At 36.5% G+C, this 72089-nt stretch overlaps 1 protein-coding gene and 1 pseudogene across 1 annotated transcript; one reads left to right on the plus strand and one right to left on the minus strand.

Annotated features, from left to right (window-relative positions):
• Positions 1 to 3338: 3338 nt before the first annotated feature.
• Positions 3339 to 19527, plus strand: LOC101971887 (C-type lectin domain family 4 member A-like). Its single transcript, XM_078015876.1, has 6 exons — positions 3339 to 3420; positions 6020 to 6136; positions 9448 to 9558; positions 12740 to 12891; positions 18144 to 18259; positions 19389 to 19527. Exons 1-6 carry the CDS (start codon positions 3339 to 3341, stop codon positions 19525 to 19527), a joined length of 717 nt encoding a protein of 238 aa, XP_077872002.1.
• Positions 19528 to 63497: 43970 nt separating this feature from the next.
• Positions 63498 to 64495, minus strand: LOC101971295 (rab5 GDP/GTP exchange factor pseudogene; annotated as a pseudogene).
• Positions 64496 to 72089: the final 7594 nt, after the last annotated feature.

A 72089-nucleotide genomic window follows, 5' to 3' on the forward strand; every position in this document is an offset into this window, starting at 1 on the left:
GGGTGGAGTGTCTTTTTCTGCCCTTTCACAGGTTTATCCAGGTGACATGCATTGGTCAAAAGATCAGAGTGAATATAATATGCACTTGATCCAAATTGAGGATGCTACTGCACAGTTCAGCTTACAAGGAGCCACTCAATGATTGTGGATACTTTCTCAAACTTCTTATACCCTGGTACTGTGCTGTGGGACAACATATGTGTACATCCTCCTCACCATGCCTCCCACCTGGGTTCCAGAATGAGAAAAAATTCAGAAAGGATTCAAGTCAAGTTATAGTCAACTTTAAGTAGATGTTTAAGTTTACATTTTCTGTGTGTGGAAAATAAATGTTGTAAAGCTTTGGGGTTTTTTTTGGACACAATGTAATCTATTTGCAATGTGAGTTATTCTAGGGAGAGAGACATAACTTTAGAAAGCTATTATGTTCAAGGAACATGGATTAGAAAGCCTCTTGAATCAGTTATTATTATTAGGAGGAGGGTGTGTATATGCACAACTATCTAAATTTTTTATTTTGTTTAGTTCCAAAATTAATTGCAGAGAACATAAGATTCCTTTGTATATTTTAGCACCCTTTCCCTATTAATTATCTGGCCTAAATTAAGCACTATATGGGTCAGGGCAAAATAGATGTTTGCTGTAGGATGAGGTGAGCAGGTGGGATAAATGTAGCACAGGGTCTTAGGCTCAAGCAAGGAAAGGTGACAATGAAGGGGTTTGTCTTGACAGTGGTATTGGAGCCAATGAAAAGTGAAGAAAACCTCATCATGGTGGTGAAGTGTCTTCTGGTGTGTATACTCAGAGCCTGAGCATGGTGAGGAGGCTGTCCAAAAAGTGGCAGTGGCCCAGAGCAGAGTAGCAGAGGACAGGAGAATTAAGGAGGTGTCCCATAGGGGAAGGCTGGTGTGAGAAGAGGCCATCTATTTGGTGGTGTGGTGAGATATGGGGAATGTAACTTAAGCAGGATTGGGAAGTCATCCATGCATGAAGTCAGTTTTTGTGAGAAGTCAGAGCTCCCTTTTGGGTGAGGAATGAGTCCTTATAGAGGGGCTGCCTGGCATGGAATCTCAGCATCTGGGAGCGGTGAGTAGACATCCCTCAACAGTGTTATTTCCAATGTTGGTAGGGATTCAGTGACTAAGTGGGGTGAGGAGGGCATCCTTGGACAGGGAAACCTGTGTGGGTTTCAGAGAACAATGAGGATAAAGGGGATATCTCTGTGTAGAGTCCATTGTTGAAACTCACCACGTAAGCAAGGGACAGAAGGAATTCTTGCTGGCAGTGGAGGACCTGGCATGGGATGTCAAAGCCCAAGCAGGATGAGGAAAATGTCTGTGCAGAAGATAGACATGGTGTGGGTTTCAGAGACTGAGTGGATAAGGAAGCTCTCCACATGATGGCATAGACCCAAAGGGGAGTCTGGTCCTTATATGGTAAGAACTTCTATCAGTGGGAGTAGCCTTGTGTGGTCTGTTAGAACTCAGGGAGACCATGTGGTGGTAAGATATATGCTTTAAGAATCTGATCTGTGTCACCCTTAAAGAAAAGTAGAACAGTAATATAGCATGACCCTGAAACACCCCTTTCTATTTCCAAGAAACCACTCAAATTAAGGGAACAGTATGAATGTTTCTCGACTGAAATATTCAGGTAAATACTATCTTGTAGGACACTGACTTTTTTTTTCATGTATGTTGTAAATTTGAGGGTGGCTTAGCACGAGGTGTCAGAACCTCAGCAAAGTGAGGAGAATGTCTGTTAGATGAGGTGTGGTTGGCTGGCCATTGTGGGAACACTCAATTACAGTGAGGAGGGCTATTGTGCAGGGGACAGTGGTTTGCCTAGGGAGTAAAGGATATATCATGGAGAAAAGAATGTCTAGGGAAAGATGGTACAAAAGATGAGAGATTGGTAACATCCAGAGTAAAATTGAATAAGTTAAAAATAAGTGAATAAGTTAAAGATAATCAACACAAATTTCTTTCTGTCACTGATGTGATAGAAGGGTGACAGAAAGAAATGTGAAAATTGAGAAAATGAAAATGAAATCTGAGCCATTGGATTAGAATTAGAAGTATTACTGTGAATTTAAGGTTTTCAGTATATGTTGATACAAAAATAAATGTAAGGGTAGGGGACATAGCTCAATTGGTAGAGTGCTTACTTTGCATGTACAGGGCCCTGGGTTCAATCCCCAAAACCACACACACACACAAACACACACACACACACACACAAACAAACACACAAATGTAGAAATGGAATGGAAACAAATATAGAGATGAGAAAGAAGGAGAGATGTGGAGGGAGGGAGACAGATATAATAGAAAAAAGAGTTAGGGGTTATTACAAGAAGAGGAACCATTTTGGGAGATATGAGAGTAAAGAACCTGGGCATGAATTGAAAGTAACCCTCTGGACTGGTCCTACATGAAAGATTTAGTTTTTGGACTGCTTACATCTTATCCTTTGGACAAAAAAATTCAGATTTTGCACTCAAGTTCATTCTCTTCTATGTGTGATTTCATTCAATTTTCCTAACTGTTAAGTATAATCATATGTACCTTCCAGAGCTACTTGTTAAGGTGATGTGGGGAGTAAAGGTAGAGATAAGTATGAAATGAAAGATGGCCTTCTCTTTTATTATGGCTTTCAGGAGTTCTCAAGGTAACCAGTAGCAAAATGAATAGAGATTCATGATGGAACTGATTATGAACAGCAGGGGAATGCAGAGATCACAGAGGAGCACCTTCCAAAGAAATGAAATTTAAACTTTTGCTTCCCCACCATGCTATAGGAAGGTGGCTCTGAACATGGGAAGGCTGTATTCAGGAGATTTATGTCAATGATAACCTTAGAATGTAGTACAAAAGAGCTGCCTTATCAGTCAAAGATGATGATATGAACGCAATGTGAACAAGTGTTGCTCAGGTGGTTGGCTAATAAGAGGTTACACTTGCACATAGAAGCTCACAAATTTCAGTTTTGCTGTTGAATTTATAGAATGAAGTTCTCAGAAAAGATTTCTTTAATTGCCTGGTTCCTCTTTTCCTTTCCTTCCTATTTCTTTTGAGTTACCACTTTTGTTATATTTTTTAGCTACATTTACTATGACAGCTGAAATTCTCATCTGGTTGTCACGAAGATTGGGCCTCTGTGGCCAGTGGTTTCACATGTTTTCAATCTTAGGGATGTGTGCATATTTATTACTTCTGCTTTCATCTAGTTAAGTGGTAGAACAATTTACTCTCAGGCTGGATTCTCATTTGTAATATGTTTTAAGAAAAATATTGCATGGGATTTCTCAAAAAAAAAGCAGAAGGCTTCTTCTCAAGATGGCTTTGGGAACAAATTATGCTGAAGTGAATTTCAAAAATGAATTGAAATCCTCAGGCACCCACTCAAATTCTCCTGCAGGTAAAAATCATTTTCCAGTGGTCAAGTTAATTATGAGGTGAAAGATGAAGAGACAGTTAATAAGCAGGGCAGAGGTAATGTTAGGTGCTGTTATATCTGAGTGATCATGTCTGGGACACCCAGGAATCTCTGAGGATTGTGCTGCCTGTAGATAGGAATTAAGGTGTTGTAAAGTTGCAATTGGGAAAGAAAACATCCATAATACTTTCTTTAATATTATCATTTACAGAAAATCAGATGTCGAATTCTATTGTATATCCTTTCAGGTATGAATATATAAAAATGTGTGTACATATATTTCCAGAACTGAAAGAATATAATACTGAATCTTTCCTCCTCATCGTTAACAATATACATAATTTTTTTTGAGAAAAAGAAAAAAAGTTTATTGCTTTGCTAGCAAATGAGTAACACAGGGGATTCCTGTTCCAGAGGCCATATAATAAGAATTGTTATGCATTCTGCTGTCATATATAAATAAAAATAAATAAATGAATAAATTAAGACAATATACATAATTTAAGGAAAGTGTTTCTCCTATTTAGTGCTTTTATCTGAATGAAATGTGCCCTCACTGACCCCCTCATCTTTGGTGGTGACCAATTTTAGGTTTTATGTATCCTAAGCCACAGCTTGAAGGTATGCCCCCTGTCCAGAAAATGTTTTTTAACCACGAAATAGTGACTAAAGAGGCTGACTTTATCTTAAAAATGTGAAACTTGGTTAGAAAGATTTATCTTGTATAGTTTACTTATAAATGGATGCAATCTGAAATATTACCTAATAAGTAATAAGCAACCATACTAAAAATATTAATAAACAAATTATGGTGAAAAAATGTTCATGATACAGTATAAAAGTAAATAATGAATCAGAAATCAGCAAATATTTATGTCAATGAAATGGAAACATGCACATATATGTTGTAAAAACTTCAAAAATTGCTGAAGAGACATGAGCCAAAAGTTAACAATTCTTATTCTCAATGATAGAAATTTTTGTTTTGGGGTATTTTATAATGTTATTGTAATAAACATTTATTTTTTAAATTTACATTTTCATGTTATTTCAAAAATTCACTGTATTAGTGATTGTGGTTTATAGAAGAAAATTTAAAGTAATAAGAGGAGAAAGTTTCCTTTTTTTTTCACTGTGACCAAAATACCTGATAAGAACAACTTACAGAAGAAAGCTTTATTTGGGATCAACATTTCAGAGGTCAGTCTTTGGTGAGTCAGTTCCATCACTCTGGCTCTGAGGTGAGGCAGAACATCATGGTGGAAGGGCATGGCAGAGTAGAGCTGTTCAGCTGATGGCAGCCAGAGGATCATGGAAGTTTCCACTGAGATTTCAAAGGAAGACTTGAGTGTTCAGACAAAGAGAAGCTGTGTTGGAATCCCTTCAGGATTCCCTTGAGAGGGCACACATGAAGCTGTGAAGGGGAAGCTGAAGCTGGAATGGAGATCTCAGGGATTAAGACATGCAGGTAATGTGGAATGTCTGCTGAGGAAAGCTGTTGGCTGTAGAGGGAGTCAGCTTAAGAAAGCGACCTCTTGAATTACAATCAGCAAGGACATTTAGGTGGTGCTGCAGAAGCCCTTTGAAGATTACATCGCACCACAATATTCCCCAGATGCTGAGCATGGAGTTACAGAAACTAATATCTGCCTGACTGAATTTCACTTGTTTTGGTTCCATCCCTTCCTCTATATCCTTATTCCTCCTTTTTGGAATGGGAACATTTACTTTATGTCATTGTATATTGGAAGTATATAACTTTTGATGTTTACAGAGGCTCACAGCACAGAGTTTGTCTTGAGTCACAGAGGAGACTTTGGATGTGGTCTGGAACTTTGAAAACTATGGGGACTCTTGGAGATGGACTAAATGTATTTTTCATATTTTTTTTTTGTGAGATGGATGTGACGTTTTGAGGGCCAGGAGTAAAATGTTATGGCTTGATTATGAGATGTGCTCTAAAAAGTTTATGTGGCAATTCATGAATGTTAAGAGATCAAACAGTTATGAGACCAATAACCTAGCTGGTGGATTAATGTATTTGATGGATTAATAATTAGAATGGATTGCTGGTTGGTAATCAGGTAGGGTGTGGCTGAAGAAATTTGGTCACAGGGGCATGCCTTTTGATTATATACTTTTTTCAATATTTTTATGGATGAATTATAATTCTACACAATAGTGGGATTCACTGTTACATGTTCATACATGTACATGATGTAACAATATAATTTGATAAACATCATTCCTCAAGGGATTATATTTTTTCCCTGGTTCCTTGGTTGTTCTTTCTGCTTCCTGGCTATCTTGAGCTGAACAGCATTCCTCCACTACACTCTTCTTCCATGATGTTCTGCCTCACTTCAGGCCCAGAGTAATGGAGAAGACGGACCATGGACTGACACTTCTGAAACCACAAACCCAAAATAAAATTTTTCTACTCTAAGTTGTTCTTGTAAGATATTTTAATCACAGTGACAAAAACCAACTCACATAGAGGAGGAACTAGAAATAAGGATAGAACTTATTACTGATGAGGACATAATTTATTACTGATGAATTAATTTGATTTATCCTTCAGATCTCAGGGAAAACACCATTCCTCACCAGAGTAATTTTGGTTTTTCCAAGCTTCTTCTTGCCTTGTTGCTGATACTTTTCCTGCTGAAGGAAATCTTATTGTCTGTCTCTTTTATCAGTAAGTATGCCAACTGGGTCAGTTAACAATGCCTGCCTTTCATGAATAGAAGCTATTCATTAGAAATTGACATTTCACAATGATCCAGACTTTTGAAAAATAAATTTTTAGGGGGTTGGGTGGGTGGATAGAGTTCCTGAGCATTCATTGGGAATTTTGCTTTTGCTAAAACAATGGGATTTATCTTCATTTAGAGAATTTGAAAAGTAGATATATGTGTATGTGTTGGTTTACAGAATGAAATCTATGAGTCATCAATTCTATATTAGATTCTTTGTATGGACACATCTATAATTCCTTACTTGTATTTATAAAGCTAGCCTTATTTGACTTCACAGACATTTATATTTTGGGATGAGCAGGTAAACATGCAGAAGATGTCAAAAAATGTTCTAGGAAGAGTTCTCCAGTGAATTTCCTTCTAATAATTTCTGTCTTGGACAATGGTGTGATAACTCAGGAAGAGTCAATTTAACAAATACGTAGATTTATGCATATCTTGTATTTCAGAGTTTATCAAGTTTTCAAAAGTCATAAATATCAGCATGTATTAAGATACATGTTTCATTCATTAATTTGGTAATTTGATAAATAACAAAAGCCATACATATTGTTTGCTAGGTGCCTTGTTAGAGAATCCAGAAATAGCCACAGCCACTGGTGTCAAGACATTAATAGAATAGTCAAAATAACCAGTGCTTACAACAGTAGATGGGAAGTGTTGTTCAGGTAAGAAGTAAGCACAGGAGGCTGAGATAGGTTTGCTGAAGGAGGAGACACCTATGACTGTGTATATCAAAAATAACAGACACATTATAGTATCAAAGATTTGGGGGAAATATAAACATGGCATATAGTAGTATGTGAAAAACTATGAAATGAAGTTGGTTGTGGCAGATGTAAGCAGAACTCAGATCATGAAGAATGTCATTACCATTATAAAAAATTTTGATATTTTATAAAATATCCTTTGCTCCTTAATTAAGAAGTCTGAAACAGTGGATTGAAACAGCTATTTATTTAGCTCATGCATTTGTGGCTTGGCAATTTAGACTGGTCTTATTGGGAGTTTCCATTGGTCCTGACTGAACTCTGTCATGCATATGCTGTTAGGAACCAATCACAGGCAACTTGGCTTTTGAGGAAGAGCGTGTAAGCTGGAATGAAAGGGGCAATAAACACATTTCCTCATGACTCATCAGGATAGCCTGGGTTTGTTCACATGGCCACTGGCAGATTTCCAAAAAAGAGGGAAAAAGAAAACCAAGCACAATGAAGTTTCAATTTTGATTTAGCATGGTTACTTTTGCATATTCTTTTGGCCAAATGGAATTTTAAAGTCAGCTTATTTTCTAGTGGTGAAGAAACAGACCCCACTTGTTGATTGTAGAACATGAAAAGTCACATTGGAAAGGCGTGTGAGTATAGGGCGGGTGGAATATTGAGGCCCATCTTGCAGTGAGTCAGTCCTGGCCAGCCATTGCGGAATTCTGGGGAAGGAATTGACATAGTCAAATTTAACTTATGGGGATATGCTTTTACTGAGGTGTGAAAATGGATTTATGAGGACAAGAGTGAAAGTAAGGAGAGGTGTTATTTCCTGGAAAATGGATAGAAGTAGACACATTGTGTTAAGTGAGATAAACCAGAATCAGAAAGTCACTGGTTGTATGTCTTTTTTCATATATGATGATTTGGGAGCAAAAAGAGAAAAAGGGGTGAGTTCTCATGAAAATTGAGGGAAGAGTAGTAGAGGAAGGGGACAGGGTGAGGGAAAAGAGGAGAGAAATTGGAAGTACTAGGAATGAAATTGACCAAATAATATTATGAGCACATATGATTATGTAACAGTGCATCCTATTATTATGTATAATTATAATGCACCAAACAGATGCTAATTCATAATCCCATTTGAAATATTGAGAGCATCATTTAAGGATAGTGCTGCTAGTGAAGAAAGAGAAGAAAGGTAGCTTTGAATGGTAGAGAAGATATAATCAAGGAGGCGAAGGCTTGATGATATTGAGGATTAAAGGACCCAGAGAAGTTAAGTGTAAGTATATATTCTGATCTTGTAACCTCAGCAGTGAAGAAGTTATTAAAAGAGGTAGGCAATATAGGATGCATAGCAGGTTTTTCTGGAAAGATGATTATTTACATTTTGGGAAAAATGTGTCAAACCACAAATGTACATGTCCAGTGGCAGGCATATTTGCTTGGATTTTAGAAAAGAGGTCTGGAGTTTTGGAAGTCATTCACATAATGACAGCAAGTCCCAGCAAGGGAATATATGCTATCAATCCAGAAGAGGACATTAAGCAAGGAGTAGGGATTAGGATGGAACTCTTGGAAATGCTACATTTTTTTAAAAAGTTGAATGGAGGAAGAGAGCTGATGGAAGAGGATAAGAAGCGGCAGCAAGAAAGCGGAGGTGGGAACAGATAGAGCACTGCACCAAGAGCTACAGAGGAAAACCCAGGGTGAATGATGCAAGAAGGTCATTAGAAGACGACTAATAAGTGGTCCTAGAAAATTACTGATGATCCATTTCAAGGATTGTTTTAATAAATTGATGAAAGCCAAAGCCAGAATGAAGTGGGTCAAGGAACAAATAGGAGGTTAGAGGGAAAGAGGAAATTTAATATCTTACAGTAATTTCTCCCAGGGTCTTGCATCTGCTAGGCAAGTGCTGTACTACTGAGATACCACTGTAACTCAGAAAATTCAATTTCTAGGGGGAGGTGTGAATTAGTTCTCAAATGGGAGAGACCTGGTGCACTGAGGAGTTAGAATCAGTTTTTATGAAGAGAGTTAAAAGACAAAAGAGATGTAGAACACTTTTCTCTTGATCAGTCTTGGGGTTTTTGAAAAACATTTTTTTCTGTTCTTTAAGATAAGCCAGAGTTGCTTAAAATTAGCAAATTCTTCCTTCCCCCAAAGTCCCAGGTGGTGTACTTCCTTAAATAACTTCCACTTCCTTCCTACAATAGTTAGCCTTTGTTGGCATCTTAGGTTAAGTATTGAAGAACACTGTGGACAAGATCATTTAAGTCCCATTATGATGGCACTGTCATGTCCTCTTTCAACTCTTCACCTTTTAGCTCTTCCTGAGAGATACCTAATCATTTAAAAGTAGTAGGATCATGATTTCATTGACTGTGGAGTCATGGGGAAAGTTTGCCTGTCAGACTCTGTCCTATCATGTAATGAGACATTTGTGGATTTTGTTTCAGTGTAGAATGCAAGAAAGCAATATATAGAGCAGTAACCTAATGCTCCTTGAAATGACTGATTTTTATTCTATTTTACAGCTTTCTTTCAAAAAAATTCTCAGCTGCTCAAAGAAAAAAACTATGAAAATTCTACCAAAGAAATGATTCATACAAATTTGGAGTGTGTAAAAATCAATTCAACCATGAAAGGTAAAACTTAATGTGCATAGAATTCAATTACTATAGTAGGTAATGATCCCAAATCAGAATTTGTGATTACCAGGGAGATCACAATAAGAAGTGGAATCTCATGATCATTCTAAGCTACAAGTGTATTATATAATTCATAGGGTCTAAAATTCTTGTTTGTGAATTCAAAGTTGTTCGTGTGAAGCTTAATTGTGAAACAGGATATGTTGCTGTTGCATTTATTCAGCCTGTGTTTTTTTTTTCAGAAATTTCTGTGCACTGCAGCTTCTTTTCTCACATGTCAGTTAAAAAAATTGATGTCAGTAATGATTATAGCTATATTATTGTGAGATTGAATTATTTATATTAATATATGATATTTAAAGATCATATTTCCATTTACAAAAACATAAGCATATTGAAAGATTCAGTTTTAATTCCATCCTGCACACAGTGACCACTGTGTAATTAAAAGTATTGGCTACAAATAATGAATCAATATTAACATATTATCACTAATAAAATTTACAATATTTTTGGTACTAGGAATTAAACACAGGGTTTCACACATGCTAGACAAGTCTACCACTGAGCCACCTTCCTAACCCACAGTTCTTGTTTTTTTTTTCCTAAGTTTTCAACTATTGTTCTTTTTGTGTACTAAAGTCCCATGCAGTCTGTGAAATTACATTTAATTGTTATGTCTCTTATTTGCTGTGATAGTTTTTCAGACCTTCCGGGTTTTTGATGACACTGACAATTTTGGGGAATACTGTTCTATATATTGTAGGCTGTCTCTCTATTAAAAGTTGAAGTTTTCTAATGGTTAGATTGGGATTATTTGTTTTTTGGGGAGGAAGGTCATAGATGTAAAATGCTATTTTCATCACATTATTTCAAGAGTATATATTATCAAAATAATTTTTAATAATTGATGCTGAACTTAAAGCTACTTTTCCCTCTTCCATTTCCACACTGTACTGTTTGTAAAGAAGTTACTATGCCTAGCTCACACTTTAAGATTGAGGAGTTATTCTTGTCCATTAGGATGGAGTACTTAGGGTTGTCTGGAGGAACAGATGCAATATGAATATGACAATTTAGTTTAAGGTTTTGGCTTTTGCAATTATGGAGGCTTGAAATGTTTAAAATTTGATCTGGGTAAACAGTAGGGTGGAGACTCAGGAGAAGTAGCAGTTTGAGAACAATGACAATCTGCAGCAGAACCAGGAAGAGCAAATGTTGCATATGAAGTCTAAAGGCAAATTTGCTGGAGAATTCTCTCTTGCCTGTGGGGGGCATTCTTTTGTTCCATTAAGATCTTCAACTGATGGGATGAGATCTACTCACATTTGGAAGGCAAACTTCTTTACTAAAATTTCACAAATTAAAATGTAATTCTCATTCAAAAATATCCTTGAAGCAATACCCAGAATGCTTGATAAAACTAGTATATAAAATTAGCCATCAAGAAGTATCTATATAATTTATTTGGAATTATTATGCATTTGAGGTTTGTCTTTTCTATTTCATTTATTAATTTACTCTATCTTTTACATCTGCATGTACTAATGTCTACTTACTTTATATTTCAGATTATAATCCAATGCCACTTCATTTATCTTGTTATTCTGACTTTGACTTCTGGGTGGTCTTTCTGTTGGCTCTTGTGGCCTTTGTCATTTGCCATCAATGTGTTTTTTGTTTGTTTTTGTCTTTTACTTTCTGTAACTACAAAATGCTCTAGACTCATGTTGTCTGTTTTTTGTCCCTATCTAGAACTAACCATTCCTATGAGGAGCCCTGACTCTTTTTATTGAAGAATAATATCCTAGAAATTTTGATATGTTGTATTTTTATTTTCATTCATTCAATGTATTTTTTAAAGTTATCTTTGACACATCTTTAACTCATGGGTTATTTATATGTATTATTTAGTTTCAAGTGTTTGGAGATTTTCTGTTTTCTTTCTTTCATTGATTTCTAGATTGCTCTCATTGTTGTTGAATGACACTATATGATTTTAATGATTTTAAATTTCTTGAAGTATCTTCTGTATCTCAGTATGTGGTCTATCTTGTCATAGGCTCCATGGGCACTTGTAAAGATTGGGTAGTCTGTTGGTGAGTAGACTCTTCTAAGAATGTTGATTGGATTCTGTAGGTTGATAAAGTTTTTTGTTCTTCCATGGTTTTCTAATTTTCTTCCTGGATTTTGTTTAATTTTATTAATCTATTTTCATCTTTTCTTTCCACTTGTGTGATTTTTTACTTCATATATTTTGCAAACCTGTTGTTTGGTATATTTACATTTAAAATCATGATAAATGAAGTTCTGTTTATTTTTTTTTTTTATTATGTTTCTAGTGTTTGGTTGGAAAATTCTGTTTATTTTGTCCCTCCCAATTCACTGATTTCTCTGTTACCTCCATTCTGATCTTAAGTCCTACACTGACATTTTAAAATGTGATTATGTTTTTCAATGATAAAATTTCTGTAGTTTTTTTTATATCTCTGTTTCTTTGTTGGGTCTGCTGTTTTTAAAAAAACTTTGCTTGAAGAATGTTTGCTCCTTCTTATTAGAGGATCTTTACAATGGCTGCTTTAAAAATCTTTGTTACATAATTGTAACATTTTTGTTTTCATGATTTTTTTACATCAGTCGATTATCAGTTGAGAACTTCCTGGTTTTTGGTGTAAAGAGCTATCTTTTGCTGAACCTTGGACATTTTTGGATTGAGTTTTCAGAGGTGGGGTCTTATTTAATTATTATGTTTTTGTGGCTTTTCCTGATACCACTTCAGCAGGAGAAATGGGCCCTGACACATTAATACCTGATGAAGGCAGACTTGGCTTTTTGTTACATCTGGATGAAGATAGAATAACGGTGCTCATGTGGTCTCTTTTGGTCCTTAATTTTAATAATAAACACACTTTTTTTTTAGAGAGAGTGAAAGAGTTGAGAGAGAGAGAGAGAGAGAGAGAGAGAGAGAGAGAGAGAGAGAGATTTTTTTAATATTTATTTTTTAGTTCTCAGCGGACACAACATCTTTGTTGGTATGTGGTGCTGAGGATCGAACCTGGGCCGCATGCATGCCAGGCGAGCGCGCTACCGCTTGAGCCACATCCCCAGCCCAATAATAAACACACTTTAAAGATAGATTTTCTTATGTTGCACTTATATTTCCTTCTTCCCAATAAAGGAAAAGCCTGGAGCTGTTGCCCAAAGAATTGGAAGTCATTTAGTTTCAGTTGCTACTTTATTTCTTCTAAACAAAGATCTTGGAAGGAGAGTCAGGAGAACTGCTCTACAATGGAGGCTCATCTGGTGGTGATCAGCAGCAAGGAAGAGCAGGTACTTTCTGAGAGACAATGGAGTCATGAGCCTGTCTGACTTTTGTACATATCCTTCCTAAGAAGGAATACTGGGGCTGTGACAGATGATTTTCCATAAGACAGATAGGAGAGGCTTCCTCAGCCTTCACATTCCACACCTTGTACCTTCTTCAATGTAACTAAGCTAACTTGAGAGAAATTGTGGAATTAAAAATAATAGCTGGGGCTTTAGTGAAAGGATGAAAATAGCAGCTTGTTCTTTCAATATGTATACGTTTTATAAATTATTAACTGTTTAACAGAGAGGGGTATTAAGTTGAATAGAGAAATAAAGTGAAATCAAGAGTCACAGCAATCAGGAATGAAATTTAAGAATCTGTGAAAAATAACTAAATTTGTAAGAATTTAATTTTGCACAAATTTGAAGAATGCTTCCTTAGTAAAAAAAAGTGGGGAAATGAGTCTGAGTTAGGAATTCATTACGATTATGGATAGGAACTGCTTCTATAGTTAATGAAAATATGATACTTCCCTGCTTAGCTGAGAAAACCTGCACTTCTTGGAACCCCATCTGGCTATTCCTTCTTTTTCCCATCATTTCTTTATAAAGATCTCTGTGGAAACATCACACTATAACCTTTAATATGTATAATAGTTATGTGTTAATCAAAATATTTTTGCTACATTTTAAAAAATTGGTCCATTACATTTGTACACATTGATGGGATTTTTTACTAAATTATTTATTTATTCTAATTAGTTATACATAATGACAGAATGCGATTCATTTTATATTACACATGTAGAACACAAATTTTCAAGTCACTGGTTGTACACAAAGTATTTCTACACCATTTGTGTCTTCATATATGTACTTAGGGTAATAATGTCTAACTAATTACACCATCATTTCTACCCCCTTTCATGGTCCCATTCCCTACTTCCCTTTTCCCTATCTAAAGTTACTCCATTCCTCCCCCCCCACCATTGCCCTTATAAGTCAGCATTCTCATATTAAAGAAAACTCTCGGCCTTTGTTTTTTAGGGATTGGTTTATTCACTGAGCATGATATTCTCAAACTCCATCCATTTATCTGCAAATGCCATGATTTTATTTTCTTTAATGCTGAGTAATGTTCCATTGTGTATGTATATACATTATCTACTGAAGGACATCTGGGTTGGTTTCACAATTCAGCTTTTGTGAATTGTGCTGCTATAAACATTGATGTGGCTGTGTCCCTGTAGTATAGTGTTTTTAAGTCCTTTGGGTATAAACCAAGAAGTGAGATAGCTGGGTTAAATGGTGGTTCCATTATCAATTTCTCAAGGACTCTCCATACTGCTTTACAGATTGACTGCACCAATTTGCAGTCCCACCAGTAATGTATAAGTCTGACTTTTCCCCTCACCAACACTTGTTGTTGTTTTTATTCTTGATAGCTGCCATTATGACTGGAGTGAGATGAAATCTTAGAGTAGTTTTGATTTGCATTTCTCTAATTGCTGGAGATGTTGAGCATTTTTTCTTATGTTTGTTGATTGATTATGTATCCTCTTTTGAGAAGTGACTGTTCATTTCCTTGGTCCCTTTATTGATTGGGTTATTTGGGTTTTTTTGGTGTTTAGCTTTTTGAGTTCTTTATGTACCTAGATATTTGTGCTGTATCTGAAGTGCTTATAGTAAAAATTTGTTCCCATTCTGTTCACCTCACTGAATGTTTCTTTTGCTAAGAAGACGCTGTCTAGTTTGAATCCAACCTATTTATTGATTCTTGGTTTTAATTATTGTGCTATAGAAGTCTTATTAAGGAAATTGGGGCCTAATCTGCCATTATGGAGCTTTGGGCCTACTTTTTTTTTCATGTACAAAGTCTCTGGTTTAATTCCTAGGTCTTTGATCTATTTTGAGTTGAGGTTTGTGTGTGGTGAGAGAAAGGAGAACTAACACCAATACTTCTCAATCTATTTTATGAAATAGAAAAAGAAGAAACACTTCCAAACACATCTTATGAGGACAATATCACCCTGATTCCAAAAGCAGCCAAAGACATATCAAAGAAAGAATACTTCAGACCAATATCTCTAATGAGTATATATGTAAAAATCCTCAAGAAAATTCTGGAAAATCGAATACAAAAACATATCAAAAAATTAGTGCACCATGATCAAGTAGGGGTCATCCCAGGGATGTAAGGTTGGTTCAACATTTCAAAATCAATAAATGTAATTCATCACATCAATAGACTCAAAGACAAAAATCATATGATCTTCTCAATAGATGCAGAGAAAGAATTTGATAAAATAAAGCATCCTTTCATGTTAAAAAAATTGGAAAAACTAGGGCTAAGAGGATCATTTCTCAACATTGCAAAGGCTATCTATGTTAAGCCACGGGACAACATCATTCTGAATGAAAAAAAAATTGAAAGCATTCCCTCTAAAATCTGGAACAAGGCAGGAATGACCTCTTTTACCACTTCTATTTAATATAGTTCTTGAAACTCTAGCCAAAGCAATCAGATAGATGAAAGAAACTAAAGGGATACAGATAGAAAAAGAACTCAGATTATCACTATTTGCAGACAATATAATTCTATACCTAGAAGACCCAAAACATTCCACCAGAAATCTTCTAGAACTAATAAATGAATTCAGAAAAGTAGCTGGATATAAAAGCAACACCCATAAATCAAAGGTATTTCTGTGTATCAGTGAAAAATTCTCAGAAAGAGAAACTAGGAAAACCACCCCATTTACAATAGCCTCAAAAAAATACTTGGGAATAAACTTAAAGAAAGTGTTCAAAGACTTCTACAATAAAAACTACAACATGCTAAATAAAGAAATTAAAGAAGACCTTAGAAGATGGAAAGCTCCACCTTGCTCTTGGATTGGCAGGATTAATATTGTCAAATGACCATACTACCAAAAGTACTATATAGACTCAATGCAATCCCAATACAAATCCCAATGACATTCCTCATAGAAATAGAAAAAGCAATCATGAAATTCATATAGAAATGTAAGAGACCTAGAATAGCCAAAGCAATCCTTAGCAAGAAAAGTGAAACTGGTGGCATTACTATTCCAGACCTAAAACTACTGCAGAGCAATAGTAGCAAAAACAGCATGGTATTGGCACCAAAATAGACCAGTAGAACAATGGTACAGAATAGAGGACACAGAGTCTAACCCACATAACTACAGTTAGTTTACATTAGACAAAAGTACCAAAAACATTCTTTGGAGAAATGATGGGATTTGTTGTTACATATTTGTATATACACACAATGTAACAATATAATTTGGTCAATATTATTCCCTAGCACTTCTCTTCCTCCCCACTTCCCATCTCTTCTATCTTTCCTCTACTTATGAGAACCACCCCCACGTTTTTTGCTTTGTTCTCTCTAGCTTGTACATAAGAAAGAAAACATGTGGGCCCTGACCTTCTGGGTTTGACTTACTTTGCTTAACATAATGGTCTTAGTTTCATCCATTTGCCTGATAATGACATAAATTCACTTCTACTTATGGCTGAACTCCATTGTTTATATATACCACATTTTCTTTATCCTTTCATCTATTGATGGACACCTATGTTGGCTTTAGAGTTTGGCTATTGTGAATTGTGCTGCTATAAACATGAGTATGCATGTATCCCTGTAGTATGATGACTTTAATTCTTTAGGATAAATATGCAGAAGGGCTATAACTGGTTCATATGGTGGTTAAAAGCCTAATCTTTTGAGGAGCCTTCAAAATGATTTCCATAATGGTTGTATGAATTTACAATCCCATCAACACTGTAACACCGTTCTTTTTTCTCCACATCCTCTTTAGTATTTATTATTTGTATTCCTGGAAACTGCCATTCTGACTAGTGTGAGATGAAAATCTCAGTATAGTTTTGATTTGTAGTTCTCTAATTGATAATGATGTGGAACTTTTTTCCCCATATATTTGTTGGCCACTTATATTTCTTCTTTTGAGAAGAATCTGTTTAATTCATTTGCCCATCTATTAATTATTTGTTTTTTTGGTGATGTTTTTCAAGCTAGATATTAATCCTATGTCAGAAATGTAACCAGCAAAGATTTTCTCCCATTCTGTAGGTTCTTTCTTCACATTCCTAATTGTTTTCTTTGCTATGTAGAAGCTTTTTAATTTGATACCATCCTATTGTGAAACTTGTTGCCTGTGCCTATATGATGTAGTATTGAGCCTATGCTTTTTTTAAGGAATTGCAAAGTTTTGTTCTACTTTCTAGGTCTTTAATATATTTTGAGTTGATTTTTGTGCAGGGTAAGAGATAAGGGTCTAGTTTTATTTTTCTACATATGGATAACTAGTTGTCTCAGCCCCATTTGTTACAAAGGCTGTTGTTTTTTCAATGTATGTTTTTGGCACTTTGTCAAGGATCAGATGACTGTACATGGGTGGTTTTGTCTCTTTGTCTTATATTCTGTACCATTGGTTATGTTTTATGTCAGTACTATGCAGTTTTGTTAATATAGCTGTGTAGTATAGTTTGAAGTCAGGTATAGTGATTCCTTCAGCATTGCTTTTTTTGGCTTAGGATTGTTTTAGCTACTCTGGGTCTTTAATTCTTCTGAATGAATTCTAGGACTGTTTTTTTCTTTTTTCTAGTTCTGTGAAATATGTCACTAGTATTTATATGAGGATTGCATTGAATTTATATATTGCTTTTGGTAGTATGGCCATTTTGACAATATTTGTTCAGCTTGTCCAGAAACATCCATTTCTATCTTCTGAGTTCTTCAATTTCTGCAATGTTCTATAGTTTTCACTGTAGATGTCTTTTACCTCCTTGGTTAGATTTATCCTTCGTTTTTTTTTTTTTTGAGGCTATTGAAATTGGAATAATTTTCTTCATTTCTTTTTCAGAAAATTCATTGTTTTTTGTATATAGGAAAGCTATTTATTTTTTATAAGAAGTTTTAAAAAACATAAAGAAGATGGAAATATTAACTACCCAGATTTAATTATTACACACAGTATGTATGAATCAAATTATGACACTCTACCCTATAAATTTATACAATTAAAATAATAGTTAAAATTTACCAAACTAAAAATAATTTATTTGTGAATATATTTGTTCATAAAGTTACTTGTGATATATTCATAGTGTTTATAGCTTAATTTAACAATAAATGAAATAAACAACAACAACCCCCTCAAAAATAACCACCCCAGTTGAGGTTGAGTACTCTACAGATATGATTTCTTTTTCTTTTTTTTTAGGATTTTCTCACCTGGAATTTGAATAAATCGCATGATTATTTTGTGGGGCTGTCAGATCCAAAGGGTCAGAGACATTGGCAATGGATTGATCAGACACCATATAACCAAAATACTATGTGAGTACAGAATTAGATAACGGAATCCTGGGTCCTATATCATGCCTAAAATCTAGGGTGCCCAGCTCTAAGATATAAAGTTCAAATATCTCATTTTTGTTCTGTTGGACACTGGTTTAAATTATTTTATTATCTCATTTAATCATTAAGAAAATCTTATACAATACACATGATTTCTTATAAAAATGAGAAAGTGGAGTGTGGAGAATATAGATAATTTATCTAAGGTCATCCAACAATGGTTTCCAAATTCAGGTGTATTGTACTTTGCTTTTAACATATTTATATCTCCTTAATATAAATACATGCTTATTAAAATCATTACAGATTATTTTTAAATTATGATTTAATATTTCTCATAAAGCAGAAATTCAAACTTCTGATACCATTCCAATATCTAACATTTATATTATCTTTTTTATAAATATTTATTTTTTAGTTATAGTTGGATACAATTTCTTTATTTTTTTTATTTATTTTTATGTGATGCTTAGGATCAAACTCACCTGCACATGTGAGGTGAGAGCTCTACCACTGAGCCACAACCAAGCCCCAGATTTATATTATCTTTAAAAACATTTTAGTATACTTCTACCTTTGATCTTCATATCTTCTTTGTGAAATATATAGTGCTGTTACTCTGGTTCAATTTTTAGATGGGCAAACTGAGAAAGAAATGAAATTATTTGTCCAAGAAAACAAGATCAAGTAGGCTCTCTAGAGATTTTGCTTGCCTTTTAACTCCAAAATCATTTCTGTAAAAAGGGGGGAAAAAGAAGAACTATATTGATAATGGGACCAGATTGATATCTCTTCATTACATAAGAAAGCCACATGATTGACAGTCCCTGGCAATAGGACTATGGATGCACAAATAGAAAACAACCTCTGGGATGTCTTTAGGTGAAATGTTTGCTGCAATAAGGTATGAGAAAATGTTAAGTGATGTGGGCACAGTTTTCAAGGGTTTTGATGGAGGAAAAACTGCATGAGAAGTGGGGAAGGGTTGGTCTGGGTATATTTGACCCTGACTTCCACAAAGTTCACCCCTGCCTATGGCCCCATAACTTCTCTAACCCTTTTAAAAGCAGTGCTGGAAGAATAACCTCATGCTTTTTCTCTGTTTCAGGTTCTGGCATCCAGGTGAGCCCAACAGGGTCCAAGAGCGTTGTGTTGTGTTAAATTATCGTAAACAATGGGGCTGGAATGATATTTTTTGTGCTCATGTTCAAAGCTCAATTTGTGAAATGATGAAGATCTACTTATGAATCAAACACCTTTTTCATGGACATGTTGTTGGATTCATGTCCATTATTCTAGAGATAACTATTAAGTTCCTCTTTATATGAAAGAGATTCCATAGACTTTTAAGTATGTTGTTATTTTACTTTTTGAGAAAACTGTCTACATGTTTGTTTATTCATTCATTTGATTATTCATAAAAATGAACATTTTCTATATGACAAAGAGTACACTGGAGACCTATTTTGTGCATACCTAGAATATACTTGAGCCTGTTCCCTAATCTCTGTCTGAATGCTAAGAATATATTTATGGACATAAATTATATGATGTTTTTTGTCCACTTACCTGTTTTCCCTTCTCCCCTCTTGGCTTTATTGATGCATAATTTGGAAATACAAATTTTATATATTTAGGTTACAAAGTAATGATTTGATATTCATATATACTGTGAATTGATTATTATAATCAAGTTATCTAACCTTCCATTACTTAGCACAGTTTACATTATTTTAAGACACTTAAGATCTTTCTGAGGAGACAAATTTATGCTATGTGCATTTATGAACATATCACAATAAATTCCACTATTATGTATGCTTATAATATACCAATAAAAATTATAAAAAACAAATTTCCGCTATGCAATGTCACATTGTTAACTGTAGTCACCACGATGTCCAGAACTTATTTATATTTTAACTGAAAATTTATACCCTTTGGCCAACTTATTCCCTTTTCCCGCACTTCCCAACCCCTCTCAATTGCCATTCTGCTTTCCTTTTCTTGATACTCACTTTTTAAGATTGTATACATAAGTGGGTTTCTACAGTATTTACCGTTCTTTGATATTTTCACTTAGATTAATGCCCTCCCGATTCATCCATGTTGCTGCAAATTGCAAATTTATAATTTCATTTACAATTTTAATTGAGTCCTTTCTCTTTTTTCTTTTATAGATTTGTTGAAGGCTTATCAATTTTTAAAAATTTCTGTAAGAAAACCAAGTCATTTTTGTTTATCTGTTTAATTGTTTTTCTAGGCTTTCATGTATTCTACTCTATCTTTATTTTATTCCTCCTGCTCCTTTTGAATTTGGTCTGTTCTTTTCCAGTTCTTTTTTAAAAATATTTAATTGCTTTTATTCTTTAAATATATGACAGTAAAATGCATTACAATTCTTATTACACATATAGAGCACAATTTTTCATATCTCTGTTTGGATATAAAGTATGTTCACACCAATTCATATTTTCATACATGTACTTTGGATAATGATGTCCATCACATTCCACCATCATTGCTGACCCCCTGCCTCCTCCCTTCCCCTCCCACCCCTCTGCTCTTTCTAGAGTTCATCTATTCTTTTCCAGTTCTTAAAGTTATAAAGTTAAGTTGTTAATTTGAATTTTTCCCCTTAATATAGGTATTTTTAGTTCTAAATGTTCTTTTGGGACTTCCCTTGACATATCCTATAAGTTTTGTTTTGCTGTGTTTTTTATTTTTTCTCAAGATATATAATATATATAACTTTTTGGGGGGGGTATTGGGGACTTAACTCAATGACACTCGACCACTGAGCCCTATTTTGTATTTAGAGAAAGTGTCTCATGGAGTTGCTTAGCACCTTGCTATTGCTGAGGATGGCTTTGAACTTGCAATCCTCCAGCCTCAGTCTCCCAAGCTGCTGGGATTACAGGTGTGCACCACCACACGCAGTTTATATATATACTCTTGATAATAGTGTTATATATTATCAAGATATGATACATATATATGTATATACCTTTGAAAAATTCTTTAATCCATTGTTGTCCTCAAGATGTATATATATTTTGCATTATATATGTATTTATATATACATATAATTATAATGTATATAATTTAAAAAATTTTTTAATCTATTGATTGTTATGGAGTGTGTTGTTTAATTTCCATTTATTTTGGAGTTTTTAATATTCTCTGGTCGGAAAACATACTTGATATGATTTTAGTGTTCCTGAATGTGCTCAGACTTTTTATTTTTTGGCATAACATTTGACCTGTCATGGAGAATGGTTCATATAGGCTTGGGAATGTGCTTGAATTAAACATTTTTCATGTGTCCATTAGGTCTATTTGGAATGCAGTATTTTGAAAGTGTAATATTTCCTAGATTTTTTGTCTAGATGATCTATCCATTGTTCAGAGTACAAAATCTTCTACTATTACTGTTTTTCTGTTCATTTCTTTTTTCAGTTCTGTTAGGATTTGCTTTATGTATTTAGATGCTCTGATGTTAGGCGCATTACTATTTACAATTATTATATTGTGTCTTGTTAAATGACACATCCATTATTATATAATGGCCTTTTTGTTTCTTTTTACACTTTTTGACTATTTTAAAAATATGTATAGCCATCTCTGTTCTCTTTTGGTCATCATTTGCCTAGAATATATTTTTCTATTCTTGAAGTTTTAGCCTATGTGTGTCCTTAAAGCTAATGTGAGTGTATTGTTTTTATGAAATATTTGGATTTTTGTGTGTGTATGTTTTGATGTAGAAATTTAATTTATTTGCATTTAATGCAACAATTGATAGGTAAGGACTTATTATTGCCATTTTATTTGCCATTTTCTGTTTTACAGTTCTTTTGTTCTTCTCTTACTATTTTCCTTTGTGATGAATGATTTTTATGGTTGTATACTTTGATTTCTCCTTTTCTTTTTTATATCTACTACAGATTTTCTTGCATGCCTACTAGGGGACTTACATAAATATTTTGTAGCTATAATATTGTATTTTATACTGAAAAAAACCTAACTTCTATCATACAGAACAACTGAATAGTTTCAGTTCTGTCTTCTCTCACATTTTAGATTATTGACATCACTGTTTGTATCCTTTTATTTATTTACTTTTTATACAGGGGATTGGACTCACCATCTTGTGGACTGAGCTACATTTTCAGCTATTTTGAAAAAAAATTATTTTGAGATTAGGGTCTTCTTGAGTTGCACAGGCTGTGATTTAATTTTATACTGTATAGATATCACCAAATTACTATAGGTATAGTTATTTTTAGTATGTTTAATTTTTAACTTTTATATAAGAATTGGAATTTTTGCTTTTATATAATGGTTAATGTACCATCATCACAATATTAAAAATTTAAGCATTTGCCTATGTATTGATCTTTATCCATGAGTTTTATAATTTATGATTTTATATTTTAGTTAATATTTTTAAATTTCCATTTGAAGAAATCTTGTTCATATCTTTTGTAAGATATGTGATCAACTTCCTCAGGTTTTTATTTATTTATTTTTTGTTATTGTTTTTTCCCCATTTTTTTCAGTACAGCTTTGCCAGATACAGTGCTCTTTATTAGTCATTTACTTTTCCTTTGAGTATTTTGAGAATTTTTTTTGGAGGTTCTATCAGAGAAGTGCAACTATTCATATAGCCTTAACCAAAAATGGTTCTCTTCTATTGGTCCTCCTCTATTAAGGGGAGGTCCTCACTTTAACTATGTAGCTTCAAAAGGGCTGCATGTGAAGTGGTGGGGGAGAAAAAGGAATGCTCCAAGTCAGCAGATTAGCCAAATCAAGTCTGGCAATCAGTGGAATGACAGATGATATGGCCAGGTTACTCACATATCTCATTTGAATATTTTAAATGTATTAAATGTATTAGCACACTGTTTCTTGACCTGGAAGATTTCCATTGAGAAATCTGTTTACTCTTTTGTAGCCTCCCTTGTATATTATGAGTTGCTTTTATCTTGTTGTTTTCAAAATTCTTTCTGTATTTGACTTTTGACAATTTAATTATAGTGCATCTGGTGTAGATCTTTTCAGCTTCAATCTCTTTGGGGATTTATGGGCCTCATGAATTTGAACTTATCTATTTCATCCAAAGCTTGGGGAGTTTCCTTTATTATTTCCTTAAGTAGGCATCGTTTTTTTTTCCTTTCTCTCTGTTCATCTTCCTGTATATTCAAAATGTCTATATCATTTATCTTAATAGTTTCCCAGTAGTCCTACAGGCTTTTCTCATTATTTTTTTTTAAATTTGCTTCTTTGTATAACTTCGAATGAACTTTCTTTTAGTATACTGATTCTTTCTTCTGCTGGACCATATCTTCTGGTGAAGCTTCTCTATTAAGTTTCTCAGTGCAATCATTGCATTCTTTAGATTTTTTTCCTCCCTATAACTGAGTCAGAAGCAAAGTAATCACAATCATTATTTTCCATTTCTCTCAGAGAGATTTATTATTTTTAAGTGAAAGCATGTTATGTACACATAAGAATGTAATACAAATTAATGAACAGTAACTTTCAACATTGACTTCATAAACTCTTTGAGCTTACTATCCTTCTTTGTTTAGTCTAGTACTGAAATTTAAAAGTAAAGCATTTAACTAAGATAAATCAGAACTTTTAGAATTATATATTTCAATTAGAAATTAGAATCAGTGATAAATATTGTTAAATTTAAATAGATTTATATTCCTTGGGCATAAAGAAAATTTGGGGTGTTCAGTTGTTATGGTTTAGATATGGTGTCCCTGAAAGCTCACATGTAAGACAATACAAGAAGGTGTGGAGGAGAAATGATTAGGGTTATAGCCTTAGCCTAATGAGTGAGTTAATCCCAGGAGGAATTAACTGAAGTAGTAACGTGTGGCTGGAGGAGGTGGTTATTGGGGCATGGCTTTGGGTACATATTTGTATCTGGAGAGTGGTGTTTCTCTGTTTTCTGATGTTAACTTCTTCCTTTTGCCACACACATTCTCTCTCTCTCTCTCTCTCTCTCTCTCTCTCTCTCTCTCTCTTTCTCTCATTAGTTTTTTAATTAATTTTTAAATTAAATTATTTATTTATTCTAATTTCCTATACATGATAGCAGAATGCGATTTATTTTATATTACACATATAGAGCACATTTTTTCAAGTCACTGGTTGTACACAAAGTATTTTCATACCATTCGTGTCTTAGTACATGTAATTAGGGTAATAATGTCTAATTCATTCCACCATCATTCCTACTCCTTTGACCCTTCTTTTCCCCTCCCTCCCCTTTGCCCTATGTATAGTTCCTCCATTACCGGCTCTCACTCCTCCATTGCCATTATGAGTCAGCATCCTCATATCAAAGAAAACATTTGGCCTATGGTTTTTAGGGATTGGCTTACTTCACTTAGCATGATATAGTCCATCTCCATCCATTTACCTGAAAATGCTATGATTTTATTTTCTTTTAATGCTGAGTAATGTTTCATTGTGTGTATATACCAAATTTTCCCTATGAATTTATCTACTGAAGGGCATCTGGGTTGGTTTCACCATTTAGTTATTGTAAATTGTGCTGCTCCAAATATTGATATAGATGTGTCCTGTAGTGTGCTATTTTTATGTCCTTTGGGTATAAACTGAGGAATGGGATAGCTGGGTCAAATGGTGGTTCCATTATCAGTTTTCCAGGGAATCTCCATACTGCTTTACAGATTGACTGCACCAATTTGCAGACCCACCAGCAATGTTTGAGTGTGCCTTTCCCTCCCACCTCCTCACCAATACTTGTTGTTGTTTGTATTCTTGATAGCTGCCATTCTGACTGGAGTGAGATGAAATCTTAAGAGTAGTTTTTATTTGCATTTCTCTAATTGCTAGAGATGTTGAGCATTTTTTCATATGTTTGTTGATTGATTGTATATATTCTTCTGAGAAATGTCTCTTCAGTGCCTTGGTCCACTTATTGATTGGGTTTTTTGTTTTTTTTGGTGTTTAGCTTTGTGAGTTCTTTATATACCCTAGATATTAGTGTTCTCTCTAAAGTGCTTGTGGTAAAAATTAGCTCCCAATCTGTAGGCTCTCTATTCACCTCGCTGAATGTTTCTTTTGCTAAGAAGACGCTTTCTAGTTTGAATCCATCCTATTTATTGATTCTTGGTTTTAATTTTTGTGGTATAGGAGTCTTATTAAGGAAATTGAGACCTATTCCAACATGATGGAGATTTGGGCCTAGTTTTTCTTCCATTAGGCACAAGGTCTCTGGTTTAATTCCTAGGTCCTTGATCCACTTTAAATTGAGTTTTGTGCATGGTGAGAAGTAGAGATTTAATTTTATTTTGTTACATGTGGATTTCCAGTTTTCCCAGCACCACTTGTTGAAGAGAGTATCTTTTTTCCAATGTACATAACAATATGTTTTTGTCTAATATACAATAACTGCAGTTATGTGGTTAGAATCTGCACCCTCTATTCTGTATCATTGGTCTACAGGTCTATTTTGGTGCAAATATCATGCTGTTTTTGTTACTATTACTCTATAGTATAATTTTAGATCTGGAATAGTAATGCCACCAGCTTTACTCTTTTTGCTAAGGATTGCTTGGTTATTATGGGTCTCTTATTTTTCCAGATGAATTTCATGATTGATTTTTCTATTTCTATGAGAAAGGTTATTGGGATTTTGACTGGGCTTGCATTGAATCTGTATAGTGCTTTTGGCAATATGGTCATTTTGACAATATTAATTCTGCCTATTCAAGAGCAAGGTGGAGTTTTTCATCTTCTAAGGTCTTCTTTAATTTATTTCTTTAGCATGTTGTAGTTTTCATGGTAGAGGTCTTTCAACTCTTAAGTTTATTCACAAATATTTTATTTTATTTTATTTTAGGCTATTGTAAATGGGGTGGTTTTCCTGGTTTCTCTTTCTGAGGATTTGTCACTGATGTACAGAAATACCTTTGACTTTTGGGTGTTGCTTTTATATCCAGCTACTTTGCTGAGTTTATTTATTAGTTCTAGATGTTTTCTGGTGGAACTTTTTGGGTTTTCTAAGTATAGGGTCATATTGTCTGCAAATAGTGATAATCTGAGTTCTTCTTTTCCTATCCATATCCCTTTAATTTCTTTCATTTATCTGATTGCTCCTGCTAGAGTTTCAAGACCTATGTTAAATAGAAGTGGTGAAAGAGGGCATCCCTGTCTTGTTATAGTTTTTAGAGGGAATACTTTCATTTTTTTTTATTTAGAATGATGTTAGCCTGGGGCTTAGCATAGATTGCCTTTACAATTGAGGAATTGTTGAGGAATATTCCCGTTATCCCTAGTTTTTCTAGGGTTTTGAATATGAAAGGATGCTGTATCTTATCAAATGCTTTTTCTGCATCTATTGAGATCATCATATGATTTTTATCTTTGAGTCTATTGATGTAATGAATTGCATTTATTGATTTCTGTATGTTGAACCAACCTTACATCCCTGGGATGACCCCTACTTGATCATGGTGCACTAATTTTTTGATATGTTTTTGTATTCGACTTTCCAGAGTTTTATTGAGAATTTTTGCATATATACTCATTATAGATATTGGTGTGAAGTTTTTTTTCTTTGATGTGCCAATGTCTGGTTTTGGAATCAGGGTAATACTGGCTTTATAGAATGTGTTTGAAAGTGTTCTCTCTTTTTCTATTTCATGGAATAGTTTGAGAATTATTGGTATTCGTTCTTCTTTAAAGGTCTTATATAACTCAGCTTTGTATCCATCTGGTCCTAGGATTTTCTTGGTAGGTAATCTTCAGATGGTGTCCTCTATTTCTTTGCTTTAAACTGATTTGTTTAAATTGTGTATATCACTTGGTTTTAGTTTGGGCATATCATTTGCCTCTAGAAATTTGTTGATGCCTTTGATGTTTTCTATTTTATTGGAGTACACATTTATGAGATGATTTCTAATTACCTGCTGTATTTCTTTAGTGTCTGTTATAATATTTCCTTTTTCATCATGGATGTTATTAATTTTAGTGCTCTCTCCTTCTCTTCATTAGCATGGCTAATGGCTCATCAATTTTATTAATTTTTTCCAAGAACCAACTTTTTGTTTTGTCAATTTTTTCAATTGTTTCTTTTGTTTCAGTTTTATTTGTTTCAGCTCTGATTTTAATTATTTCTTGTCTTCTACTGCTTTGGGGATTGAATTGTTCTTCTTTTTATAGGGTTTTGAGGTGTTATGTTAGGTCATTTATTTGTTGACTTTTTCTTCTTTTAAGGAATGAACTTCATCCAATGAATATTTATTTCTCTTATAACTGCCTTCATAGTGTCTCAGAGATTTTGATGTGTTGTATTTTGTTTTCATTTACCTTTAAGAATTTTTAAATCTCCTCCTGGATATCTTTTGCAACCATTGTTCATTCAATAGCATGTTATTAATATTCAGGTGTTGGAGTAACTTTTATTTTTATTTTATCATTGATTTCTAATTTTATTCCATTGTGGTCTGATAGAATGCAAGGTGTATGTCTACTTTTTTGTATTTACTATGACTTAGTTTGTGTCATAATATATGGTCTATTTTAGAGAAGGATCCATGTGCTGCTGAGAAGTGTATTCTCTTATTGATGGATAATATTCTCTATATATGTCAGTTAAGTCTAAGTTATTGATTGTATTATTGAGTTTTATTGTTTCTTTGCTTATCTTTTGTTTGAAAGATATCCACTGGTGAACATGGTGTGTCAAAGTTACTCAGAATTATTGTGTTGTGGGTTATTTGACTCTTGAACTTGAGAAGAGTTTGATTAATGAACATAGATGCTCCATTTTGGGGGGCATATATATTTATAACTGTATGTCTTCTTGAAAAAAGTATGAAATGTTCATCTTTATCCTTTTTAATTAACTTTAACTTGAATTCTATTTTATTTGATATGAGGATGAAAATCCCTGCTTGTTTACGTAGACCTTGTGAATGGTGTATTTTATCTCAACCTTTCTCTTTCAGCCTGTGGGTGTCTTTTCCTATGAGATAAGTCTCTTGAAGGCAGGATATTGTTAGGTCTTTTTTAAAATCCAATCTACCAGTCTATGTATTTTGATTGATGAGTTTAGGTCAGTAACATTTAGGTTTATTTTTGGGACATAATTTGTATTACCTGTTATTTTTTGTTTAATTTTGGTATTTAGCTTGACTTGGTTTCTCCTTTCCTTGGCTTTTCCTTTACTGTAGTTCTTCCCTTTGCAATTTTCATTGTTGTTTTTGATTTCCTCCTCATGGAATATTTTGCCAAGAATCTTCTGAAGTGCAGGGTTTCTTGCTGTAAATTCTTTTAGCTTTTGTTTATCATGAAAATCTTTATTTCATCATAAAATTTAAAGCTTAATTTTGCTGGATATAAGATTCTTGGATGGCATCCATTATATTTTAGAACCTGATATATGTTGATCCAGGATTTCCTAGCTGTGAGTGTCTCGGTTATAAGTTAATAAACTGATCAGGTTAAAAAAAATCTGCTGAGTTCCCAATTGGTCTTCTCTTATAGGTAATCTCATTTTTCTCTCTTGTGGCCTTTGAAATTCTATCCTTATTCTGTATATTAGGCATTTTCATCATAATGTGTCTTGGTGTAGATCTGTTGTAATTTTGTGCATTTGGTGTCCTATAGGCCTCTTTTTTTTTGGTAATAAAATAGAACATTTGATTGAAAAGAGTGAGAAAATATTTTGAAGTCCTGCAGCTATGACATATAATATTAAATTAAAATAATAAGAGGAATGTTGCAGTAATTCACTTGCAGGTCAGCACGGGAAAAGAAAGAAAAAGAAGAAGCAGAGCAAGCAAAGCAGCAGCAGAAAAAAAGGTCCTTTATTGTGTACAAGCAATCTTTTTATAGTATTGTGAACAAAGAAGGCAGCCTTCCAACATCAATAAATCAGGTCTTTCAGCTAATTAAACATAGCACACAGTAGTTTTACTTTCTAATCAGAAGTGACCCACTTCTAATGGCTAATCTATTCTCAGCTCGGAGTATGTTGAGCTCTGCTCTTTGTTAATAACAGATAATAAAATTTTTCTCAGCGCCCTCCTAGCCCACTTGGCAGAACATCCTGTTTGCAGGCAGACTCCATCAAGGACAGTAATAGTAACACAGTCACATCTGATTCTCTACAGAGGAGACATGTTTTCATAGTTCAGTTAAAGACATCAGAAGTCTGATTCTTAGTTGTTTGGGTTTTTTAGATTTTATTTCTTTATTTTATTTTATTTTTTATTATTAGTTGTTCAAAACATTACAAAGCTGTTGACATATCATATTTTATACATTTGATTCAAGTGGGTTATAAACTCCCATTTTTACCCCGTATACAGATTGCAGAATCACTTCGGTTCCACATCCACATTTTTACATACTGCCATACTAGTGTCTGTTGTATTCTGCTGCCTTTCCTATCCTCTACAATCCCCCCTCCCCTCCACTCCCCTCCCATCTTCTCTCTCTACCCCATCTACTGTAATTCATTTCTCTCCCTTGTTTTTTCCCTTTCCCCTCACTTCCTCTTATATGTAATTTTGTATAACAATGAGGATCTCCTTCCATTCCCATGCAATTTCCCTTCTCTCTCCCATTCCCTCCCACCCTTCCCTGTTTAATGTTAATCTTCTTCTCATGCTCTTCCTCCCTGCTCTGTTCTTAGTTGCTCTCTTTATATCAAAGAAGACATTTGGCATTTTTTAGGGATTGGCTAGCTTCACTTAGCATAATCTGCTCTAATGCCATCCATTTCCCTGCAAATGCCATGATTTTGTCATTTTTCAGTGCTGAGTAATACTCCATTGTGTATAAATGCCACATTTTTTTATCCATTCATCTATTGAAGGGCATCTAGGTTGGTTCCACAGTCTAGCTATTGTGAATTGTGCTGCTTTGAACATTAATGTAGCTGTATTTTTATAGTACACTCTTTAAAGGTGTTTGGGGAATAATCCAAGAAGTGGAATAGCCGGATCAAATGGTAGTTCCATTCCCAGCTTTTCACGGAATCTCCATACTGCTTTCCACATTGGCTGCACCAATTTGCAGTCCCACCAGCAATGTACAAGTGTACCCTTTTCCCCACATCCTCGCCAGCACTTGTTGTTGTTTGACTTCATAATGGATCCTATAGGCCTCTTGTATTTGATTTTCCAATTCATTCTTCATGCTTGGGAAATTTTCTGATATTATTTGAATGAAAAGATAGTGCATTCCTTTGGTTTGAATCTCTGAACCTTCCTCTATCCCCATAAATCTTAAATTTGGTCTGTTGATGGTATCCCATAATTCTTAGGGACCTTGGTGATGTCTTACCAGATCATTATTGTTGTCCCTTGATAGAAGTGGCAATATCCCAGTTTCATAGTGGGGCAGCCTCAAGCCTATATGTACCTAATGTCAAGCTATGGAGCCATGCTTTGGTGAATAAGTAACCCTATCATGGGCTTAGCTCTCTGGATGGGCATAGGGTGGGCTTCTCTCCAGAAATCTGTATTGTGGTGTGGTGGGGGGCCCCTCTGCCACACTCTCTAGCCATGATATTCAACCTCACCTTGAGCCCTGAGTAATGGAACCGGCCTTCTATGGATTAAGATCTTTGAAACTATGAGCACTCAATTAAATTTTTCCTGCTCTACAATTGTTCTGGTTGGGTCCTTTAGTCATATCAATGAAAAATCTGACTAAAACATCAGTTTTATAATTTCTGTCTACAGGTTGCCAGTCAAAATGACCCCTGGAATGTTTATATTCTTTTCTTTACTAAAATTCTTACATTTTCTTTGTAAAATAATACTAAATTATCATACTTATAATGAAACCTGTAATTCATTGACCTGGTATGATCATTTTATGAATAATGATAACCTGTGCATGTGGATATCTCAATATGACTTTCAGGGATTGTGCAATTGAGTCTTTTCATTTGCTACTAATTTTCTGACTATGCTCAAATCCACACATTTTTTAATGGGGGCTTAAGTTTGATTTTTTTAATGTTGTATATAGAATTTACTAGTTTATTTTCCAAAGAGTATCTTGTACATATTCTGGGGGAAATTTTACTTCATGTAATTGAGCTCACTACCTTATAATTGTGCCATAGGGATAAAAATTGATCAACCCAGCCTAATTCCATTTTAAGATTGGAAGCCATCTTTTCACAGTCATTAAAAGTTAATTTCTGTTTTACTATAAATTAGTGATATTTAAAAACCTATTTGAAATTCCTGTCCATGCTCTGAACTCAATGCCTTGGTCTCCTTTACCAGATAACAACCCCCTCTAAAATCTTAGTGGCACCTCATAAATCCTGGTCAGATAATAACCCTCTCTGAAACCTCAGTTGAACCTCATAAATTCTAATGTTGGGATCTGAATTTACCTTCTACCTTGAAATATCATTAATCTGCTATCTGCCCTTGTATTACATTTACCAGAACCCTGTTAGCTGTAAGTTACCAAGACACTCCTCCTTTGTAAATTTTTGTGCTATCTTAACCTTTTCTTCCCTGAGAGCTGGGCTGATCTCTAGCCTGGTTTTGGGAGAGACAGTTGCTGGTTGCCAGCTTTCCTTGTGTACACAATGCAAGCTTGCTTTAATTTGATTTAAAATTGGAGTCGGTTGTCTTTTCTCTGTGCCATGGTTCAACAAAAATGAAGAAATTTAAAAATGTATATTTTACTAAAAATACTGTGGAATGCCACAATAAAGAGTGTACTTTCTCAGAAATGAAACATTTCATCATGCGATTAGCCAGTTGTTTTAGTCAGGTTTCATTTGAAGGCTCATGATTTCAAGAGGTCTAAGTCCATAGGGAAGCAGGTCACATGGTTATCAGAAAGCAGAGAGAGAGAGAGAGAGAGAGAGAGAGAGAGAGAGAGAGAGAGAGAAAGAGAGTCTACTCTCCAGGTACAAAATATATACCCCATAGTCATGTTCTTTTTTTTTAAGAGAGAGAGAGAGAGAGAGAGAGAGAGAGAGAGAGAGAGAGAATTTTAATATTTATTTTTTAGTTTTCGGCGGACACAACATCTTTGTTTGTATGTGGTGCTGAGGATCGAACCCGGGCCGCACACATGCCAGGTGAGCGCGCTACCGCTTGAGCCACATCCCCAGCCCCATAGTCATGTTCTTAATGAACAATTTCCTCCTGCCACATCCCACCTGCCTTCAGTTGCCACTCAGTTAATTCCACCAGGGATTAATTCACTGGCTAAGGCTAATTGATTAGGCTAAAGCTAATATCTAGTCATTTCTCTTCCAAACCTTCTTTCATTTTCTCACAAGTGCGCTTTTGGGGGACACCATATCTAAACCATAACACCAGTGCTGGGACTCTCTTCTTCCATCTACCTTGCATTGTGTGCTTTTCAGGGCCTTTTCCTTTAGTTTTCTCAACAACATCTTTAAAATAATGTGTATGTAGCAGGGTTTATGGAAGATTTGAGTTTAAAGTGTGATATAAAATGAAAAATTATCCAGCTGAGTTCTAATCAATAAACAGGTTTTTCTTCTTTTTTCTTTATTATCAACTTTTTGACACATTTATGAAAAGAACTGACAAGAACAACTCTGTGAATAAAACTTCATTTTCGCTCATAAGTTTCAGAGGTTCAATTTATGGTTGCCTGACTCCATTGCTTTGGAACCAAGATGAGGCAGAACACCATTGCAAAAGAGCTGCAGAGGAGGGAAGTTTCCCACCCCTTGACAGCTTGGATGTAAGGACTGAAAGAGAAAAAGACCAGGGGAACAAGCTACAACCCCCAAGGGCACATCCCCAATAACCTACCTCCACCAGCCATGCTGAGCCTACCCACAGTCACATTCAGCATAGTAGTTCTTTCAAAATATTAATCTACTGAAAAAGGAGCTTTTACCTCACAGCAAAGCCTATTCAAGGAAGGAGGCTTGACCCTTGTCCTTGAAAAGACCCACAGAGCACTCCTAGGCACATATCTATCCTACTGAGTTGTTTATCTACAAATAACAGGAGATATCTGCAGAGTCAGGTGTCCCTGACTCAGTCAGGCTAGGTTGGAACCCATAGCAACCCTCTTGCAACCACCATTCAGCATGAGACAGGGAAAATACCTGGGATGCCAGATGACCCTCCCAGTACTTTATGATGGTTGATAACATGTTGGGAAACCATGTATCTCAGCAAGTACTCCCCTCATGGCTTAAACCAATCAGTTCAAACAAATCCCCCTCTTGTGCTAACCAATCACCCTTACCCAACTTTTTCCCACCAGTGAATGTGCTAGTCATGTTTTATGATTTTCCTGTGGTGTGTGATGATTTGCTAAGAGATGCTATGATGTATGTGAAGTTTCCGCCTTCCCCAAAGAGTGTATAAAACTGCTGCAAAACCTGGGCTCGGGGCCTCTCAGAGTCACCAGTTGCTATGTGCATGTGGAGGACCAAGCTAGCTTGCAATTAACACCTCTTTGCTGCTTACATGTATCTTGGTCTCTGGTGGCCTTTTGGGGGTCCAGAATTCAAGCATAACACTACCAAATAAATTCATTGATTATTTTAAATCTGTCATAATTCAATAATTTCACCTGTGAATATTCCTGCATTGTCTCACATGACCTTTTGTGGAACACATTATATCTAAATTATAACATTCTATTCCTCGCCCTCAAAAGGTCATGTCCATCTCACAATGCAAAACACATGTAATGTGTATTCATGAGTCCCCATAGTCTTAATAGTTCCAGCATTGACTAAAAGTCCAAGAACAAAATCTTATCTGAGACTCATGGCTAACTCTTGGCTATGAGTCCCTTTAATGATCAAAAGTAAAACAAATATGCATACAATGGCAAAAAATAAACATTCTCATTCCATTAGGGAGGCATGGGGGAATAGAAAGAAAAGATGGGACCATAAAAAGAGCAAAACCCAGCATGGAAAAACTTTCCTGTGGCTTCATCTTTAACTTCTGTCAGGAGCAACAAATGAATCCCTGCTCTGAACTCTATAGTCTTGGACAGATAGACTGCTCTTGTGGGTTTTTTCAGTACAAAAGTGCTGAAAGACACACCCATTTGCCAGTGGCCACTGTCAATGAGGCAGATTCCATGCCTGGTGTGGGATTTATGGATTCAATAAGCTTTGAATTCAGATGCCTGCTGCCCTGGGGTGAAGAAAACAGCCTAGAGCCATAAGCTTACCCAAGCAAGAAGATATCATGCAAATAGATAAGTCTTAATTATTCTATTCCTGTTGACTCTGTTTACCTTGAAGACACTTCAGGAGAATAAATCCCTTTGATATGCTTCCACTTAATAAAGGATTCCTGAGATTTTTTTCCTTTGTTAGGGATCTGACCCATCAGGTCTGATCCACCCACAAGACCTTTCACCCTTTAAAACAATTTTTCTGCTTCTTTTGGTTTTATTTCTTATTATTTCAGATTTATCATTTCTCAGCTGGTTCATCCTTCAGTTTCTTGATACCTCACTGTGCAGGATACATTGAGAAGCATCTGGGGCACATGTTGATGAGATGTGAGCTCCAAGAGTCATTCCTAGAGTCTTTCTGGTTGCAGGGATTGTGGCATCTTTCTTATCCTTGCTTTCTCCACAGCCAGCAGTGTTCCTAAGTCAGGAGTCCTACAGGCATAACTTAATGCCAAAGTCTCTATTTACCCTTTGGGTTTATCTTTATAGCTTTATTTATCACCCACTCAGGGGCCACCCACAGATATTTCAACCTTGCTACACTTTGGGTGGCCACCCAGGCCTTCTTTTGAAATCTTAGTGGAAGCCTTCTTCACTCCTTAACTTTAGCACCCTGCCATCTTGCAGAAACAGCAACATGTGTATTACTCCCAAGTTCTAGCAAGCTTGCATAATACCTGGGTCCCCTGGAGTAAAGAATGGTGGAAAAGCTCCATAAACTCAACAAGCCAAGACAACCATTTACCTGAGATGTTATTAGCAGGATCATAGTGTCCAGTCACAGAATTGAAAGGGAGAGAGAGAGAGAGAGAGAGAGAGAGAGAGAGAGAGAGAGAGAGAAGAGATGGGGAGAGAGGGGGAGAGTAAGAGAGGTAAAGTAAGAGAGAGAAGAGAGAGGAGATGGGTAAGAGAGAGGAAGGGAAAAGAGAGAGAGGGGGGAAAGAGAGAGAGGAGAGGGTTAGAGTGAGAGGAGGGAGAGTGAGAGGGGGACAGAAAGTAAGAGGGGTACAGTAAGAGAGTGAGCACGAACAGGGTGTTGATACTTATGGGCTTAACAAAGGATGAGGAGGAGCAAGGCGAGTGGGCTGTTACTTCTTCATTGGCAGAGAGTTTGTGCCACCACAGGGATTGGAGGTGCGCCATTCAAAGTTTGCACCATTCACAGGGATTGGAGGTGATGGTTCCACACCATTCAGTGCGTCATGGACCTAAGCTTCCAGAATAGAAGCACTCTGGGTGCCATCTTTACCAACACTCTTGAGCTCCCAGAAGTGAAGCACTCTGGTCACCATCTTAACCAACATTCCTCCCTTTTTTGTTTTGGTTTGGGGGCTTCATACTCGATCTGGCTACTTTCTGCTAAGTAGGGGCATCATGTAAAAGGAGGGAGGGAGGTCAGTTGGTTGGAGAAGAAGGGCCAGGAGGCCCCATATTCATGCACTGAAGGCATGGATTTCCTCTGGGGAGAAGTCCATGAACGTGCCCTGCAACTATTAAAAGAAATAGCGTTAATTTCTGGCATGTCATCCAGTCTATAAGGCTGGTAGAAAAAGCCTATGCCCAGGAGAATGCAGATTAGAACATATAAAGCTGAAAACCAAGGGCTTATTTTTTTGGCATGGTGGGGTAGAGATGGCCCTTCGTTGGAGTTGTCATTCAGTATCTTCATCTTTCAGCACTTGGTGGAGTTTTCTTGGGATGACTGGATGTGCATGTTGTCCGGCTTGTTGGCAAGCTGCTCGTAATCCCTGAGGAGGAGCTGATTAAAAGTTTGGTTAGAGATTTGGTTTGTTCTTGGAGGAATTTTTAAAATTCAAGGAAGGAATGCACAGAATAAAAAGACTCCAACTAGAGGTTCTAATATGGAGAGAATCCAGTGGCTGATGGGGTTTGTGAAGAGGTCCTAATAGGATTGTTGGGCCAATTGCTGATTTCTAAAATGGGTGTGGGTGTACTGTGCTGCTGTGGGTTCCTAGATCCTATCAGGACGCCCATTCTTATGTATGTTCTTCTCCAGAATGGGATGAAGGGCGGTGCATGACTGTGAAAAATGGAGCTTGAGAAGGTTATCTGGGGATATCTCACAGGTAAATCTGGGCGATTGTGGGGGTCCTGCATATAAGGAAGATGAAGGAAAAGAGCATATTATTTGGGGAGGGGCTAAGGCTCTGGTGAGATTCCTGGGGGAAGAAGGGGATGACCATACATTTTCTCAAAGGGAGAGGCAAGGGATGGCTTTTTTGGTAAAGTCCTCATGAGTAGGAGGGCAAGAGGGAGGAGTTTAACCAATTTAAATGAGTCTCTAATGATAATTTCATGATGTGTGGTTGGTTCACTCAACCTTGCCTTAGGCTTGGGGGTGATAGGGACAATGAAAGTGCCATGGGATGAACAATGTCTTTGACACATTCTGGGTTACTTGAGAGACAAATTCAGGCCCATTGTCAGATTGGATTGATGTGGGCATCAAAAACCAAGGGATTCATTCAGTTATGAGGATGTTAGCCACTGTGGTAGCCTGCTTATTTGAGGTGGGGAAGGCTTCTACCCAACCTGAGAATGTGTCTATTAAAACTAGTATGTATGTGAAGTTTTTTACTCTGGGCATGTTGGTAAATTTGCCAATCTGTCCTGGGAATATGGCCCCTAGCCTGATGAGAAGGAAAAGTCTGGGTTTTAAAGATGTATTGGGATTCACTCTTTTGCATATCTGGCATGAGGCTGTGATTTTCTGTATCACTTCTTTATCCTTGGGAGTCAGAGTAAAGAAAGAGTGGAGAAAGACTGGGAACTCATGTGGAAAATGGAGTGGAGGTAAGTAAAGAGGGCATGTTTAGGTGGGTCTTCATTATTGGGTAATGATGGACAGCATGTGGCAATGAGAGATCCCGTGGGGTCTGAAAGGGCAGCTGAGCTGGCTGCCTGATCTGCTTTTGAATTCCCCTATGTGATGGGGGAGGAGTCATTTTAGTGTGATCTGCAATGGACAACTCTAAGTTTTTTAGGAAACTGGGAGGCTTGTGTAGCTGGGTGATGTATGTGAAGTTGGTTATAGAGGTGCCCTTTGAGTTCAGGAGACCTCTATCCTTCTAAATTGCTGCATGAGATAAAAAAAATGTGGAAAACATATTTGGAATCAGTATAAAGCGTAAGATTTTTCCCTGATGCCAATTTGCAGGTTCATGTTTCAGCTACCAGCTCAGCCTGTTGTTTGGTGGTATTTGAAGGCAGGGGATTGGCTTCTAATACTCGTGATAGGGACACTATGGCATATCCAGCTTTTCTGATCCCCTCATGTATAAAGGAGCTGCCATCAGTGAACCAGGTGTAATCAGGTTGGTGTAGAGGTCCCTCAGTGATATTAGTTGGGCATGGGAGGAAGTTTTCTAGAATTTCTCTGCATTTATGTATTGGGGATTGGATTTGACCTTGATCCTGAATGGGTAACAGAGTTGCCGGGTTGAGAGAGGCACAAGTTTGGAAAGACATGGAGGAGTCGTAGAGGAAAGAGACCAAAAGAGAGAGAATTTGATAGGGAAGGAGAGTTTGAAGTCCTTTGTATGTTAGCAAGTCCTTGAGGTGATGAGGAGAGGTGACAGTGATTTGGGCTCCAAAGGTAAGCTTTTGCAATTCCTGTAATAAAACATAGGAGGCCACTAGGGCATGGAGACAAGAAGCCCATCCCTAGATAGTTGGATCTAACTGTTTCAAAATGTATGCCACCAGAGCAAATATTGGCCCATACATTTGTCCCAGCACTTCCAAGCCTTGTCCTTTGTTTTCATGAGCACAGAGAGTAAAAGGCCTATTAACATCTGACAGGTGTAGAGCTGGTGCTTGTAAGGGGGGCTTCTGGAGGGTTCTGAAATGTGGTGCTGCTGAAAGTAAGAAGGGCTCATGCTTGTTCCCTTTTGGTACCCATACCCTAAAATAGCCTGCCAGACACAGGAACGAGAGAATCTCCTCTTTAGTTTTTGATACTGGAAGGCTTTCAATAAGGCCTTTTCTATCGGTTGTGATAGCTTTATTCCCTGTGGAAATGTGGAACCTTAAGTAAACTACCTCAGAGAGAGAGAGAGTTGCACCTTTTGCAGAGAAACCCTATATCCTCGGTGAGCAAGAAAATTCAGGAGGGTGGCTGTGTCAGACTTTGAAGTTTTTAATGAGGGACTACAGAGGAGGAGGTCATCAATATATTGTAGGAGGGTTGAGGCAGGGCATTGAGGGAAAAAATCCTCAAGATCTCCAGTAAGGACTTGTCTAAAAATATGTGGGCTATCTCGAAACACCTGGGGAAGGACAGTCCAGATTAACTGTTGGGAATGTCTAGTTTCTGGATCAGCCCAGGTGAAGACAAATATGTCTTGGGAAGAGACAGATAGTGGAATCAAAAAGAAGGCATATTTAAGATCAATAACTGAAAAACAGGTGGAGTTTGCAGAAAGGGAGGAAAGGATAGTATAAGGGTTTGGAACCAGGGGATGTATAAGCCTGGTTGAAGAATTTATTATCCTTAAGTCCTGCATCAAATGATATGTTCCATTAAGCTGTTTTTACTGTTAAAATTGGGGTATTGAATGGAGAGTGTGTGGGACAGAGAAACCCCTTTCTTAGTAAGCTCTGAATGGCTGGTTTTAGGCTCTGAAGACTTGCAGTTGGCAACAGGTATTGGGCCTGGTTTTGGGAAGTGGTTAGAGTCTTTAAGATGCACTTCATATGAGAGAGCAATTTGCAGAGGATGGGGTTTCAGTGTTCCATACAATTGGATCTACCATTTTATAGGGGAGGGGAAAATGTGTGTTCTGGTGGTCGTTGGGTTCTCCACACTAGACACAAAGGGGTAAAGTCTCTTCTTTGTTGAGGAGTAAAACCATGATGAAGATATAAATAGGTGAGGACAATAAGGGTAAGGTTATGGAGGCCTTCAAGATGGATAATATATCTGTTCCCAACAAGGGATACAGTGAGGCATAACCAAAAAATGGTTGAAAAGGAAAACTCAGATAAGGAGCAAGTGAAGGGAGGAGTTCTGCGTGGGATGATGGTTTGACCTCCTACCCTCACAATAGGAGATTCAGAGGGATAGGTAGTTTCCCAAAACTCCCTCAGAACTGAGAATGTGGCCCCGGTGTCTACCAAAACATTTATGGGATGCCCATTCACTCAGATAACCATCCTGGGTTCCTGCTTGGTGATTGAATAGGTCAGGACAGAAGACCCAGAGCCCAGTCAATCCTCAGCTGCTAGGCCCAGAAAGTCACTGGTGGGGTGACTGACCTCAGCTCCCTTCCGGGAATTGGGGCAGTCTGATCCCTAGTGGCCAGGACGTCGGCATATGAGGCACGGTCTGGATGGTGCCCTGGGGTTAGGGCAAGCCCTAGCCCATTGTCCTTCATAGAAAAAGCAGGGCCCAGGGAGTCCTCATTGTGGGGGTTGTTGTCTCCCCCTTTCCATAGGTTGGAAGCAGCCCTGGAACACCTGGGCCAACATCTGACATTTTTGGCATTTTTCTCTTTCATCTCTGTTGTGGTAGACCTTGAAGGCCATGGCCAACACCTTGGTCTGAGGAGTCAAGGGTCCCCTCTCTAATTTTTTTGCTTTACCCAGATGTCAGGATAGCTTTGTGAGAAAAATAGGTCATAAGAAGTTGTCTCCCATCTGGGGAGTCATAGTCCAAATTAGTGTACTGAAGGAGAGCCTTTGTTAGTTGGTCTAGGAAGGCTGAGGGGTTTTCATTCTTCTCCTGACTGACTTCCTGGAGTTTATCAAAGTTAATAGCCTTTTGTGCTGCCACCTTTAGGCCAGATATCAGACAGATAATAAGGTGGTCCCTATGTCCCAGGTCTTGGGGTCATTATAATCCTAGTGGGAATATTGGTCTGGAACTGCCTGGCCCCTAAGGGATGGTTTGCATTAGTCTGATGAACCTGGTCTGCATAGGCCCTAGCCTGGTACCAGACCATTCTCCTTTCCTCAGGGAGGAGAGTATTGGACAGAATCATATAGAGATCATGAAAGGTGAGGTTATAGGCTTGAGTTAAGTATTGAAAATCTTTAATATAAGAGACAAAGTTTGTAGTGTAAGATCCCAATTTGTTTTCTACTTGAGAAAGATCAAGCATAGAAAAAGGAACATAAACCCTTAAAATCTTGTCTGGCCTAGCAACCTCCCATAGGGGGCCACAAAATGTGAAGTTTGAGTCAGGTGATGAGATGTGGTTACTTGTGGGTTAGGTGCTGTATTAGTGGCTGAACAGGTGGCAGGTGGACTAAACTGAGGTGGAGGGACAGGGCAGAAGAAACAGAAGTGGAAGGAGCTTGAGCGGAAGTGTCAGGAGGAAGAGGAGGAAGAGTGTCCACAGAAGATGCCACAGATGTAGAAGACGAGGAAATGGGAGGGGGTGAAAGTGGGGAAAGCAGGGCTGAGGGCATGGGAGAGTGGTATGGAGGCGATTCATCAGCAGGGTCGAAAGTGGAGGTGGAGAGCAGAGAATAGGAAGGAGGAGAAGGTGTGGAGGCAGAGAGTGGAGAAGAGGAGGAAGGAGGTTTGAGAGCAAGGAGTAGCTGTTGAGGCTTGCATTGAGTGCAGATTTGGATGAGATCGAAGCAAGAAAATAGCCTCCACATAGGGAATCTAGTTCCACTTCTTTGATTGCTCACTTCAACTAAAAGATTTTGGAGTAAATTGGGATCCAGAGACCCACACGTGGGCCAAACATTTTTGTTGTCTAAGGGGTATGTAGGCCAGTCCTGGGTATAGAATTTTATGAGCCTTTTCAGTTTAATATCAGGGGCCAGGCTCAGAGTTTTCAAATTATCTAAGAGGGACCGCAAGGTAGAATTGGCCGTGAGGGACGAGGAATTCCCCATGCTGGAAGGGCAAGATGGGAATCAGAGAGAGAGAGAATGAGAGAGAGAGAGAGAGAGAGAGAGAGAGAGAGAGAGAGAGAGAGAGAGAGAGAGAGAGAGAGAAAACCCGGGCTGGAAAGAGCTTCCTGGAGGCTCTGGAGTGAACAGAGGATCAGGTGGGCATCCCCAAAATGACCCACCACCATGGGGAAATACAGAGGGCACTAACAGGTCATCACCAGTGAAGTGCCATCTGTGAGCCCCAAATAGGGCTGTGGCTGTGGGCAACCTGATGTCAGGAGAGTTTTTCAACTGAAACGAAGTTCCAGGAAGAACGGAGTTCCAGTGAGATGGGCTGTAGCAATTGTGCTAAGCCGTCCACAGGAGCTAAGAGTGAAGGGAGATGGAGGAGTTAGAGAGAACTAATCCTACATCCCTAGTGGTCGATTCCCAGGGGTGTCCTAGCAAAGTGCCCGGGGTCCACCACAACCCTGATGGGTCTGGGTGGGGTGTGTGAGGACCCCAAAACACCCAGAGGGATTGCCAGACACTCAATGGCCAATTCTCTCATTCTGGTGAGTTAAGGTTAAGGCGCTCATGGGATGGGGGAACACACCAATCTGAAGGCCGGTGGTGGATGTCAGGCAGGTCATCAGAGGAGTGGAGTACGACAAGAACGGTTGGGTTCGAAGTTTGGGAACAGAGTTCCGCCTTGAGTGACAGGGATTCCCGTTCTGGGTTTTGGCACCAGTGTAAGGAACAATGGAAAAGCTCAGTATACTCAACAAGCCAAAACAACCATTTACCTGTCTGCGATTTTATTATCAGGACCCTAGCGGCCAGTCACAGAAGAGAAGGGGGAGAGAAAGAGAGAGAGAGAGAGAGAGAGAGAGAGAGAGAGAGAGAGAGAGAGAGAGAGAGAGAGAGAGAAGAGGAAGGAGAGAGGAGAGAGGGAAGAAGGAGAGAGGAGAGGGGGAGAGTAAATATGAGAGAGAGGAGGAAGAGTAAGAGAGGTAAAGTAAGAGAGAGACAACACAAACAGGATGTTGATATTTATGGGCTTAAAGCAGGATGAGGAGGAGGAAGGTGAATGGGCTTCTACTTATTCATTGGCTGAAAGTTCGTGCCACTTCAGGAATTGGAGGTGCACCATTCAATGTTTGTGCCATTCACAGGGATTGGAGGTGATGGTTCGCACACCATTCAGTGCATCATGGACCTGGGCTCCTGGAAGAGAAGGACTCTGGGCGCCATCTTTACCAACACTGTTTATATGTATCAAATTATCATGTTATCTGATAGATTTACAATTAAAATAAGAAAGAAGATAGAAATCACCAAAATTCTTTTAAAAATATTTTTATTGGTGAATTATATTTACACATGAGAGTGGACTTCATTCTGTTTTATTAATAACAGTACATAGCATGATTTGGCATTTAAAAACAAACAAACCTCAATTCAAGCTGAGCATATAAAGCCTATGACTTCTTTTCTTTTTCTTTTCCTTTAGGATTTCATCACTCAGAATATGGATAAAAACACTACTTATTTTGTTGGGCTATCAGATCCAGAGGGTCAAGGACACTGACAATGGGTTGATCAAACCCCATACAACCAAAGTGCCACATGAGTCCAGAGTAAGATAAAGGAATCCTTGTTCCTGGATCATGTAGGAAGTTTAGAATATTCCAGCATCAATTCTGAAACTAAAATAGCTCACTCTTGTCCTATTACATGCACAGTTAATTAATTTTATTACCTCATTAAATTATCACAGAACCCTAGGAGGCACACATTTTCCTATTATAAAACTGAAGAAATTGAGTTTGGAGAGTATAGATAGTTCAGCTAAGGTCACCCAACAATAGTCTTTAGAACCAGGTTGATTCTACATTGCTTTAAAAAAATCTATTTATTCTCTATGTTTAAAAATCATGTTTTAAAGATTATTGCATATTATTATGATTTAATATTTCTCATAAAACAAAAATCCTACATTTGGATACTATTAAATATCTCATATTTATGTAATCTTTAAAGGCATTTAAATACATTAGTATACTTCCACCTTTGATTCTTATATTTTCTTTGTGAAATATACAGTGCTGTTACTCTGGTCCAGTTTTTAGATGGGCAAACTGAGAATCTAAGAAATTAAATTATTTGACCTAGAAAAAAGGAATAAGTAGAAGATATAGAGATTTAACCAGTTCTTCAGATTTCAAAATTATCCCATTAAAAGAGGAAAAAAAAGCCTTTATTGATACATGGGACCATGGTGACTTCCCTTCATCATATAAGAGAGCTCCATGGATTGACAGTCCCCTAGCAACCGCGCCCACATGTAGAGAAGAGCCCATGGGTAACTTTTGGTCAAATGCTTAGTGCAATAAGGTAAGAGAAAATATGAGTGACGAGGGCACAATTTTTAAGATAAATGCCAGAGGTGTTGGTGGAAGAGAAACTCTATGAGAATTGGAAAGGGTTGGTCTGGGCATTTCTGACCCTGACTTCTACAAAGTTTCACCCCACCATCTGGCCCCATAACTGTCCCTAATCCTTTTAAAAGCCATCTTGAAAAAATAACTTTATCCTTTTTCTCTGTTTCAGATTCTGGCATCCAGGTGAGCCAAGTCATAGTGAAGAGCATTGTGTAATAGTAAATCATCCCCATGCATCATTGCAGTGGGGCTGGAATAAAGTACTTTGTAAACATCATGACAAATCAGTTTATGAGATGATGAAGAATTACTTATGAGTCAAGACTTTTCATGGACATGTTTTTGGATTTGCATTCATTTTTGTAGAGCTAGCTCACAAGTTTTTCTTTATGAAAGACATTCCATAGACTTTTAGGTATGTGGTCAACTCTTTCACTTTTGATGAAATATTAGTGCTGCATATGGAATTTATCAGTTTACTTCGTACAGAGCACCTAACAGAATAATTGTGGGGGACTTTTACCTTATGTACAATTTTACTCAATATTATTTCTGTATCATAATAATGGTACAGAATTTTCATAAGATACGTTTTACTCAAAATGCCTTTGTCTGCCTCAGTAAGGAGAGTAATTGAACAGGAGTGAAATATTTTATCCTGTGTCTAGCCAGTGCTGGAACTCTTCTTTTCATTCTACCTTTTACTTATTTTTCTCTAGAGCCTCTTTACATTAATGTGTGTGAACAGGTTTTCTGTGACGTTTGTGTTTATTAAAGAGCAATATAGAATTAGAATCCATCCTACTGAGTGCTAATCACTAAAATGTATTGCAGGAAGTAATACAGTATTTATGGTTTTAAGCCACTAAGATTTTGGGTAGAATATTCAGTACTGGGGAGAATCCTTTCACGTGACTATCATTTTGTAGAAATGATAATGTTGAATTTGGCTGATTTCTCTGAAGGTGGAGATCTGCTGACAATTGAAAATCCTCTAGAACCCTTTGGATGTACATTTTATTCAGATGATTTTAATTCTGAAACATGAATTATGTTTCAGTTTAGGTATGAGGTAACTCCCAAAAGCTCATGTGTGTGACAGTGAGAGAAATGTTAGAGTTGAAATAATTGGGCTGTGAGAGCCTTTACCCAATCAGTGCATTAATCCCCTGATAGTAACTAAGTAATTGGTAACTGTAGGCATGTAGGTTGTGGCTGAAGGAGGTGTCATTTAGGGTGTGCCTTTGAATATTGTATTTTGTTATGGTGGAAGGAGTTCTGCTGTTTTCTCTCCCTTTACTTCCTGGTGGGAATGTCCTGAGCCACTTTCCTCCTCTACACCTTTCTCCTCTGATGGTCTATTTTACTTAAGGCCCAGAGCAATGGCAGCTGGCCATCTATGGACTGAGACCTTTGAAAGCATGAGCCCCAGATGAACTTTCCCCCCTCTAAAATAGATTTTTGTCAGGTATTTTGGTCACAGTAGCAAAATAGCTGACTAAAACTGATTAGTAGTCCTTTTTTTGCCTACATAGACATCATCAGTTGAACACACTTGCTGGGGATGAGGTTAATGATTGAAGGACAGATGAAATAATGAGGCACAATTCAGCTGTATTAAAGCAATTGTTTAGTGTAAAGGTTTTATGAAATATTGTGTAATAAAATTTTGGATGAAGTGCTTTGGAGCAGTTAAAAATGTTGTAAATGGAATTTTTTAAATGAGGAACCAGCTTTAAAGATTGAGGTTCATGTTTCCTGTCTATGCATCCCTTCTTATTCAAAAACTATATTTCAATATTGTTTAAAGTCACACTTTCCTTCTTGAAGCTCCTGTGACTTGGATGCTGTGAGTGAATATGGATAATCCAAGTCAACAACACAATCATAATAGTAGCTGGTTTAGGAATATCATGAATTGTTAGTCCTGCTAATAAATTGCTTCTTCCATTTCTCAGAGGAATCAGGGAATGAATCTCCCTCTCCTAATGAACATGAAAGGTCCTGTTCACAATTGACACTCACTCTGTAACCACAAGGGGAACTAGCCTTCAAATGATAGAAACACCAAGGATGGCAGAGTAGAGCCATGGGAAGGACCTGGCTATTTAAGTTATTTGTGGGTCACTGAATCAAGTATATTTACAGCATAGCCTACTGTGAATTTTTATTGTGAAGACTAATAAATTTCTAATTATTTGTCAGATTGAGTCCTGATGGATTGAAGAATATGTATTAGTTTTAGTGACCAGATTTTATTGAGCTATAGTTTACATAAGTAAAAAGCACACACTTTCTGAGTATAGTTCCATGATTTTGTCAAGTGTATGCAAACCTGTAACCACCATGATTATCTACAATAAAGATTTCTAGCATTGCCCAATGTTCCCTGTCCTGACCATATGAATGCAGTGTTCTGATTCCTGCTATTCAAATTCCATATAAAACAGATAACAAAGTTTGCTTTTTCTTTACTTCCTTTATCTCAATATGTTTGTAAGATTCTCCTAAGTTTTTTTGTATTTTTTCATTTTTAGATTCAATTTTTTATGGAATTGTGTTTCATGTAACATGATCAGTTTATCTAATTTACTGTTGGGTAAGCTTTGAATTATTTCTATATCTTATCTATTCTGAATAAAGCTTTTTCTTTTACATGACTTTTTATGTAACTCTGCATTTATTTTTCTTAGAAATGTGTATAGGAATGGAATGTATTCACACCACAGTATAATAGAGAATGGTATTTCTGCCCTAAAATTTCTCTATTTCAGTTACTACCCTTTTTTCTTTTTGACATCTCCTGGAATTTACTGATTTTTATGCTTTTTTTTTTTACACATTGTAATAAGTTGGATCCTACATAGATTTTTCCAATGTCTTCTTACTGTTGGTATTGTGCATTTAAGATTCCTCCATTTTATTTTATGGCCTGTTGACATTTCTTTTTATTGCAGAAAATATTCTACCATAGTTTATTCATCCATTAAAGTACCTGTTGATTTCTTCTAATGTTTAACACTTATGAATGAAGGTTCATAAGTGTTTGACACTTATGAATGTGTGCTGTGGTGTCTAATTTTTAAAATGTTTTTTCCCAATCAATTACAATGTAAACTCCTTGAGTGCAGTGACTTTGTTTTGTTCACTGTTGAGTCCTTAGACATAATATAGTATCTAGACCCAAGGCATCACTCAATAAGTATTGATTGAAATAGAAAATGAATCTGTCTGTAGGAGTGGCAAAAAGTTGTCTATCACTGTCTGTGTAAATTTCATACAGGGTAAAATATTTGAAAATTTATCAAGTTTGGAAATTTAAGCCCAATCCTACATTCTAGCTTTTGTCAATATAAAATTCATGCTGTGATGTCTGTCATATGCATACAACTATTTGGGTAGGGACAAGGGAAGAGAGGGGTATTATTTATTGGCAACCTAAAGCCACAATCACAAGTTCCATAAAAGATAAAATAAGTAGAATTTTTCTGCTTTTTATTGATTTTTTAAAAATAAATGACAGCGGAATGCATTACAATCCTTATTACATGTATGTAGCACAATTTTTCCTATCTCTGGTTGTGTATAATGTATGTTGACACCAATTCATGTCTTCATACATGTACTTTGGATGATGATGTCTATCACATTCAAACATCAGAAATTTTTATTTTAAAAATTTAAATTCAGTTTATGTTTAACTGATAAATAAATCATTAAATTGTGCATATTATGGGGTACTATAGGAAGAGCAGAACAGTAGTGGAAAGTAAACAGGGGAAGGGAGAAGGAGAGGGAAAAGGGAAGTATTGGGAATGTATTGGAGCAAATTATGCGATGTGCATATTCACAGATGACACAATGAACTCCATTACCACTCATAATTAAAATTTAATGAAAGAACTAATAGACCAGGTGTGGTGGCACACACCTGTAACCTCAGTGACTCAGGATGCTTAACCAGGAGGCTTATACATTTGAGGCCTTAAGCTACTTAGACCCTGTATTGAATTAAAAAACAGCACTTGCTGTCTTGCCTTTCCTCTCTCTTGCACTTTGCCTTCTGTGCTGAGATTACAAAGCACAAAGGCCTTCATCAGATGCCAACACCATACCCTTGGACTTCCCATGCTTCAGTACCATGAGCCAAATAAACCACTCTTCATAAATGCACAGCTATGGTATTTATTCCCTTATAGCAGCCAAACCTGAAGTAAGACATTGGGGCAGAGGTGACTTTTTTTTTTTTTTCTCGTCCTGATGGAGATTCTGAGGAAAGTGCATTTGATATAAGTATACTCTAACTTTCAGAATTTTTGTTTTGGGGAAAATGTGGACGATCACTTTTCTAGGTAAATTCCCTCAGTTGTATTTGACATCTCCCTTCACTGTCGGAATGTGAATCTGTAATATGTCTCACTTGCACTATTCTCTGTGGTCTGCTTTCCTGTAGCTCTCTTCAAGTTAACTTACGTGTTGCCAGCACAATAATGTTTCTGAAAGAAAGCTCTGCTCATGTTTCTTTCTTCCTCACTCTTCCCCATATTGTTTTTTGCTTGTAGATTGAAGTCCAATGTATTGTCTATCCTCAACTTTTTGGTTTTCCTTTGGTTGCAATAAGTTCCAGTAAACCGGTGTGACAGTCATTCTTGAAACACCAGAAATGTTGAATTCTTGCTAACATTCCCTCCACCTAAAACATCTTCCCTTCTCATCTGCCTGTCAAAATCCTTCCCATTGTATAAGGCTAGCTCAAATACTACTCCAAGAAGCACCCACCTATTCTTCCCATTTGAAAGGTGTTATCCATCATTTTGTTTAGAACAATGTTGAATTTTTTTTCCAAATTTGTTAGCTTTTTGAATACAATAACCAAGTATTTAATTTTCTTTCATTACCTTCCATACATCTTTCTTGTTGGCAGATGTTCACAAAGTACTTGATGAATTAGTGATATCTGTGCAGAGGTACTATAAGTCATCAATGTTTGTCTTCATTCTTTAACACATTTTCTTGTCAATGTTATTACTTAACTATTTCTTATATGCTTTTGTCATTGTGCAGAAAATTTCTTTTCATTCCTCCTGAGTCAGTCAAGATGTGAAGGCCAGATAAGCAGTGATAAAGACAGAATTTAGTTTGACACATGGACTGTTACAAGGCCTAGGGAAGAATCATTAGGTATAATGTCATACACTTGTGGTAAATTTAATATTTTTAAAGTCTCTCCCATGTGATCTATTATTGGCTTATACTGTATCATACTCTGCTCATGATTATTTTTCTTTTATAAACTTCTAACAACAATGTCTTTTATTGTTTCTTAATTGTGGCTGAAGGAAATATATATGTTTGTGAATCTACAACTCATAGCTAGTAACTCTCCTTCAATCACATATTCTCTTCAGAAAGAAAGATTAAATTAGTATTATATATACTCATGGATACTTAAATTTGGGATGTATATTCTTGTGATGAATTTCACAGTGGTTTTTTGGTCTGGGATTTCTTTCAAAAATTATCATTTTTTTTGAAAAAAACATTATAATTTTTTTCCTATTTTTAAGAACATAGGATTTGGAGGGAGCACATTTTTTTTAAGAGTGTAATAGACATGTTTTGCCTGCAGTAAAATAAGGGTCCATTTTTATCCCATATTTTGCCCTGTTAATCTAGTGATAGTATCATGTTATCAATTAAACAAATAGTGCACTATAGACCCACAATTGATTTTTTTTTGTTTGCTGCTCTTTTCTTTCTTTGTTCTTAGGTGTGTTTTGCCTCTACACCTAAAGTTGGAAAGAAATGTCATTGGAGCATTCTTGTGTGATTGTTGCATCTGGCTGTATGAGTGCTTGGGACCACTAGAGGGCAGGCACCCTGTAGCAACAATTGTAGCAATTATTGCTTAGACTTCCTGAAAAACAACAGTGTTTAAAAGGGAAAAAAGAAATAAAGACTGCAGGCATTTTATCTATGGAATCTGAGACTGTACCTGTTTCATATTTTTTTGGGACAAAATTTGTTCTCTAATCCCACCATTATGTATAAGTGTAATACACATTAAACAAAAACGTGAAAAATTTTTAAAAATTGAAAACAAAATTAAACAAAAACAAAAACAAAAAATCTCCTACAAACAACAACAACAAAAGAAAACAAAAACATCCTGCATCCTCATCCTATATTTTTTTGAGTAGAGTTTTTTTTTGTTAAACATTAGGTAAATGCTTTTTATGAATTGTCTCATTTAATCTTCTCACCACCCTCCAAGGGAGGTAATATTGTTTTATATGTCTTACAGATGAGGAACACAGACTTAGGGAGAGTAAATAAAACTTGCCACTGTACCTAATGTGTCACTATTAGTATAAAAGATAATAACTAATGAACTGATTGTGGCCTACCTCTGTGCCTTCATTCCCAAAAGAGGGACTCTCCATGTTAATCCTAATATTCCAGACATTCAGATGTAATCATATGCTGCATTATTTCAGTGTCTTTGCACCCTCTGGTCTTTCTGCCTCAAATAACTACATGACTTTAGTACTCCTCATATTCTGTGTCAGTGTTGCAGAAAACATCCTTTCTGTGCTCTAGAATTTTTGCATTCTTCTAGTATAGAACTTTCCCTGATAAGCTCAAGTGGAAACAGTCTCTTCCTTCTTTTTTTTTGCCACAACTTAATTGACCATAGTGTGATATTGTGCCTCTCCCACTGTACTGAAATTATTTATTCACATGAATATCTAATATGCCTTATTCCTTTACATTAAGAATTGTATTTCTTTCTTCCTTTTGGCTCCAAATAATGTTTGGTACACGATAAAGACAAATAAAAAGGAATGAGAGATAAAAGAAACTTAGGAATTACTGATTTTACAACCAAGTTTTAACAGTTAAAGCTTATATTGGGAGACAATTCAAATCTTGTGGTATTTGAACATTTCAATATTTTGAAGGTATTTAAATATTTATGTCTAATTCTAGTATTATTCATGTTTTAAAAAATCTATGGAGAATAATTTTTATGAACAACTTCTGTTTTACTTAGTTTTGTCACTGCTGTGACCAAGAGACCCAACAAGAACAGTGTTAAAGCAGGAAAAGTTTATTCAGGGCTCATAGTTTCAGAGGTCTCAGTCCATTAGACTCCCAGGTAAGCTGCACATCTTGCCCCTGGACTGTGGTGAGGGGAAGGGGTTTTGGTAACCCCCTGCCAACTGTGATCCATTTACAAGGTCCTTCTATACAGGTTATCGGGACAACCCACTTCTGAGGCATTCCCTATGTTTTCATTTGTAATTGTAGATGGGAGACGCTCTACAGATTTAGTTTGGTCTCCACAAAATGTCTGTCCTTCCCAGCACCATTTTCTGCCAACAATTTAAGTTGAATTGTGCAATGTCCTTCATTGTCTTTGCTATTTCTAACCTTTTTAAACTGTTTTTTTTGGTAACTGTTGTTCAGAAAGCAAGTTTGCCTGTGGTTTTCTGTCTTTGTTCTTTCCCCTGGCCCTACGATAGTCAGCTTCTGGGTAAAGGAATTATTTCCTTATTTTTTGACCTAATAATCTAATTCCAAGTTTCCCAAGTCTTAAGTTGTTCAATGTTGCATTTTCGAGTATTTGCTCTACCACCCAGCTCTCTGATCAGTTGTTCTTTCCCTCCTTTTTAGGCTGCAGAGGAGTTGATGGTTGCTGCCTTGGTCTGCTCTGCCATCTTCTTTCTCTTGTTTGTCTTAAATAAGTTAACATCACTAATGTTACCGTCATTTTCATTTTTTTCTCACTTATGTTTCTCACTTATGATTTTCTGATGGGAGTAAGGTTTCTTTTGGTATGTATTTAATAATTTTTATTCATGAGTACATTTTTAGAGGCTATTTTCCTCCTGAGTAATATCAATCTAGTTGTGTGTTGGAAGTAATACTTTGAAGTGGTTCTACATTTGCCTTTTTCAAATTTTCAGAGTTATTATCAGATGTAGACAGATTTTTAAATACAATTGTTGGTTAGGAGTCTTTTACTTATTATAGGTCATATGAATTTTCACTCAACCAAACCTATGCAAAGAGACTGTGATTTTACCCTCAACATTTTATCATGAATAGTGTCAAACAGAAGTTGAATGAATGTATAATTAACTTTCACATACCCAGCATCTATATCTGAGAATTGTTAATGTTTTGACCAGTTACATAAATAGTATTTGTTGCACCATCTGAGTGTATGGGTTATATATAGCACTTTACCCCAAATACTTCAGTACACATCTTTTAAAATTTTCATTCCTCTCCAGAATTTAAAATCCTCTGTACTGGCTACTTGAAAATGATCAGTTCATTGCTGTGAACTGTTATTTTTCCACTGTACTAAATGTCCCCTGTACCTGTTAACTACCTGCTTTCCAAACCTCTTTTTCAGTCACTGGTAACTAGTATATTATTTATGTCTATGAGACAATTTTTAGCTACCAAATTAGGGATTGTATGCTATATTTGTCTTTCTACACCCTGACTTACTTTAGTAAAGATATTCCAGTTTCATTCATAATGCAACATGTGACAAAATCTCACTTTTCATATTAGTGAATGATATTCAATTATGTATATATGCTACATTTTCTTTTTTATTTTATTAATTTTATTATTTTTTAAATACACAACAGTGGAATGCATTACAATCCTTATTACACATATAGAGCACAATTTTTCTTATCTCTGTATATAAAGTATGTTCATGTCAATTTATGCCATTATACATGTACTGTTTTTTGGCATTACAATTCTTTTCTTTATTGGTTATTTAAAACATTTCAAAGATTGCAGAATCACATCGATTACACATCCACATTTTTACATAATGCCATAATAGTAACTGTTGTAAATTGCTACCTTTCCTGTCCTCTACTATCCCCCCTTCCCTCCCCTCCCATCTTCTCTCTCTACCCCAACTACTGTAATTCATTTCTCTCCTTATTTTTTCCCATTTCCCTCACAACCTCTTATATGTAATTTTGTATAACAATGAGGGTCTCCTTCCATTTCCATGCAATTTCCCTTTTCTCTCCCTTTCCCTCCCACCTCATGACTCTGTTTAATGTCAATCTTATCCTCCTGCTCTTCCTCCCTGCTCTGTTCTTAGTTGCTCTCATTATATAAAAGAAGACATTTGGCATTTGTTTTTTAGGGATTGGCTAGCTTCACTTAGCATAATCTGCTCTAATGCCATCCATTTCCCTGCAAATTCTATGATTTTGTCTTTTCTTAGTGCTGCATAGTACTCCATTGTGTATAAATGCCACATTTTTTTTTTATCCATTCATCCTTTGAGGGCCATCGGGGTTGGTTCCACAGTCTAGCTATTGTGAATTGTGTTGGTATGAACATCGATGTGGCAGTATCCCTGTAGTATGCTCTTTTAAGGTCTTCAGGGAATAGTCCAAGAAGGGCAATACCTGGGTCAAATGGTGGTTCCATTCCCAGCTTTCCCAGAAATCTCCATACTGCTTTCTAAATTGGCCGCACCAATTTGCAGTCCCACCAGCAATGTACAAGAGTACCCTTTTCCCCACATCCTCACCAGCACTTGTTGTTTGACTTCATAATGGCTGCCAATCTTACTGGAGTGAGATGGTTTCTTAGGGTGGTTTTGATTTGCATTTCTCTGACTGCTAGAGATGATGAGCATTTTTTCATGTACTTGTTGATTGATTGTATGTCCTCCTCTGAGAAGTGTCTGTTCCTGTCTTTGGCCCATTTGTTGATTGGGCTATTTGTTTTCTTATTGTTTAGTTTTTTGAGTTCTTTGTATACTCTGGATATTAGGGCTCTATCTGAAGTGTGAGGAGTAAAAATTTGTTCCCATGATGTAGGCTCCCTGTTTACCTCTCTTATTGTTTCTCTTGCTGAGATAAAACTTTTTAGTTTAAGAAAGTCCCATTTGTTGATTCTTGTTATTAACTCTTGTGCTATGGGTATCCTATGAAGGAATTTTGAGCCTGACCCCACAATATGTAGATCAGAGCCAACCTTTTCTTCTATCAGACGCATAGTCTCTAATTTTATATCAAGGTCCTTGATCCATTTTGAGTTGACTTTTGTGCATGGCGAGAGGAGGGGATTCAGTTTCATTTTGTTGCATATGGATTTCCAGTTTTCCCAACACCATTTGTTGAAGATGCTATCCTTCCTCCATTGCATGCTTTTAGCCCCTTTATCGAACGTAAGATAGTTGTAATTTTGTGGATTGGTTTTTGTGTCCTCTATTCTGTACCATTGGTCCACCCGCCTGTTTTGGTACCAGTACCACGCTGTTTTTGTTACTATTGCTTTGTAGTACAGTTTGAAATCTGGTATCACTACACCTCCTGATTCACACTTTCTGCTTAGAATTACTTTTGCTTATCTGGGTCTTTTATTTTTCCATATGAATTTTATGATTGTTTTATCTATTTCTACAAGAAATGTCATTGGGATTTTGATTGGCATTGCATTGAACCTATAGAGAACTTTTGGTAATATCGCCATTTTGATAATGTTAGTTCTGCCTATCCATGAATAGGGTATATTTTTCCATCTTCTAAGATCTTCTTCTATTTCTCTTTAGGGTTCTGTAGTTTTCATTGTACAAATCTTTCACCTCTTTTGTTATGTTGATTCCCAAGTATTTTTTTTTTTTTGAGGATATTGTGAATGGGGTTTTCCTCATTTCCAGTTCAGAAGATTTGTCGCTGATATACAGGAATGCCTTAGATTTATGCGTGTTGATTTTATATCCTGTCACTTTGCTGAATTCATTTATTAGCTCTAGCAGTTTCTTTGTAGACCCTTTTGTGTCTTCTAGGTATAGGATCATATCATCCACAAATAGTGATAATTTAAGTTCTTCTTTTTATCTTAATGCCTTTAATTTTTTTTGTCTGTCTAATTGCTCTGGCCAATATTTCTAGAACTATATTGAATAGAAGCTGTGAGAGAGGGCATCCCTGTCTTGTTCCAGATTTTAGAGGGAATGCCTTCAGTTTTTTTTTCCATTTAGAATGATGCTAGCCTGAGTCTTTGCATATATAGCTTTTACAATTTTGAGGTAAGTTCCTGTTATCCCTAGTTTTTCTAACGTTTTGAACATAAAGGGATGCTGTACTTTATCAAATGCTTTTTCTGCATCTATCGAGATGATCATATGGTTCTTATCTTTAAGTGTATTGATGTGGTGAATAACGTTTATTGATTTCCATATATTGAACCAGCCTTGCATCCCAGGGATGAATCCTACTTGATCATGGTGCACAATCTTTTTGATATGTTTTTGTATATGATTTTCCAGAATTTTATTGAGGATTTTTGCATCTAAATTCATTAGGGATATTGGTGTGTAGTTTTCTTTCTTTGAGGTGTCCTTATCTGGTTTGGGAATCAGGGTGATATTGGCCTCATAGAATGAATTTGAAAGTTCTCCCTCTTTTTCTATCTCCTGAAATAGATTATGGAGTATTGGTATTAGTTCTTCTTTAAAGGTCGTGTAAATCTCTGCTGTATATCCATCCGATCCTGGGCTTTTCTTGGTTGGTAGTCTTTGATGGCTTCTTCTATTTCCTCACTTGATATTGGTCTGTTTAGGTTGTTTATATCTTCCTGATTCAATCTAGGTAGCTCATATGTCTCAAGAAATTTATCGATGCCATCACTATCTTCTATTTTGTTAGAGTATAGGGTTTCAAAATAATTTCTAATTATCTTCTGTATTTCTGAATTGTCTGTTGTGATGTTGTCTTTTTCATCCCATAAGCTAGTAATTTGGGTTCTCTCTCTTCTTCTCTTTGTTAGCGTGGCTAGTGGTTTATCAATCTTATTTATTTTTTCAAAGAACCAACTTTTAGTTTTGTCAATTTTTTCGATTGTTTCTTTTGTTTCAATTTCATTGATTTCAGCTCTAATTTTAATTATTTCTTGTCTTCTACTGTATTTGCTGCTGATTTGTTCTTCTTTTCCTAAGGCTTCGAGGTGTAGTATGAGGTCATTTATTTGTTGGCTTTTCCTTCTTTTAAGGACTGAACTCCATGAAATGAATTTTTCTCTTAGTACTGCTTTCAAAGTGTCACAAAGACTTCGATATGTTGTGTCTGAGTTTTCATTTACCTCTAAGAATTTTTAAATTTCCTCTTTGATGTCTTCTTTAACCCTTTGTTCATTCAGTATCATATTGTTTAATCTCCATGTGATGTAGGATTTTTCCTTTCTCATTTTATTATTGATTTCCAATTTCATTCCATTATGATCAGATAAAATGCATGGTAGTATCTCAACTCCTTTGTAATTGCTAATATTTGCCCTGTGACATAATATATGATCTATTTTTGAGAAGGATCCATGTGCTGCTGAGAATAAAGTGTATCCGCTTGATGTTGGGTGGTATATATCAATTAAGTCTAAGTTATTAATTGTATTATTGAGTTCTGTGGTTTCTTTATTCAACTTTTGTTTGGAAGATCTGTCCAGTGTTGAGAGAGGTGTGTTAAAATCTCCCATGATTATTGTGTTGTGGTCTATTAGACTCTTGAACTTGAGAAGTGTTTGTTTGATGAACGTAGCTGCACCACTGTTTGGGGCATATATATTAATGATTGTCAAGTCTTGTTGGTGTATGGTTCCCTTGAGCAGTATGTAGTGTCCTTGTTTATCCCTTTTGATTAATTTTGGCTTGATGTCTACTTTATTTGATACAAGTATGGACACTCCTGCTTGCTTCTTGGGTCTGTATGAGTGATATGATTTTTCCCAACCTTTCACCTTCAGTCTGTGTATGTCTTTTCCTATCAGATGAGTCTCCTGTCACCAGCATATTGTTGGATCTTTTTTTTAATCCATTCTACTAGCCTATGTCTTTTAATTGGTGCATTTAAGCCATTAACATTTAGGGTTACTATTGAGATATGGTTTGTATTTCCAGCCATATTTGGTTATGTATGTTACTTAACATGATTTGTTTTTCCTCTATGCTTAGTTTTTCCTTTACTGTACTACCTCTTGCTGTTGGTTTTCATTGTTATTTTCCATTTCCATTTCCTGTAGTGTTTTGCCAAGGATGTTTTGAAGAGCTGGTTTTCTAGCTGCAAATTCTTTTAACTTTTGTTTATCATGGAAGATTTTTATTTCATCTTCAATCCTGAAGCTTAATTTTGCTGGATACATGATTCTTGGTTGGAACTCTTTCTTTCAGCATTTGAAATATGTTGTTCCAGGATCTTCTAGCTTTCAGAGTCTGAGTTGAAAGATCAGCAGTTATCCTGAATGGTTTACCCCTAAATGTAATCTGCTTCCTCTCTCTTGTGGCTTTTAAGATTCTCTCCTTATTCTGTACATTGGGCAACTTCATTATTATGTGTCTTGGTGTGGATCTCTTATGATTTTGTATATTCAGTGTCCTGTAGGCTTCTAGTATTTGGATTTCTTTTTCATTCTTTAAGTCTGGGAAGTTTTCTAGTATTATTTCATTGAATAGATCGCTCATTCCCTTAGTTTGGACCTCTGTACCCTCTTGTATCCCAATAACTCTTAGGTTTGTTTTCCTGATGTTATCCCATAATTCTTGGATGTTCTGCTCATGATTTCTTAACATTCTTGCTGAGCTGTCTATGTTCTTTTCAAGTTGAAAAACTTTGTCTTCGTTGTCTGATATTCTACCTTCTTAGTGTTCTACTCTGCTGGTAATACTCTCATTTGAGTTTTTAATTTGGTTTATTGTTTCCTGCATTTCCAGGATTTCTGTTTGTTTGTTTTTTATATTCTCTATCTCCCTATAGAGTTGATCTTTGACTTCTTGGATTTGTTTATGTAATTCATTGTCAAAGTGATTTTTCATTGTCTGAATTTGATGTATAATGTCTTCCTTGAGACTCCAGATCATCTGAAGCATGTATATCCTGAACTCTTTGTCTGACATTCCATCAGCTTCAGATATTACCTCATCTAATGTTGAATTGACCTGTATTGTTTGTGGTCCTTTCTTTCCTTGTATTTTCATACTGCTCATGATTCTTTCTAGCTTTGTGAATCTGTTGTGCTAATGTTTTTCCCCTTATATATTAATATTGTTCTTGTATAGCTCCAAAATCCCTCTTTTGCAGAGAAAGACAATGTTAACAGTTCTCACTATCAACAGTACATTATCTAAGCACAAGTTTTCATTATTAATACATTTATAGTTGGATTCTAAGACTATAGATATTGGTTTTAATTATTACTTAAGAATATATTTATTAGTTTCATAAAAGACATACCATATCTGGTGGCATATAGAAAACTTAATTTCAGATGAAGGATGTTATATTTAGAGGGAAAGGAGTGAGGGTATGAGGTTAAACTAACTTAGCACCTTTGGAGAACTATAACCACTAGACTGGTAATTTATGGAAGAATGTATAGACTCAACCTCCTATCTATTTAGATAGTTACCCTATGTATAGATAGCGAAAGTTAGGAGATTGAAAGTGGGATCGAGAGAATACGAATGAAAAAAAAAAGAAGAGAAAAAATAACAAGGAAGAAAAGAGAATTAAGAGAAGGAAAAGGAAAGTAAGATAGAAATAAAGAAAAAAATGGGAGGAAGGTGGGGTATATGCAATTTCTCTATATTATATTACTTTGGTAATTTGGTTGTTCATGCACAGTTCTGGATTTCACATACACTGAAGTTGTGGAAGAGAGAGAAGAAAAGAGAGAAAGAAAGAGAGGAAAAAAAAGTCTCTCAGAACACTGTTTTTCTTGCTTCCAGTAGATGACATTGTCTATTCCTAGCTTGAGCCTCTGTATTCAGGGTGGTGGGTATAGCCAGTGTGAAAGTAAATGAGCTTTCACCTGTATCTTCCCTACTCTAGTCTCTGAGGTAGAAACCAGGTGTCTGTACAGTTGTTGTTTTGTGTTGATAGCTACAATCCCCAAAAGCTTGTGGGAAATTTTTTGAGTTATGGCAGTTAAGGGTGGGGGAGTTGGAAACCGGGAACCTGAATCAGCTGCAGAACTGTGCTGGTAGCCACACCCCCTTTGATGGGTGTTAAGGGTTGATGGGCTTCCTCTGGACTAGCACTTGGGGTGGGGCCAGACTTCCTCCTCTGGTCTGGCTGGGTCCCTGCTGTCTTTTCCATTACAATTCTTAATACACATATATACCACGATTTTTAATACCTCTGTTTGTATATAAGGTAGGTTGACATCAAAATCAAGTCTTCATACATGTGCTTTGTATAATGATGACCATCACATTCCACCATGCTTGCTAATCCCCTTCCCCTCCCTTTCCCTCCCACCCATCTTCCCTATATAGAATTAATCTAATCTTCCTATGCTCTCCCTCCCTACCCCACTATGATTCACCCCCCTTATATCAGGGAAAATATTCAGCATTTGTTTTTTGAGATTGGCTGACTTCACTTAGCAGTATCTTCTCCAATGCCATCCATTTACCTTCAAATTCCATGATTTTGTTATTTTTAAATGCTGAGTAATATTTCATTGTGTATAAATGCCACATTTTTTAATCCATTCATCCACTGAAGGACATCTAGGTTGGCTCCATAGTTTAGCTATTGTGAATTGTTCTGCTATAAATATTGATGTGGCTGTTTCGCTCTAGTATGCTGTTTTTTAAAGTCCTTTCAGTATAGTCTGAAAACAGGGATAATGGGTCAAATGATGGTACCACTCCCAGAATTCCAAGGTATCTCCATACTGCTTTCCAAATTGACTGCACCATTTTGCAGGTTCACCAGCAATGTATGGGGTTTACCTCCCCCCCCACATCCTCAGCAACACTTGTTGTTTGTCTTCATAATAGCTGCCATTCTGACTGGTGTGAGATAATATCTTAGAGTAGTTTTGATTTGCATTTCTCTGATTGCTAGAGATGATTAGTATTTTTTCATATATTTGTTGGTTGATTTTATATCCTCTTCTGAGAAGTGCTGTTCAGGTCCTTGGCCCATTTATTGATTGGGTTATTTGGTTTTGGGGTGCTTAGATATTTGAGTTCTTTATATATCCTAGAGATTAGTGCTCTATCTGATGTATGAGGGGTAAAAATGTGCTCCCAGGTTGTAGGCTCTCTGTTCACCTCACAGATTATTTTTTTTTGCTGTGAAAATATTTTTTTAGTTTGATTCCATCCCATTTATTGATTCTTGGTTTTAATTCTTGTGCTATAGGAGTCTTATTAAGTAAGTTGGGGCCTAATCCCACATGGTGAAGATTAGGGCCTACTTTTTCTTCTATTAGACACAGAGTCTCTGGTTTAATTCCTAGGTCCTTGATCCATTTTGTGTTAAGATTTGTGCATGGTGAGAGATAGTGGTTTAATTTCATTTTGTTGCATATGGATTTCCAGTTTCCCAGCACCATTTGTTGAAGATGCTATCTTTTCTCCAGTGCATGTTTTTGGAACCTTTGTCTAATATAAGATAATTGTAATTTCGTGGGTTAGTCTCTCTGTTCTCTATTCTGTGCCATTGGTTTGCCAGCCTGTTTTTGTGCTAATACCATGCTGTTTTTGTTACTATTGCTCTGTAGTTTAGTTTAAGGTCTGGTAGAGTGATACCAACTTTTTCGCTCATCCTGCTTAAAATTGCTTAAGCCATTATGGGTCTCTTATTTTTCCAGATGACTTTCATGATTGCTTTTTTTATTTCTCTGTGGAATGCCATTGGGATTTTGTTTGGATTGCATTAAACCTGAATAGTGCTTTTGGTAGTATGGTCATTTTGATAATATTAATTCTGCCTATCCATGAGCAAGATAGATATTTGCATCTTCTAAGGTTTTATTTGATTTCTCTCTTTAGGGTTCTGTATTTTTCATTTTATAAATCTTTCACCTCTTTCTTTAAGTTGATTCCCAGTATTCCTCTTTTTGATGCTCTTGTAAATAGGGTAGGTTCCCTAATTTCCCTCTAAGAGGATTTTTCACTGATATACAGAAATGCCTTTGATTTATGGGTGTTTATTTTATATCCTGTTACTTTGCTGAATTCATTTAGTAGTTCTAGAAATTTTCTGGTGCAGTTTATTGGGTCTTCTAGGTATAGAATCATATCATCAGCAAATAGAGCTAGTTTAAGTTCTTCTTTTCATATACTTATTCCTGTAATTTCTTTCATCTGTCTAATTACTCTGGCCAGTAATTCAAGAACTATGTTGAATAAAAGTGGTGAGAGTGGGCATCCCAGTCTTGTTCCAGATTTTAGAGAAAATGCTTTTAATTTTTCTCCATTTAGAATGATGTTGGCCTGAGGCTTAGTGTAGATAGCCTTTACAATGTTGAGATATGTTTCTGTTATCCCTAGTTTTTCTAGTGTTTTGAACATAAAGCGGTGCTATATTTTGTCAAAAGCTTTTTATGCGTCTGTCAAGATGATCGTATGATTCTTATCTTTAAGAGTATGGGGTTAATACAACTTAGGAAATTTGGAGAAGAACTCTAATGAAGAGGATTAGTAGAAGGGGAATAGACAGGAGGTAATTAGGGTTGACATGTACATGAGAGGACAGTAGAATGCAGAAAAAACAAACAATATATGTATTTACAAAATTACAAGAAGTAAAAATAGTAAAAATTAGGAGGTTGAAAGAGGAAGAGAAGGGTGAAGAAAAATAAAAAGGAAAAAAGGAAAGAGAAAAAAGAAAGAGATAAAGAAAAAGGAGGGCTTATGCAATTTCTGTATATTATACTATTCTGGTGACTCAGTTCTTAAAGTTCTATTTCATTCAAAGTTCTTGGTTTCACATATATGTTGGGGTTGTGAGGACCAGAGGAGGAAGGGTAGAGGAGAAAGGAAGAGGATAAAGTATAAGAGAAGAAAACAAACAAAATCAAGCAAACAAATAACAACAACAAAAAAATACATTTCTGTTCTCTTCTCTTTCAATAGGTAGAGTTGTTTATTCCAAGCTTGAGTCTCTGCCCTCAGGGTGGTGTATGTAATCAGTGTGAGAAGACTTGAGTCCCTGGTGGGTGTCATCTCCCTCTCTTGCCTGGAGCTTCCCTAATCTTGGTCTCTCTGAGTTGCTCCTGGTTTTTAGACCCCTCCCCTCTCTTGCTTATCAGGTCTCCACTGTGGGACCTCTTCCTTCCACCCTCAGATTACACCAGGTGGGCAATGCCCTGGTTCCACTGTGCTCCTGATCAACTGAGAGCTGATTTTGTGCTGATACTTACTGTGCTGAGTTATCACAGCTATGGGGAGGGGGATTTAAAAACCAGATACCTGTTCATTTACACAACTGAGCTGGTAGCCACAGCCACCAAAGATGGTGAGAAGGTTTTCCAAGATGACGTCTGTCTATTGCCTGTGTTGGAGTGACTGGTGAGGTGGGGGGAGCTGAGATGTCCTCGTGCTGTAGCTAGAATGTGGTCCAGTGACCTGTGTAGGAGTGAAGCATAGTCTGGAGTCCTGCAGCTCTGCAGAGGTGCTGATTTGGTGTTTCTGCTTCTTCACTTGAGACCTGCACTTGTGCTCAAACTGCAGGCTTATGGACCAAAGTCTGGAGTCTTACCAGAACATAGAGTCTCTGAGTTCTGCTTGATGTTCGAAACTCTGGTGGATTCTGTGAAAATCCACTGCATGGGGTCCTGTGACATGCTTTGAGGTGTTGCCTTGATGGATCAAGGCAAGACCCCGTGGAGAAGTCGCTTGATAGCTTTCTTGGGTTCATGTACTGAGCAACCAGACACGATATCTCCTCTCTGCTCTGCCATTTTGGATCCCCTTTTACAATTTTTTTACCAATTTATCTGTTGATGGACAAGTTATCTGATTTTATATTCTGGCTATTGTGAGCAGTGCAGCAATAAATATAAGAGTGAATGCATCTGTTTTATGACACTCGCATTTTTTTGATTATGTACACAAAATGAGATATTTGGATCATATGGTAAGTTTATTTTTAGTTTTTTGAGAAAATTTTATAGTTACTACATAATGGTTATACTAATTAACATTCCCATCAGCAGTGTATAAGACTTACGTTTCCTGTGCATTTTCACCATAATTTGTTAGTTTTTGCTTTCATTGATGATAGCCATTTGAACTGGGGTGAGATGATTTCTCATTCTGTTTTTTTTTGTCAGTACTTTATTATTAACCAAGTTTCTTCTACCAGGAAAAAGAAAATAACACATACAAATACTCCCAACAAAATGTATCTTAAAAAATGCTCTGACATTTAGAAGCAATTGAATATGTTCTAGATCCCAATTGCAGGCTGCAATACTGTTACCTTCAATGGAGGCTCAAATAAATAATACCCACACAATGTTTATTATTGTGTAGAAACATGAGTTTGCAATGGTGGAGGAATTTTGTCATTTTCAACATTTTCAGAGTTAGTATCCACTAACGGTTGACTTTGGGGTTTAATTTGAAGTGCATATTTCTCCATAATATCTTGAACTTCTTTTGCATTTGCAATTTTCCAATCTACTAAGTCTTTTTCAAGTTTCTTTGCTTCATTCATGATTCTTTCCTGTCTTTCATTCAATTGAGACAGGAGATCTAAGATCTTATACATCTGCTTCACACCTAAGCAAGCATTAGGAAAACAACTCTTGGGTTCTTGCCTGCTGAGAGTGGTCTTGCTAGACATGTAGAAATCAAAATCCGTCTGATTTGGATTCAAAGACTGGTTATTCAATTTCTCAATGACAGCCATAGCACATCACAGGTTGGTGAAATAGTATCTGTCCTTTCTGTCATCAGCCAGCTGGGGTTGCAGAAGAAGGTGATGTACTGTATGTAGGACTATGGGTGGAGTGGGTTTGCCCTTCAGCACAATGTAGATGAGATTGGGCAAGAAGCAGAAGAAGGCTCAAGTCACCAACAGAAGCAGGCTCATTGTTGGTGATCTTGATGGTGTTGAAGATATGCTTGCTATACCTGGTGATGCAGACCAGCTTATCTTTGGCACAGGATTTGTATCCATATAAGTGATATCCTATCTTCTTCTGAAAGGTGTGGTCTTTTCTATCATTAGTGGCTTCTGAACAGAACCCATACTTATAGAGGTGAGTTATGATGTACTTTTCCATATGATCAATTATCTACTCAACTGTTTCTGGAGGTACTTTTCCACAAGTCAGTATTCTTTCCACCACATTCTGGTAAAACTCCTGAGTACACTCTGAAGCTCCTTAGTGCCCAACTCCTTTTTGTAATGAATTCTTCCCCAAACATCTTGGTCTGCTTATAGATCTCTTGTTTGGTTTTGTGGAAAGTCTTTAGAAACTCTATGAGCTCCTTAAACCCTGTTTCAATGCTGATTTGCCAGTTTATGAAAGGAGTGAGAGATTTTGCTGCCTGAATTTTTAATCTTCTTGATCCAACTCTGGAAGAAGCCCTGAAGGATTTCTTCACTGTGGTTACCCTGTGGATCTTTCCACTGGTTTTGTTTTCTTCTAATTTGGAAAATGTGATGAAGGCTGCCCCCTGGCTGCTCTGACTGGTGCTAGCAAATGCCTCTTCCTCCTCTTGCTGAAGTCCTTCAGCCAGCTCCCAGTCCTTCTGGATCTGCTTCTGCTGGGCTCTGTGATACTCCTCTCTCTAGCACTGGGAACAGAAGCCCTGCCGGGCAGGGTTGCCATAATAGCCACAACCCTTTTTGCACAGGAGCTCTAACTGGTCCCTGTGAATTCCTAGGTTCTCAGACTTCAGGCTCATCTTCTTCCTGCTTGGTGACCCCTGGTGTCAGCACCACCTCCCCTGGTGCAGCTCCAGGAGGTGCCTCACTATGGTTTTGATTTGCATTTTGCTGATGGTTAGTGACACTGAAATGTTTTCCTGTACATGTGGGTAATTTTCATTTTAAGAAATGTGTGTTCAGATTGTCCATTTTTACTTGGACAATTTGTATTTTATTTTTGTGTTTCTGGAATCTTTATTCATTCTTGTAGTAATTCCTGTCAGAAAATTAATTGAAAAATATTTTCTCCTCTTTTGTAGGTTGTATCTTTACTCTGTTGTTTCCTGTGCTGCTTCCTTGACATAATGTTATGTTTTAATTTACTGTCAGTGCTTTTGGGGTGTTATCCAAAAAATACTTTCCTCTATGGATGTACTGAATTTATTTCCCCAGTGTTTTTCTTGTAGTTTTATAGTTTTAGGTATTAAATTTAGGTCATTAATGCAATTTGAATTGAGTTTGATACAGGGGGAGAGGTGGTGGCCTAATGAAGACCTCTATTTTTAGGGTTTCAGAAATGAAGGTGAATAATTGTATCCTCACATTAGACAAAAAATCACAATGTGGTAATAACATTTTTTTTCTGTGTTCATTTTTCCAAATTGTCCCTCCACAGTACATGTGTTTTTTATGATGTAGTTGCCTTCTCAATTGTTGTTAAAACATTTTCTGTGCCCAGGGAGCATGGGTTGTGTGTACATAAGCTTGTGTGCTTAATTAAAGATGTGCTAACTAGCATACAATTGGGAAACTACTCACAGCCCTTAAAAAAGTAATCAAAATTTGTAGCGCATAACTTTCACTTACAAAAAGCTCACAAAGAAACATGTAGCACAAAAGTCAACATGAAAAGTAGAACATAACTTTTAGAAACTTCCATGTCTCCCTCATGAGAGGTCACATAACATACATGACAGGCATGCAATAGTAAATCCATAAAATATTAGTGAAGACTATTTTTCTTAAAATTACAAGGAAATATAAATAAAAGTTCTAGGACTTTATTTTTATTCTCCAGTGGTTCCTCTTTTTTTTTTTAACAACCAGGGCACCCATTCTCAATTTTAAAGTTCACTAAGAAATCTGTTGACTATATAATTTAAAGGATTTCAGCATAGATTTCATCACTATTCCCAAGTGTTTATATTCTTCTCTGAGAAAGGATTAAGCTTTGATGCTATTGACATGTCTTCCTATGGGTGGAGTGTCTTTTTTCTGCCCTTTCACAGGTTTATCCAGGTGACATCCATTGGTCAAAACATCAGAGTGAATATAATATGCACTTGATCCAAACTGAGGATGCTACTGTACAATTCAGCTTACAAGGAGCCACTCAATGATTGTGGTTACCTTCTCAATCATTTTGTTTCCTGGTACTGTGCTGTGGTACACTGCACATCCTCCTCACCATGCTTCCCACCTGGGTTCCAGAATAAGAAAACACTCAGAAAGGATCCAAGTCAAGTTATAGTCAGTTTAGGATCTACATCCTAAGCCCACATGTAATGTGTGTGGGAAATAAATGTTATAAGCCACTCATATTTAGGAGTTGTTTCTGATACAATGTAATCTATTTGCAATGTGATTTTTTCTAGGGAGAGAGACATAACTTTAGAAACCTATTTTGCTTAAGGAATTTGGATGAGAAAGCCTCTTAGAATCAGTTATTATTATTGGGAGGAGGTTTTGTTTAAGTACAACTGTCTATATGCATGTACTTTGTGAAGTCCAAAAATTAATTGCAGAGAACATAAGACTCCTTTTTTCATTGTAGCACCCTTTTCCTACTAAATTTTTCAGTTCTGAATTAAGCACTAGATGGGACAGCGAATGTAGGTGTTTGCTGTAGGATGAGGTGAGCATGTGGAATTAATATAGAACAAGACCTTAGAGCTTAAGCAGGGAAAGCTGACAATGAATGTGTTTGGCTTGACAGCGGTATTGGAGCCTATGAAAAGTGAAGAAAATCTCACCATGGTGGTGGAAGTGTCTTCTGTTGTGGATATTCAGAGCCTGAGCATGGTGAGGAGGCTGTCCACAAGTGTCAGTTGTCCAGATCAGAGTAGCAGAGGACAGGAGAATGGAGGAGGTGTCCTCAATATGAGATGTCAATCTGTGAGAAGAGGCCATCCATGTGATGGTGTGGTGAGGTATGGGGAATGTAAATTAAGCAGTATTTGGAAATCATTCATGCATGAAGTTACTTTTTGTGAGAAGTCAGAGCCCCCTTTTGCGTGAGGAGTGAGTCCCTGGAGAGGTGCAGCCTGGCATGAAATCTCAGCATCTGGGAGAAACAAGTAGACTGCTGAACAATGTTGGTTCTAATGTTGGTTGGGATTCATTGACTAAGCGGAGTGAGGACATCATCCTTGCAGAGGGTAAACATGTGTGGGAGACCAGGTAAGGTAAAGAGGGTGTCTGTATGTAGACAGTCCAGTATTGGAACTCATCACATAAGCAAGGTAAAGAAGGCAATTAAAATTTTTCTTATGTTTTAAAAATGTTTTTGTTCTACATAACGGTAGAATGAAAAATGTATTTTGGCAGAATATATATACATAAAGTATACCTTATTCTATATAGGTTCACACTCTTGTGATCATATAAGATGTGGACTTATACTGATCATATATACAAATACAAACCTAGGAAAGTTATGACCAATTAATTTGAATGTCTTTCCTATTCACCACCTTGCCTACCTTACCTTTGTTCCCCTTTGCTAGTCCAATCTATTTCTATTATTTCCCTCTCCAACTTCTCTTATTTTGGGTTTGCATCGACAAATCATAGAGTTCATTTGGCTTTTGTTTTTTTGGGGATTGGCTTATTTCAGTTAGCATGATATTCTCCAGTTCTATCCATTTACTGGAAAATGTCATTATTTAATTCTTCTTTATTGCTGAGTAATATTTGATTATGTGTATATGCCACATTTTCTTTGTCCATTCATCCATTGAAGGTCGTTTCCATAGTTTGGCTATTGTGAGTTGAGCTGCTATAAACATGAATGTGGCTGCATCTCTGTAGTATGCTGTCATTTGCATATATATTGAGGAGTGCTATAACTGCATCAAATGTTTCCATTCCAAGTTTTCTATGAAATGTCCATACTGCTTTCCAGAGTGTTTGAACCAATTTTCAGTCCCACCAGCAATGTAGGAGAGTAAATTTCTCCCACATCCTCACCAATACTTATTGTTACTTGTATCCTTTATAAATGCCATTCTGACTGAAATAGGATGGAATCTTGGTGTATTTTTAATTTACATTTCTCCACTTGCTAGAGATATTGAACACTTTTAAATATATTTTTTGACTGTTTGTGTTTCTTTTTCTGTAAAATGTTTGTTTTGCCCATTCATTGACTGGTTTATTTATATTTCTGTGTTAAGCTTTTTGTTTTTTGATCCTGGGGATTGAACTTGGGGGTGCCTGACCCCTGAGCAACATCTTCAGCCCTATTTTATGTATTTATTTTTTAATTTAGAGACAGGGTCTCACTGAGTTGGTTAGTGCCTAACTTTTTGCTGAGGTTGACTTTGAACTCGTGATCCTCCTGTCTTAGCTCCTGGGATTATAGGTGTGTGCCACTAAGCCCAGCTCTGAGTTAAGTTTTTTGAGTTCTTTGTATATTCTGAATTTAATGCCTTATCTGAGGTTCTGGTGGTGAAGGTTTTCTCCCAATCTGTAGGATCTCTGTCCATGTTCTTGATTGTTTCAAGAAGGCATTCTTCCTGGCAGTGGAGGACCTGGCATGGGGCATCAAAGCCCAATCAGGATGAGAAAACTATCTACACAGAAGACAGACATGGTGTGGCTTTCAGAAACTGAGATGGATAAGGGAGCTCTCCACATCGTAGCAAACCCCAGAATGGAAATTGAACCTTACATGGTAGGGACTTCTATCCATGGGAGTAAACTTGTGTGGGCTGTGAGAGCTCAGGCAGGCCAAAGTGGGTAGAGATAAGCTTTAAGAGTCTTATCTGATTCATCCTTAAAGAAAATTAGAGCAGCAGTACACCATGTTCCTGAAACACTTTTCTCTATTCCCAAGAAAGCAGCCAAATTAAGAGAACCATATGAGTGGTCTTGGACTAGCATGTTCAAGTGAATACTATCTTGTAGGACACTGACTCTATTTTTCATATATGCTGTAAATTTGAGGTGTGGCTTAGCACAGGGTCAGAACTTCAGCAAAGTGAGCAGAATGTTCATTTTGTGGGGTATGGTTGGCTGGTCCTATGTGGGAACACCCATTTAGAGCTAAGAGGGCTTCAGAGTAGGGGATAGGAGATTAGATTAAGGAGTATGAAATTTATCAGAGAGAGAGTGTCTTAGGAATGATGGCACTAGATGAGCAAATGGTAACAGATAGAGTATAATCAAATAAGTTAACAAATAAGTGAAAAGTTAAAGATAACAAACACAGGTTTCTTTATGTCACTGAAGTGGGGAAGAAATGTAGAAATTAAGTAAATGAAAGTAAAATCTGAGGCACTGAATTACAATTAGGCATTGAATTACAATTACTGTGAATTTAGTGTTTTCAGTATAGTTGATATGAAATAAGTATAGAAACAGAATGGAAACAAATATACAGGTGAGAGAGAGGAAAAGATTTGGGAGGAGGAAGTTAGATATAAGAGAAAAAAAGTTAGGTAGGGGTTATTAAAAAAAGGCAAATCATTTGGGGCAAACTGAGGCAAAGAACCTGGGCTTGAGTTAAGAACAGCCCTGTGAAATGATCCCACATGAAAGATTTAGTTTTTGGACTGTTTTCATTTTGGCCTTTGGAAAAAATAAATCATATTTGGCACTTATTTGAAATTCATCCTCTTCTAAACGTGATTCCATTTAATTTTCCCAACTTTAAGTATATTCATATGTACCTTCCAGAGCAGGTTGTTAAGGTGATATTGGGGGTAAAGGGAGAGATAAGTGTAGAAATAAAGGTGGCATCCTCTTTTATTATTACTTTTAGGAGTGTTGGAGGTGACCAGTAGCAAAATGAATGAATGAATGAAGGTTCATGATGGTGCTGATTGTGAACAGCAGGGAAAGCAGAGAGCACAGAGGACACCTTTACATACTCATTCCTCAGCATGCTAAAGGAAGGTGGCTCTGAACATGGGGAGGCTTTCATGTGAGATTTGTGTAATGAGCTCCTTAGAATGTGGCACAAAAAAGCTGCCTGATCAATCAGACGTGATGACATGAAGGCAATATGAGCACGTGTTGCTCATTTTGGTTGGCTAATTAGTTACATTTGCATGTGAAAGCACAAATTTCAGTTTTCCTGGTGAGTTTATGGAATTAAATTCTTAGGAAAGACTTCTCTAACTGCTTGATTTCTCTTTTCCTTTCCTTTCTATTTCTTTTGAGTTCCCACTTTTGTTACACTTATCTATATCTACTGTTTTGGAGGCTGTAATTCTCATTCTGGTTTTCCTGAGGATGAGACCTCAGTGATTTCACTCTCAGGGATGTGTCTATTTATTACTTCTGCTCTCATCTAGTTAAGTGGTAGAGTAATTTGCTCTCAGGCTGGAATCTCATTTGTAATATGTTTTAAGGAAAAGATGGCATGGGATTTCTGAAAAAAGCAGAAGATTTCTTCTCAAGATGGCTTTGAGAACAAATTATGCTGAAGTGAGTTTGAAAAATGAACTGAAGTCCTCAGGCACCAACTCAAATTCTCCTGCAGGTAAAAGATCATTTTACAGTGGTCAATGTTAATTACAAGGTGAAGGATGAAGAGACAGTCAATAAGCAGGGCCAAGGTAATGTTTGTTGCTGTTTCTCTGAAATGATCATGTCTTGGACACCCAGGAATCTCTGAGGATTGTGCTGCCTGTATGTAGGAATTAAGGTGTTTTTGAGCAGTAAAGTGGGAAAAAATCCATGATAGTTTCTTTAGTGTTATCATTTATAGAAAATCAGATATTGAATTTTATTGTATATCTTTCCATATATAAAAAGGTGTGAACTTATATTTCCAGAACTGAAAGAATATAATACTGAGATTTTCCACCTCACTATTGACAATATACATAATTAAAAATTATTCCTATTTATTTAATGTTTTTATCTTAATGGAAAGTGACTGCAAGTCTACCACACCATTGGTAGTGATCATTTTATATATCCTAGGCAAAATTGCTATAGCATGAAGCTTTACCCCCTGTTGACAAAATGGTTTCTGACCAAGAAATGTTGACTTAAAAGGCTGATGGTATCTTAAAAACATGAATTGATCATAATGATTTATCTTGTGTAGCATACAAGTTGGACACAATATTATTTAAATAAGTAATAAAATAATAATCAACTATAATAAAATAATAATAAAGAAATTATAGTGAAAGAATGTTCATGATACAGTAGAGAAGAAAATAGTGAGTCAGAAATCAGTAAATATGTATGTCAACCAAATGGAAAAATGTTCATATATGTTGTACACACTTCAAAATTGCTGAAAGAACATGTGCCAAAATATTAACAATAGTTATTCCTAATGTTAGAACTCTGCATTTTGGGGTACTTTATTAAGTTTTTTAAAATAGTAAACATAATTGATTTTTTTCTCTGTTTTTTCTCTGTTTCAATTTTCATATTATTTCAGATATTCACAGTAGTGGTGATTTTGCTTTATGGGAGGAAGAGGAAGATGTCAGCATTTTGTAACCGTGTCCAAAATACCTGATAAAAAAAACTTAGAGGAGGAAGCTTATTTTAAGTTCAATATTTCAGAGGTTGGTCGATGGTAAGTCAGGTTCATCACTATGGCCTTGAGGTATGCAGAATATCATGATGGAAGGGCACAACAGAGTAGATCTGTCCAGGTGATGGCATCCAGAGGATCATGGAAAACTCCACTGAGATTTCAAAGGAAGACTTGAGTGTTCAGGCAAAATGAAGCAGTGTTGGAATCTCCCCATGATTCCCTTGAGAGGACATGCATGAAGTTGTGAAGGGGAAGATGAAGCTGGAATGGAGATCTCAGGAATTAAGATTTGACAATCATGGGAAATGTCTGCTGAGGAAAGCTGTTGGCTGTAGATGGAGTCAGCCTAAGAAAAAGACCATGTGGATGACCACCAGCAAGGCCATTTAGGTGGTGCTGCAGAAGCCCTTTGAAGATTACATCTCACCAAAATATTCCCCAGATGCTGGACATGGAGTTACAGAAACCAATATCTTCCTGAGTTTTGATTCCATCCTTTCCTTCTATATCCTTATTCCTTCTGTTTGGAATGAGAACATTTATTTATGCCATTGTATATTGGAAGTATATAACTTGTAAGGACAGGCACTGGTGATCAAAAGGAGGCAGATTAACAGCAGGTGAATAAGGGTTTATTGAGAGTGGTTCCTGGGACAGACCCTCCAGTCCAACATAATGGGTCTGGGTGAAATGCACCCAGGCTCAGCTGGATTGGAATTTTTGCCACAGGGCTGGAAGGAGGGCTTGGGACAAAAAGGGAGGTTTATAGAGTATCTTGTTTTCCTGGATTGTTCAGGGGATCTTGCTGAGATCCATATCCTTCTGGGATTGGTCAGGAGACACCA

Source organism: Ictidomys tridecemlineatus, chromosome 6 (assembly GCF_052094955.1).
Source record: "Ictidomys tridecemlineatus isolate mIctTri1 chromosome 6, mIctTri1.hap1, whole genome shotgun sequence".
Taxonomy (NCBI): domain Eukaryota; kingdom Metazoa; phylum Chordata; class Mammalia; order Rodentia; family Sciuridae; genus Ictidomys; species Ictidomys tridecemlineatus.

What these genes read in the sequence shown, in the direction of transcription:
- LOC101971887 (XM_078015876.1), top strand. Translation starts at nt 3,339, where the DNA reads ATGGCTTTGGGAACAAATTATGCTGAAGTGAATTTCAAAAATGAATTG. An exon ending in AATCAATTCAACCATGAAAG is followed by an intron (nt 9,559 to 12,739) that starts GTAAAACTTAAT and finishes TTCCCAATAAAG; the next exon opens with GAAAAGCCTGGAGCTGTTGC. An exon ending in CCATATAACCAAAATACTAT is followed by an intron (nt 18,260 to 19,388) that starts GTGAGTACAGAA and finishes TCTCTGTTTCAG; the next exon opens with GTTCTGGCATCCAGGTGAGC.